A 71,907-nucleotide genomic window follows, 5' to 3' on the forward strand; every position below is an offset into this window, starting at 1 on the left:
ATTACTCTATGTTTCAAACGCGGGCAGGTGGGACTAATGTAGCTGGGACATGTTGGCTGGTGTGGGCAAGTTGGGCCGAAGGGCCTTTTTCCACACGGTATTACTCTATTTATCTCCCACTTCAACACCGGCCCCTAATCTATCCTCACCTCCCTCGTTTCCTGTGCCACAAGTGTTTGCCATTATCAGTCATAAATATTCTCTAACTCTGAGCATCAGTGATTCTCTGGGGAAAAGAATTCCAAAGATTCTTGGGAGTAAACTGGCAAAGAAGTTTGTCCTCTCCTCAGTTTTAAATGATCACTCCCTTGTCTTATAAAAACATTTTTTTGTACACTTGTTTCTATGATCAGACAAAAGTGACTTTAGACCTTAGAGATGCAGTGCAGAAACAGGCCCTTCGGTCCACCAAGTCCGCGCCGACCAGCGATCCCTGTACACTAACACAATCTGCACACTAGGTACAATTTTTACCAAAGCCAATTAAGCTGCAAAACTGCAGGCCTTTGGAGTGTGGGAGGAAACCGGAGCACCCGGAGAAAACCCACGCGGCCACAGGGAGAACGTTTAAACTCCGTACAGACAGCACCCATAATCGGGATCGAACCCGGGTCTCTGGCGCTGTGAGGCAGCAACTTTACCGCTGCTCCGTCATGCCGTCCTGTAGGTACTCCAGCACTTTGTGTTTTTTTAGCTTCAGATGCCTTCAAACTTCAATGTCTGCAGTAGGGCCCCAACCCAAAACATTGCCTATCCATGTCCTCCACAGATGCTGCCACCCCACTGAGTTACTCCAGCACTTTGTATTTTACACGATAAAGTGTTTTGCTTTAGTAATCCTCCTTCAAATATAATATATTTGCAAACTTAAATACTCCTTTAAAAGAAAGTTTCCATAGTCAATAGTCAATAGACAATAGGTGCAGGAGGAGGCCATTCGGCCCTTCGAGCCAGCACCGCCATTCAATGTGATCATGGCTGATCATCCCCAATAAGTACCCCGTTCCTGCCTTCTCCCTATATTCCCTGACTCTGCTATCTTTAGGAGCCCTATCTAGCTCTCTCTTGAGAGTCTATGAAACAGTGGACTATGCAGAATTTTAGGAAACCTACTGCTTTAGATGGAGACACAAGGAACCGCAGATGCCGAATCTTAAACAGAACACAAAGTACTGGAGGAACTCTGCAGGACAGGCAGGCTGGAGAAAGGACCAAACCTGAAACATCGACTGCCCATTCCCTTCACAGACGCTGCCCGACCCACTGAGTTCCTTCAGCACTTTGTTACTGGTTTAGATATTTAGATATTAGAGGACTAGATGAGCACTCTATAATCTACGGACCTATCCACAAAATTGTGTTATTGGTAATCCTCTTTGTGGTTTTTTTTCTCCCCCCCCCTCTTTATTAACTTATAGTTTCCTTTTTCTCTTCCCTTAATTCTTCTCTCTCTATAGCTCTATCTTTAAAAAAAATGTATAAAAAATTTAGAAGCTGTGTTTATATGTAACTGGTAAGCAAATCGTGTTTTGGTTATGATATGTATATGCTTCGAATAAAAATATTTTTAAAAAAAATGATATCCTCATAAGTGATAGGAGCAGAATTAGGCCATTCGGCCCATCAAGCCTAGTCCGCCATTCAATCATGGCCGACCTATCTCAACCTCCTAACCCCATTCTTCTGCTTTCTCTCAGTAACCCCCCGACACCATGGGACCTCAGTCTCTGAAGAAGAGTCCTGACCCAAAAGATTGTCTGTCCGTCCGCCACAGACGCTGCCTGACCCGCCAGGTACCTCCAGCACTTTGTGTGTCGTGTTACTATACGAGATGTTTGGTTGTTTACTGGGCGACAGCCGATTGTGTAATTGATGTCCATACACTGCATGTTGTTGCACAATGTGCGTGTCGCAATGTATTTCAGACAGGGCCAAGCGCTGATGTTGCTGTCCGCCCACATCTTGTGTCATCATCTGGACCCAGTGCTCAGACTAAACACTGTGCGTAACTCTGGCATCTGGTACTGACCTTTACATTAGTTTAGTTTATTGTCGTGTGTACCGAGGTACAATGAAAAGCTCTGTTGTTGCGTACTACACAGTCAGCGGGAAGACCACACGTGGTTACAATGAAACCACGCACAGTGTACAGCTACAAGATGAAGGGAGTAATGTTTGGTGCAAGTTAAAGTCCAGTCAAGTCCGATTAGAGATAGTCCGAGGGTCTCTAATGAGGTGGATGGGTGGTCAGGACCAAGATCAGACATAGAAAATAGGTGCAGGAGGAGGCCATTCGGCCCTTCGAGCCAGCACCGCCATTCAATTTGTGATCATGGCTGATCGTCCCCTATCAATAACCCATGCCTGCCTTCTCTCCATATCCCTTGACTCCACTAGCCCCTAGAGCTCTATCTAACTCTCTCGTAAATCCATCCAGTGACTTGGCCTCCACTGCCCTCTGTGGCAGGGAATTCCACAAATTCACAACTCTCTGGGTGAAACCGTTTTTTCTCACCTCAGTCTTAAATGGCCTCCCCTTTATTCTAAGACTGTGGCCCCTGTTTCTGGACTCGCCCAACATTGGGAACATTTTTCCTGCATCTAGCTTGTCCAGTCCTTTTATACGTTTCTATAAGATCCTCCCTCATCCTTCTAAACTCCAGTGAATACAAGCCACGATTGAATGGCGGAGTAGACATGATGGGCCGAGTGGCCTAATCCTTCTCCTATCACATGACCATTCTCATTGGACTGGTGGAGTCCAGGTGTAAGAATACTCAGCATATTAATGACCACAATTAATTATTTTGGTTCAGCACAAACATTGACTTTAGACGGCGACGGTTTGAACATCCTCGGCCATTGGTGCAAACCTAACGTTGAGAGAAGGTTATTGGCTGCAACCTTCCCTCCATTGATGAACTGTACACTGCAAGGGCCAGGAAGCGAGCGGGCAAGATCATCTCTGACCCCTCTCACCCTGGCCACAAACTCTTTGAATCACTTCCCTCTGGAAGGCGACTCCGGACTGTCAAAGCTGCCACAGCCAGACATAAACACAGCTTTTATCCACGCGTAGTAGCTCTACTCAACAGCCAAAAATCTGTAGCCTCCCTTTGCTTTGGTATTTTATTTAATTCACATGTTTAATCAATAATGTTTCATTATTAATGTTTAATGTTTTATGTACCATTCTTAACTGTCACTGTATGTCATGTTGTCACTTGCGGGCGGAGCACCAAGGCAAATTCCTTGTATGTGAATACTTGGCCAATAAACTCATTCGTTCATTCATCTGCAGTTCCTTCCTACGCATTTTTGACTAGGATTACTGGATAACTGAATCATAGAACAAAAATCTTTTGGCGCCTAGGTAACCTAAATAAAGGCCGTTACTAAAAAATATTTATTTTGATTCACCAAACACCAGAGTTTCACTGACACAGATGGCTTGTCGCCATCTTGAACTGGGAATGTTCCACATGTAGATAAATCAAATTGCCTCTGTGTTGCAACTGTGAAAAGTCACAACTGGAGAGCGGTCCTGACCTCCCATCTACCTCATTGGAGACCACATAACCATATAACAATTACAATACAACACAATATTTATTACATGTCATTTGAACCTCAGTGAGGCTCAAACGAAACTCCGTTTCCACAGCCATACAAACAACACAATTCCTACAAGACATAAAACAATTCAATTTACACAAACATCCATCACAGTGAATCTCCTCCTCACTGTGATGGAAGGCAAAGTCTTGTCTCTCCCCTGTGTACCATTTCTCTCCCGATGTCGAAGCCCCAGGTGGGCGATGGTAAGTCCCAACGCCATTTAAGGCCGCGCCGGGCGATGTACGGCCCACTCCAGGCCCAGAAGTCCAAAGTTGGAGCTGGAATGGGCGCTGGAATGTCCCGCGGCCATTAAAGCCGCGCCGGGCGATTAACGGCCCCGCTCCGGGTCGCAACGCGACTTCTCACAGGCGGGAGAAGTCGCGTTGCGGGAGCTCCGAAAAGCGGTCTACACCCGGACCAGCGAGCACGGAAACAGGCCATCTCGGCCCTTCTAGTCCGTGCCGAACACTTACTCTCTCCTAGTCCCATCTACCTGCACTCAGACCATAACCCTCCATTCCTTTCCCATCCATATACCTATCCCATTTATTTTTAAATGATAAAATCGAACCTGCCTCCACCACTTCCACTGGAAGCTCATTCCACACAGCTACCACTCTCTGAGTAAAGAAGTTCCCCCTCATGTTATCCCTAAACTTTTGTCCCTTAATTCTCTCCCTACTCTCAATGGAAAAAGCTTATCCACGTCAACTCTGTCTATCCCTCTCATAATATTAAAGACCTCTATCAAGTCTCCCCTTAACCTTCTGCGCTCCAAAGAATAAAGACCTATCTTGTTCAATCTTTCTCTGTAACTTAGGTGCTGAAACCCAGGCAACATTCTAGTAAATCTCCTCTGTAGTCTCTCTATTTTGTTGACATCTTTAAACTATCCTTAATCGGACTTTACCTTGCACTAAACGTTATTCCCTTTATCATGTGTCTGCACACTGTGGACGGCTCGATTGTAATCCTGTATATTCTTTCTGCTGACTGGGTAGCACGCAACAAAAGCTTTTCACTGTACCTCGGTACACGTGCCAATACTAAAAAGTAAACCCAATCAGGTAGCTGCCTTGCAAATATTCTGGCTCATTTGCTTTTTCGGAGCACCTGCCATGCACTTTATATTCTGATAAAAATTGCAGAAGTGCAGAAGACCACTCAGCCCGTCTAATTGTGCTAGCACAGGCAGTTTCCCCTTGAAGCCATTGAGGCCGAGAGAAAGGTGCCTGTATCACTGTATCAATGGACATGATTCCTGAAAGAGTCACTTCACACTCATATATCCAATTTCGCAAAGATAGTTTATTCTTTAAAATCCACTTGGTGAATGTGCCCTTTATGTCAAATTAGACCACAGCACAGCAGTCACTGATGTGTCTACTGCCACCTGTAGGAACCAGAAGATGACCCGAATACCTTCAGGGGGAATGTGGACAAGGATAAGGACAAGGATAAGTAGATTTTAGAGATACAGCATGGAAACAGGCCACCTCTGGTTCCATGTGTAGGAAGGATCTGCAGATGCTGGTTTAAACTGAAGATAGACACAGAAAGCTGGAGTAACTCAGCGGGACAGGCAGCATCTCTGGAGAGAAGGAATGGGTGACGTTTCGGATCAAGACCAGTCTTCAGACCTCATGGGTTTTATCCGAGATATTCGGTTTCCTCCCACACTCCAAAGACATACAGGTTTTTTAGGTTAATTGGCTTGGGTTTGTATACATAGTACAAGTGTAAATTGTCTCTAGTGTGTGTAGGATAGTGTTAATGCCCCTGTCCCACTTAGGAAACCTGAATGGAAACCTCTGGAGACTTTGTGCCCCACCCAAGGTTTCCGTGCGGTTCCCGGAGGTTGCAGGTGGTTGCCGGAGGTTGCAGGTAGTGGAAGCAGGTAGGGAGACTGACGAAAACCTCCGGGAACCTCACAGAAACCTTGGGTGGGGCGCAAGGTCTCCAGAGGTTTCCGTTCAGGTTTCCTAAGTGGGACATGGGGCATTAGTGTGCGGGGATCGCTGGTCGGTGCGGATTCGGTGGGCCGAAGGGTCAGTTTCCGAGCTGTGCCTCTAAACTAAACTAAATAAGCATCGGTACTTTCTCGGCCAATGGCCAAGGAACGTCTGTCTTGCTCGGAGCTGGGAAATGGAGGAAGGGACAGACCACGATGATCAGTCGAGGCCGCGGAAAGCGCCTCAGTCACAGAGGACTGGCTTCTGTTTGTGACACTTTGCAGTTCGGTGTTGAATAATGGCAGCCAGAGAATTTCAGGAATGGGAAGTATTTAAACAAAACTATTCCCTAGGAGATTAAACGGACGGCAAAGTTCACATCATAATGAGGTTTGATAACGTCTTATTTTTATAAACATTACTCATGCCACGATTTGTTGTGTTTTGTGTATAACATCATTACAATAACAATTTGCTACCTGCCAGTGGGAGAGAGTTCTTACTGTTCACACTATGGTTCAGCTACAAACTTCACAACAAAATGTCTTCAAAACACATTTCAAAGAATTTATCAATGAGTTTACTTTAGAGATACAGCGCAGAAACAGGCCCTTCGGCCCACTGAGTCAGCACCAAACCAATTAGGAGCAGACGAGGACATTCGATCCAATTTGAGATTCCAGCAACCAAGACAGATGTGTACAGCAATTCGTTCTTCCCCCGCACTATTAAAGCATGGAATAATCTCCACCCTACTATAGTTACCCAACCAGACGCAACTAAAGTTAAGGTAGCTCTTTCTTCCCAAAAACCCTTTCTGGCTTAAGTCCTCCCTCCACCACCTCCAGTTTAAATTCCATTTGGAATATTTTGGAGGACCAAGAAACCAAGACCAGCGATCCCCGCACACTAGCACTGTCCACACACTGGGGACAATTCTACATCCACAGCATATTACAGAACACAGCTAAGGGCGGCACGGTGGCACAGCGGTAGAGTTGCTGCCTCACAGCGCCAGAGGCCCAGGTTCGATCCTGGCTACGGGTGGTTTGCTGCACGTTCTCCCCGTGACCGCGTGGGTTTTCTTCGAGATCTTCGGTTTCCTCCCACACTCCAAAGATGTACAGGTTTGTAGATTAATTGGCTTGGCGTATTTGTAAAACCGTGTGAGTGAGTGAGTGTGTGTGAGTGTGTGTGAGTGTGTGTGAGAGTGTGTGAGAGTGTGTGAGTGTGTGTGAGAGTGTGTGAGTGAGTGAGTGTGTGTGAGTGAGAGTGTGTGAGTGAATGTGAGTGTGTGTGAGTGAGTGTGTGAGTGAGTGTGAGTGTGTGAGTGTGTGTGAGTGAGAGTGTGTGAGTGAGTGTGAGTGCGAGTGTGTGAGTGAATGTGAGTGTGTGTGTGAGTGAGTGAGTGTGTGTGAGTGAGTGTGAGTGTGTGTGTGAGTGTGTGAGTGAGTGTGTGAGTGTGTGAGTGAGTGTGTGAGTGTGTGAGTGTGTGTGTGAGTGAGTGTGTGTGTGAGTGTGTGTGTGAGTGTGTGTGTGTGTGTGTGTGTGAGTGTGGAGTGGTGTGAGGTGTGTGGTGGTGTGTGAAGTGTGTGTGTGAGTGGAGTGTGTGTGTGTGTTGTGAGTGGTGTGCGTGTGTGTGAGTGTGTGTGTGAGAGTGTGTGTGGGTGTGTGCGTGTGTGTGTGTGTGTGTGTGTGTGTGTGTGTGTGTGGTGCCGGGTGTGTGTGAGCGTGTGTGTGTGAGTGAGTGTGTGTGTGAGTGTGTGTGTGAGTGCGTGTGTGAGTGAGTGTGTGTGTGTGTGAGTGTGTGTGTGAGTGAGTGAGTGTGCGCGTGCGTGCGAGCGATAGTCTTAGTGTGCGGGGATCGCTGGTTGACGCGGACTCGGTGGGCCGAAGGGCCTGTTTCCACGCCGAGTCTCTAAACTAAACGAGCCACCAACTTGACCCCAAATTGTTGACCCCTTACCGTAGCTGCCATTGGCGGGTGAAGCAGTGACGTGCACAGAATCGGAGGAGCAATTCTCAGAGTACTCGATGTCCAAGTCAGCAAACATCAACATGACTGCCTTCCCCTCTGCCACACGGATCTGCCACCTGCACCAGGTGTGGTTGGGGTAGGTGCCAGGGTAGTCCATGGTCGCCAAGGTGCCACTCTCAGGGCCGGTCACCGTATGTCCACATCCATCACCTGGAACAAGATGAACAAAGGAAGATAAATCTCCAGGAAATCATGGAGGAATTTATTGAACTGCAGATACATCAGTATTTTTCCGCGATGAAAACCAATACCACGCACACGACTCCAGGTGTGGTCAAGTCAATGCTTTGTTCAACTAGATTTCTGCATTCAGTCCCTCTATCAATAGACAATAGCATTCTGCTGACTCAGCAAATTATTTGCCTGTGCCTGCACTCGGACACAAGATGCGCACACTCTGCAGCACGGAGGTGACCCAGCTGTACGGCACAGAAACCGGCCATTCGGCCCATCTTGTCCATGCTGACCGGAGCACCCGGAGAAAACCCCACACAGTCAGGGGGAGAACGTGCAAACTCCGTACAGACAGCACCTGTAGTCAGAATCGAACCGTGGTCTCTGGCGCTGTGAGGCAGCAACTCCACCGCCATGCCACCTGCTTTAAAAGGTTTAAGTGGATGTGGGCAAATTGCAGGCAGGTGGGACTAGTGTAGATGTGGAGTCTTGGAAGACATGGACAAGTTGGGCCGAAGGGCCTGTTCATAAGGTTATGCGATAGGAGTAGAATTAGGCCATTCAGCCCATCAAGTCTACTCCACCATTCAATCATGGCTGATCCATCTCTCCCTCCTAAACCCGAAACATCACCCAGATTCCTTCTCTGCCGAGATGCTGCCTGTCCCACTGAGTTGCACCATAACTGGAGCAAGTTGTTTGCAACGTACTCCAATCCTCTTGCAATCAAGAACTATGTTCCATTTTGCTGTCCTAATAGCTTGAAGATTAACTTTCCGTGATTCATGGGTCATAGGAGCAGAATTAGGCCATTCGGCCCATCGGGTCCACTCCACCATTCAATCATGGCTGATCTATCTCTCCCTCCTAACCCCCTTCTCCCCATAACCGGGAGCCCCAGTCGCCTCGACGCTGCAGTTGGACTGCTGGACCATGGGAGAAGAACAAAGGGAAGAGATAAGACTTTTGCCTTCCATCACTGTGAGGTGTTGGAGATTCACTGTGATGGATGTTTGTGTAAATTGTGTTAAGTGTGGGTCTTGTTTTTATTTTGTAATGTTAACACTGTAGAAAATGCAATTTCGTTGAAACCAAGCTGTTTGAATGACAATAAAAGGCATTCTCAAACTCAACAGCGATAAGACAGAATTCCTCCTCATAGGCTCCAAAGCCACACTCAGCAAAATCAATAACCCCACTCTCACCATCGACGGCACCACTGTCTCCCCATCTCCCCAGGCCCGCAACCTTGGCGTGATCTTTGATTCCACCCTCTCCCTTGAGCCTCACATCCGCCATGTCATTAAAACCTCCTTCTTTCATCTCCGCAACATCGCCAAACTCAGACCCCCTCTCACACCGCCTGCTGCTGAAAGACTCATCCATGCCTTCATCTCCTCCCGACTGGACTATTGCAACTCACTTCTCCTTGGCATCAGCTCCACCTACATCAACCGACTCCAACTGGTCCAGAACGCAGCCGCCCGACTCATCACCCACACCAAATCCTGGCATCACATCACTCCAGTCCTCAAAAAACTTCACTGGCTTCCCATCTCCCACCGGATCACCTACAAAATCCTGGTCCTCACCTACAAAGCCCTCCACCATCTGGCCCCCCCCATATCTCACTGACCTCCTCTCCCCCTACCAACCCTCACGGTCCCTCAGATCCACATCAGCCGGTCTCCTCTCCATCCACAAGTCCAACCTCCGCAGTTTTGGGGACAGAGACTTCTCCAGGGCAGCTCCCAGGCTCTGGAACTCCCTCCCCCAACTGATCCGCAATTCCGTGTCCCTCACCATCTTCCAGTCCCGCCTCAAGACCCATCTCTTCACCTCTGCCTATCCTTAGCCCCACGTCCCCGTCCCTTTTCATCTGTGCATTAATTGCCTCATACTGTGTTTTGTATTGAATTCTGTCTTTACTTTGTGTACTAGTCATGTCTCTACTATTTATTTCATTCCCCTTACATGTTTTTCCTCTACATGCTCAATTTTTGTAAGGTGTCCTTGAGACTCTTGAAAGGCGCCCATAAATAAAATTTATTATTATTATTATTATTATTCTATTCTAGCCTCTGACACCTGCACTAATCAAGAATCTATCTATTTCTGCCTTAAAAATATCCACTGAATTGACCTCCACGGCCTCCTATGGCAAAGAATCCCACAGGTCTGAAGAAGGGTCTCGACCCGAAACGTTGCCCATTTCCCTCGCTCCATAGATGCTGCCTGTCCCGCTGAGTTTCTCCAGCATTTTTGTCCACCACAGATTCTCCGCTGTTTCCATGAAGTATGAACACGGCTCATCCTTTGCAGACATCGGATGGCAAAGCAGGCACAGGGGTCAAGTGACCAACTTCAGCTTCCGTCTCATTAATCCATCCCGTCCCCTCCCCCCTCACCACCTCCTCACACTTGCACACTATGTCTCCATTCATAAAGCCCTCGATCTTGTACACTTTTGTGAAAGTCTTATCCTGCCGCCTTTGCAGATTTGTTGAGTGTATAATGCAGAGTTATCTGCTTGCTGATAAACTGTAAATAGCTCAGTGTTTGCATGGATTAATAATTCGGTACATTTCCCAATATAACAAGGGGCCCAGTGTTCGCTTCTGTTTAGCCAGCCAGCGTCACACCAAGCATTATTCTCCCAACAAGAGCCCACTGACTAAATGTAAATGAACGAGCTGTTTAATGCTTGGAGATCTTAACCAAATAACCTCCTCCCCTCCCTTGGCCTTTCCCCCACCCCTCTGTCTTAACAGGAATTGAAACTCCCCGCATTATTGGCTGCCAAGGGCGAACCAAATTGAATTTGAACCCATTTAATGTCATTCTGGTCAGATGTTGCTCGTGATGGTCAATGTGCCCCTTGTTTACGCGGACATCAAGGGGTAACGACAGCACGCACGCTACACGCCGTGTTCTAGCCAGTAAACCATGCAGCCATCGGAGATTCTCAGACTGAATTCTTCCCCCTCTATAGTCAGGTCGTAGAGTGATACAGTGTGGAAACCGGCCCTTCGGCCCAACTTGCCCACACATGCAAAACATCTCCCAGCTACACTACTCCCACCTGCCTGCATTTGGTACACATCCCTCCAAACCTGTCTTGTCCATTTACCTATCTAACTGCTTCTTAAACATTGCGATGGTCAGTTGGCTTGGGATATGTGACTTTTATCCTGTTTTCCGGAGTTTCTGGATGGGGTCAATGGTAGGGAGTGTCTGGTCTGTGCGATGGACTGGGCCACATCCACGACTCTGCACAGAGACCCTTCTTGATCGGACTTTGCTGGCTTTACCTTGCACTAAACATTATTCCCTTATGCATCTGTACACTGTGGACGGCTCGATTGTAATCATGTATTGTTTTTCCGCTGACTGGTTAGCGCGCAACAAAAGCTTTTCACTGTACCTCGGTACACGTGACAATAAACTAAACTGGAGTCAATCCTTCAGCACTTTGTGTCCTTTTGTGTAAACCACCAGTTTTCATGTCTACAACCAAAAGTACTTGATTGTGCAGCACGGTGGCGCAGCAGTAGAGTTGCTGCCTCACAGCGCCAGAGACCCCGGTTCGATCCCGACTACAGGTGCTGTCTGTATGGAGTTTGTACGTTCTCCCCGTGACCGCGTGGGTTTCCTCCCCCACTCCAGAAGACGTACAGCTTTGTAGGTTGATTGGCTTGGTTAAAGTATAAATTGTCCCTTGTGTGTGTAGGATAGTGTTAATGTGCGGGGATCGCTGGTCGGCGTGGACTCGGTGGGCCGAAGGGCCTGTTTCCACACTGTATCTAAACTTAATTGACTGTAACACACTTTGAGGTTGCGAGAGGCACCGATCAATTCACTTCTATCCCTTGACATCTTCATTGCAGTGAATGAAATAATTCATGTTGACAATTGAAAATCTCAATGGCACTAAGCAACCTCGAAGTTGCCCAGACAATATTCAAGTGAATGCTGTAAACAATAACTGAGGATAATCTTGCCAAAGTGCTGATTTACAACACAATAAACGTAATTAACAGATTTTCTGCTTACATTCTCATAGCAATTACATTGGTGTTGCTAAGCAAATCTAAAACATAGGTTTAAGGTGAAGGGGAAAAGATTAAATAGGAATCTGAGGGGTAACTTTTTCACACAAAGTGTGGTGGGTGTACGGAACGAGCTGCCGGAGGAGGTAGTTGAGGCTGGGACTACCCCAACGTTTAAGAAACAGTTGGACGGGTACATGGATAGGACAGGTTTGGAGGGATATGGGCCAAACTCAGACAGGTGGGACCAGTTTAGCTGGGACATGTTGGCCGGTGGGCAAGTTGGGCTGAAGTGCCCCTTTTCCATGCTCCATCACTCTTTATCCCAAAACAAATATCGGGGTTACAAGCATTCTTTCAAATGCCTTTTATTTTGCAGTGCCTTAGAGGTAATCGGATCTCTGACATAATAATTATACACAGGGGCAGATCAACCTCACAGCAGCAGAGACCAGGGTTCGATCCCGACTACAGGTGCTGTCTGTACAGAGTTTGTTTATTCTCCCTCTGACCCCATGGGTTTTCTCCGGCTGCTCCGGTTTCCTCCCACAATCAAAAGAACGTGTGTGTTTGTAGGTTGATTGGTTTGCAGGTTGCCACAGAGGCCAAGTCAATGGACATATTTACGGCAGAGACTCTTGATAATAGTAATAATATATTTTATTGTCATTGCACAGAGGTGCAACGAGATTTGGTATGCAGCTTCCATCCGATGTAATAACTTAATCAGCTAAATGTTTAGATACCCAGAGAAACACGATTTATAAAACAGTATAAAGTGCAATTAGGTCTGTGCCGGGTCGATGTGCGACGTGACCATCTGAGGGAGATTAGTAAGTGTGTCAGAGGTTACGGGGAGAAGGCAGGAGAGAGAAAGACAGATCAGCCATGATTGAATGGCAGAGTGAACTTGATGGGCTGAATGGCCTCATTCTGCACCTAGAACGTATTAACCTAATCGGCCCTCTGTCGATTGCCCCTCGTGTGTAGGGAGCGGATGAGGAAGTAGGATAACGTAGAACTCGTGTGAACGGGTGATCAATGGTCAGCGTGGACTCGAGGGGCCGAGTGGCCCATTTCCATGCTGGATCTCTGAACTTATCTAACAAACTCTCACAAATCGCCGCTCGTTGATGACCAGATGATCGATTTGAGAAATCTAGTTTGAGGTATAAATACTGGTCAAAAAAAAGTGGCAACCTCATCCATCCAAGATAATGGCCGTGGGGAAAATAGACACAATGTGCCCGAGAAATCAGCGGGTCAGGCAGCATCTCTGGAGAAAAAGGATGGGTGAAGTTTTGGATCGGAACCCTTCCTCAGACCAACACCCCACCCGACCAAAAATGTCACCGATTCATTCTCTCCAGAAATGCTGTCCGACCCGTGGAGTTACTCTGGCATTTTGTCCATCTTCGGTATAGATCAGCATCTGCTGTTTCTCCCGGCACACTAATTGCCATGGGATCCTTGCATCAGACAGGGGCACAGTTTAACTTGAGGATATTTGGATCTCGCTGACAGAGGAGGTATTGGAATGAATACATTTCGAAAATAGAACAGACGGCAGTACACAGAGTGCTGGAGTAACTCAGCGGGTCAGGCAGCATCTGTGGAGAACATGGATAGGTGACGTTTCACAGAGTGCTGGAGTAACTCAGCGGGTCAGGCAGCATCTGTGGAGAACATGGATAGGTGACGTTTCACAGAGTGCTGGAGTAACTCAGCGGGTCAGGCAGCATCTGTGGAGAACATGGATAGGTGACGTTTCACAGAGTGCTGGAGTAACTCAGCGGGTCAGGCAGCATCTGTGGAGAACATGGATAGGTGACGTTTCACAGAGTGCTGGAGTAACTCAGCGGGTCAGGCAGCATCTGTGGAGAACATGGATAGGTGATGTTTCGGGTTGGGTCGGGACCCTTCTTCAGAGCCTTTGTCCCGACCCCCAATCATCGCCTATCCATGCTCTCCGGAGATGCTGCCTGACCTGCTGAGTTACTCCAGCACTCTGTGAAACGTCACCTATCCATGCTCTCCGGAGATGCTGCCTGACCTGCTGAGTTACTCCAGCACTCTGTGGCCTTCTGAGTAAAGCAGAATCTGCAGGTCCTTGCTTCGACGGAAACAGGCCCCTCAGTGCTGACCATGAGGCCAACTTAAACTAATCTCCTCTGCCTACACCTGGGTCCATATCCGTCCACTCCCTGCATATCCACGTACCTCTTAATGTCCACTATCGTATCTCCTTTCACCAACACCCCTGTGCTAAGTACTTATGATACAGAGTCATTACATATCATCACAAGTACTTTAATTTGTATACATACAGAGACCATCGAGATAGAGGAGAAAAATAATGGTCTCAAGGCGGATCCTTCGAAGACTGAGGCTGTGAGTGAAATGTTCACGCTCACACTGATGTTGCAAACGCCTGCAGAGATTTCTGGGCATGGTTAATTACTTCGGAAAATGTGTTCCCAACTTCGCTGAGATCTCGGCTCCCCTTGAGGCAACTTACTCACAAGGAAGGTAGACAAAAGTGCTGGAGAAACTCAGCGGGTGCAGCAGCATCTATGGAGCGAAGGAAATAGGCAACGTTTCGGGACGAACCCCGTAAGGGTTTCGGCCCGAAACGTTGCCTATTTCCTTAAGGGTTTCGGCCCGAAACGTTGCCTATTTCCTTAAGGGTTTCTGCCCGAAACGTTGCCCATTTCCTTAAGGGTTTCGGCCCGAAACGTTGCCTATTTCCTTTGCTCCATAGATGCTGCTGCACCCGCTGAGTTTCTCCAACATTTTTGTCTACCTTCGATTTTCCAGCATCTGCAGTTCCTTCTTAAACAGTTAAGCTTGGAGGACTGGTCTTTTATTTTTTTTTGTGGGTTTCTTGGCTATCAATTTAATTTTAAATAACTGAACGAGCATCTTGCCACCTTTTTGGGCAGCGATGGAAATACCCAGGGTTTTGTCGAGTAGAATCTTCAGACAAGCTCCCGTAGTCAGGATCGAACCTGGGTCTCTGATGCTATCGGGACGAAGCATCTGCAGTTCCTTCTTAATTCCTCACAAGGACACTGCCTGGACATGGCACGAACAGCAGCAAAACCAGGCACGGATCAAATCAGCAATACTGTTTGATCTACAACCCCTGCCAGCGAGTTCCAGGCATCCACCCCTCTCGGAGTAATACAACTGCCCCCATACGTCTCCATTAAACTTTGCTCCTTTCACCCAAAAGCTACGCCCTTTAGTTTAGTTTAGAGATATAGTGTGGAAACTGGCCCTTCGACCCACCGAGTCCACGCCGACCACCGATCCCCGCACACTAACACTATCCTACACACACTACGGATTATTTACAATTTTACCGAAGCCAATTAACCTACAAACCTGTATGTCTTTGGAGTGTGGGAGGAAACCGGAGCACCCGGAGAAAACCCAGGCGGTCACGGGGTGAACGAACAAACTCCGTACAGGCAGCGCCCGTAGCCGGGATCGAACCCTGGTCACTGGCGCTGTGAGGCAGCAACTCTACCGCTGCGCCACCGTGCCGCCCTGTATTTGACATTTCCAACCTGAAGACAAAAAGTTCTGACTATTCTCTATCTGTGCCTCTCATAGTTTTATACAATTCTATCAGATTTCCCATCAAAGTATCACATCCAGATCTATATATTTAACTCTGCCGTGGAAGGAACTGCAGATGCCGGTTTACAGACACAAAATGCTGGAGTAACTCAGCGGGACAGGCAGCATCTCTGGAGAGAAGGAATGGGTGACGTTTCGGGTCGAGACCCTTCTTCAGACTGAATCAGGGGAGAGGGAAACGAGAGGCTTGAAAAGGTATGGAACTGTAACGAGAAGGAGTATTGGAGAATCCCAGAGAGTGGAGGAGAACTTCACAGGTGATCAGAGTAGAATTAGGCCATTCGGCCCATCAAGTCTACTCTGTCATTCAATCATGGCTGATCTATCTTTCCCTACCAACCTCATTCTCCTGCCTTCTCCCCGTAATCCCCCGACACCCGTACTGATCCTTACTAAAGCAAACTTCTTGTGGGTAGGCAAACATTGAGGCGATTTCGCAGTGGAGCAGCCAAAATGTGTAGGAAGGAACTGCAGGTCCCTACTAATAATAACTAATTTCTGTTCCTCTCCAATATAGAAACAAAGTCACCTCTTTCAATTGAAGATAGACACAAAATGCTGGTGCAACTCAGCGGGACAGGCAGCATCTCTGGAGAGAAGGAATGGGTGGCGTTTCGAGTCGAGACCCTCCTTCTTCAGACTGAGTGGGAGACACAGAGATTTGAAAGGGTAAGGTGTGAAAATGAGACATCAAAGAGGATGACGCTCAAGAAAATGTAGAATAGATCATGGATAGACGCAAAATGCTGGAGTAACACAGCGGGACAGGCAGCATCTCTGGAGAGAAGGAATGGGTGGCGTTTCGGGTCGAGACCCTTCTTCAGAATAGATAATTGTTTGCTAGGGGGAAAATACAAAGATAACAATTTAATCAGTGGGTAGACAAAAATGCTGGAGAAACTCAGCATGGATCCATGGATGCTGCCTCACCCGCTGAGTTTCTCCAGCATTTTTGTCCACCTTTGATTTTCCAGCATCTGCAGTTCCTTCTTAAACATTTAATCAGTAGGACAGTCAAACTGGTCGTAGAACTCGGATGGGGGAAGGGATGGAGAGAGAGAGAGGGAAAGCAAGGGTGACTTTACTCCAGCATTCTGTGTCTTTCTTCGGTGTAAACCAGCACCTGCAGTTCCTTCCTGCACATGTCAGCCTTCAAGTGCAGAATACCTTCAGCTACAGACGTTTGTAATGGGAGCGCTCGGTAATTATCCCCCATGAAAGAGTTGGATTATTAAAGCAGAACGATCTGACGGAGGAACATAGAAACATAGAAAATAGGTGCAGTAGGAGGCCATTCGGCCCTTCGAGCCAGCACCGCCATTCATTGTGATCATGGCTGATCGTCCCCTATCAATAACCCGTGCCTGCCTTCTCCCCATATCCCTTGACTCCACTAGCCCCTATCTAACTCTCTCTTAAATCCATCCAGTGACTTGGCCTTCACTGCCCTCTGTGGCAGGGAATTCCATAAATTCACATCAGTCTGAAGAAGGGTTTCGGCCCGAAACGTTGCCTATTTCCTTCGCTCCATAGATGCTGCTGCACCCGCTGAGTTTCTCCAGCATTTTTGTCTACCTCCATAAATTCACAACTCTCTGGGTGAAAAGGGTTTTTTTCTCACCTCAGTCTTAAATGACCTCCCCTTTATTCTAAGACTGTGCGGCCCCTGGTTCTGGACTCGCACCAACATTGGGAATTTTTTTTTCCTGCATCTGGAGGAGGGAGAGGGGAAGCGAGCACACATCAAGCTTTACTCCCAAGCATACATACATACACACACACGCACGCATGCCAGATTACACGAACGTTTCCAAAGTCTAAAGGAATTTGCAAACTTGTGGCACCCTATTTAACACTGTGTGCAATCTATCCCAGTCTGACAGGACTAAACCTCCTTTCAGTCGCTGCCTGTCCCCCCGGTTTGTAGCTGGGAAACTAACCAGTACTCTATTTATTTTTTTTGCAACACCTTTACTAGTAAATTATTAATCGGCTTAAAGTTGCTTGCATGTTCTTTGAAAAGCACCAATGACAATTTTTTTGTTTTGCCCATTGCCCAAACAAAACCCCTCTTAAGGTGCAAGAAAATGCTGTAAGATTATTTATCTTGGAAATTGTTCTATCTGAGTGCGTGCACTGTATGCATGGGAAAAATCAATGCAATCCTCCACGATTCCTCTTCTCCCTCACACACATAAACACTGACCCAGTGCATCTACTCACCGAGCTGTCCTCGCACAAGATCTGGGAGACTGAGCGCAGTGGAGAGGGCGAGCAAGCGGCGCAAGTTCAACGCCACCGACATGTCTCGCCGGAGTCACAGAGACTGAGGGATCGCCTGAAATTCGTCTGCCGGGCGCTCCCTCCTCCCTCCGCCCCGCCGAGCGCCGGCGCTCCCTCCCCTCCCCTCCCCTCCCCGCCCCCTTCCAGCGGGTTGGTCACTAGAAGTCCCAGCGCCCTGTAAATGGCCTCTCGCCACATCAATCAATTGTTTTTGTTTAAACTCGATCCAGGACTGAATTGGGACACTATCAGGATTCAATTAGGACTCTAACCAGCCATGATCACATTGAATGGCGGTGCTGGCTCGAAGGGCCGAATGGCCTACTCCTGCATCTATGTATCCATGTATCTAACTTCCCAAAATGCAACACCTCACACTTATCCCAACCTTGCACCTTGATAGGGTTTTTTTTTGGTCAATGGGCAAAACTGCATTTGCCATTGCTTGGCCAATTTACCCAGTTGACCAAGATTCTGCTGGAATTCTTGATAACCTTCTACACTGACAATTTTACCAATTATTTCAGATTCCACTTCCCTGCAAACTCACTCACCATGTAGGGGCGTTAAGCACGCTTGGACTCTATTCCTTGGAGCGCATGTGATTGAGGGGTGATCTTATAGAGGTTTACAACATCATGAGAGGACTAGATCGAGCAGATGCACAGAATCTCTTGCCCAGGGTAGGGAATCGAGGACCAGAGGACGTAGGTTTAACATTTGGCCCTTCGAGCCAGCACGGCCATTCAATGGCTGATCATCCACAATCAGTACCCCATTCCTGCCTTTACCCCATATCCCTTGACTCTGTTATCTTTAAAAGCTCTATCGGGACGACAGATGGCACAATGGGCTAAGTGTTCGGCTGGCGATCGGAAGGTAGCCGGTTCGAATCCCGCTTGGAGTGCATACTGTCGTTGTGTCCTTGGGCAAGACACTTCACCCACCTTTGCCTGTGTGTGAATGTGTATGAATGTGTGTGAGTGATTGGTGGTGGTCGGAGGGGCCGTAGGCGCAGATTGGCAGCCACGCTTCCGTCAGTCTGCCCCAGGGCAGCTGTGGCTACAGAAGTAGCTTACCACCACCGAGTGTGACTGAGGAGTGAATGAATAATGCGATGTAAAGTGCCTTGAGTATTAGAAAGGCGCTATATAAATCCCATCCATTATTATTATTATTATCTAAATCTAGTAGGAACCTGAGGGGTAACTTTTTCACACAAAGGGTGATGGGTGTATGGAATGAGCTGCCGGAGGAGGTGGTTGAGGCAGGGACTATAGCAACGTTTAAGAAATATGTATTGGACAGGTACATGGATTGGACAGGTTTCGAGAGATATGCACCAAATGCAGGCAGGTGGGACTAGTGTAGATGAGGCATGTTGGCCGGTGTGGGCAAGTTGGGCCGAAGGGTCTGTTTCCATGCTGCGTGACTGTCTATGACTATTATCCAGGAGGTGAAGTATCTCATGGGTCAAGAGTGTTTTATTGGCATCTATCAATCTATCTATCTATCTTCTATATATTACTAAAACTCTGTTCTTGACCGGTTTTGGCTTTCTGTGCTGCGGTTTCCGAGAGTACGCCGCCACCTACGGCCGTCATTTTTGGCCACCTCACTCAGAGCCCCCCTCCGCCGCATGTGTGCCGAGGATTTTTCCTGTCGATGAAAATTGACAGAGATATTAATGTTTTTACAACATTCCCCATTCTCTCTGCTGCCCCCGCTGAAGGGAGAGGGAGGGAATATAAAGTGGTGTGCCTCAATCAGTCTCTGCAAGTGGTGTGCCTCAATCAGAGCTTTGAATGACACTGACAAATGTCTACAGCACTGTGAGTACCCTTAATTTGGTTTGAAAATGAAAATATGGTTAGAGGTAAAAAAGCACTGCCTGCAAATAGTTGTTTGGGTTGAAGTAAAAAGGCACTCCCTCTCCCCCCCCACCACCCCCCCCTCCTCCCTCTCCACTCCCCCCCCCCCCCCCTCCCTCTCCTCCCTCTCCTCTCCCCCCTCCCTCTCCTCCCTCCCCCCCCTCCTCCATCTCCTCTCCTCCCCCCCCCCCTCTCATCTCCCCCCTCCCTCTCCTCTCCCCCCCTCCCTCTCCTCTCCCCCTCTCCTCCTCTTCCCCCCTCCCTCTCCTCTCCTCTCCTCTCCCCCCTCTCCTCTCCCCCCTCTCCTCTCCCCCCCCTCTCCTCCCCCCCTCTCCTTTCCCCCCCTCTCCTTTCCCCCCTCTCCTTTCCCCCCCTCTCCTCTCCCCCCCTCCTCCATCTCCTCTCCCTCTCCCTCCCCCCTCCCTCTCCTCTCCCCCCTCTCCCCCTCTCCTCTGCCCCCACTCTCCTCTACTCCCCCTCTCCTCTGCCCCCCTCTCCTCTCCCCCCCTCTCCTCTTCCCTCCCTCTCCCCCTCCCTCCCTCTCCTCTCCCCCCCTCCCTCTCCTCCACCCCCCTCTCCCCCCCTCCCTCTCCTCTCCCCCTCTCCTTCCCCCCCTCTCCTTCCCCCCCTCTCCTCTCCCCCCTCTCCTCTCTCCCCCCTCTCCTCTCCCCCTCTCCTCTCCCCCCTCTCCTCTCCCCCCCTCTCCTCTCCCCCCCCTCTCCTCCCCCCCCCCCTCTCCTCCCCCCCTCTCCCCCCCTCTCCTCCCCCCCCCCCTCCTCCCCCCTCTCCTCCCCCCCTCTCCTCCCCCTTCCATCCCCTCCCCCACCGTTCCTCCCCTAAACCCCCCTCCTCTCCACACACCCCTACCCCCTCCCTGCTACCCACCTCTTCCCCGCCCCTCATCTCACCCCCCTCTCAGCACTCCCCTCTCTCCCCCCCCTCTCTCTTCCCCCTCTCTCCTCCCCCCCCTCTCTCCTCCCCCTCCCTCTCTCTCTCTCTCTCTCTCCCCCCTCTAGCGTGAGTGCGGGAGGGGGGGGGGGTAGTTAGTGTGTGATGCTGCATGCCGCCTCCCCCCCCACAACCGCACGTTGGGGGAACAGACCCAACGGGTCTGCACTTGGTCTAGTATGTCCTAAAAAGAACAATGACATTCTTACTTGCTCCCGCACAGAATATGTAAATGTAGTATTCTGTAAACAATATAATAAAATATATTATATATAAAATATATCAAAATCAATATATATATCTATATTTCTAAAAGTCTGATCTTGACCACTTCCTGTTCTTCTGTATATTAGAAAAAATGCTGCCACTTACGGCTGTGATTTTTGGCCATCTTACTCAGTCCTCCTCCGCTGTGCAGGACAAGAGGATTTTTCCCATCGATTAAGAATAAAAGAGTTATTAGTGTTTAAAAAAAGTTGAGATTCTCTCTCCTGAAGGCCACGCCCCTTCCAGAGGAAATATAAAACCCGGAAGTCTTGAGTGCCTCAGTCAGTCACTGCAAGATGGGGGTGCGAGAGGGTCATGTCTCTCAGTCTGAGCTGTGAATAACACTGAACATATGTCTACTAAACTGTGAGTGGTTTTACTGACCTGTCAGTGCCCTTAATGTGGTTTGAAAATATAGTTTGGAAATGCTAAAGCTGTGTTGCCTCTGGTTTGGAAATGCTAAAGCTGTGTTGCCAAATTAAAGTTGCCTTGCCTAATTAGAGTTGTATTGCCTAATTAAAGTTGCCTTGCCTAATTAAAGTTGCTTGCCTTCTATATAATTAAAAGTCTAATCTTGACCACTTCCTGTTTGCGCTTTATATTGATTTTAGAAAAAACGCTACCACATACGGCTGTGATTTTTGGCCATCTTACTCAGTCCCCCTCCGCTCTTCAGGTGCTGAGGATTTTTCCCATTGATGAAAAGTAAAAGAGTTATTAGTGTTTAAAAAATGGTGAGATTCTCTCTCCTGTCAATCATGCCATGAAGGCCATGCCCCTTCTGGAGGGAGGGACTATAAATCCGAGAAGTGTGGGTGTGGCTCAGTCTCTGCAAGATGGTGGAGGGAGAGGTAATGACTTGCTGTCTTTAGTATGGCCTTGCACCCTGCTTGAAATGGTATGAAACTGCACTTGAATTTGGTGGCCTTGCACCCTGCTTGAAATGGAATTTCAAGGAAAAGCCGTGAGCCAACTGCCAGCCCACCAGCCGTGAGTGAGGGAGCTGCCAGCACAACAGGCTTGAGTGACTGAGCTGCCATCCCAAGAATCCATTTGGCCCACAATGTCCATACTAGACCTCTGGAAACCAGTCCCTTCGGTCCGCAACACTCATACTAGCGCTCCAGAACCCCCCATCCCCCCCCCCCACCGGCCACCAATATTGGAATTGGTGGAGAGGTGGAATATTGCGTTGGGGGACCAGCCCTCCCGTGTGATGCTGGATCCCAATGGGTCCCACTTAGTCTAGTACAGTATATATATGTGAGTGTGTGTATAGTGTGTATATTTTATACACACACACACACATAAAACAAACAGACAAACAATAATAGTGCAAAAAGACAAAACCAATGTCCCCAAATTAAGTCTTAAGAAGGGTCTCGACCCGAAACATCACCCATTCCTTCTCTCCAGAGATGTTGCCTGTCCCACTGAGTTACTCCAGCATTTTGTGTCTACCTTCGATTTAAACCAGCATCTGCAGTTCTTTCCTGAACATTTTGTCTGCCCCCAAGTCTATGTAGTTCAGAACGTATTTGGAGGTTGTCGTGTTTAATAGCCTGATGGCTGTGGGGAAGTAGCTATTCCTGAACCTGGACTTTCTCACCGATGGCAGTGGTGAAATGAGAGCATGGCCAGGGTTGGTTAAATCAAAAATCCAGAAGAAAAGAACATTATGCACCAAAAGTTAGAATCTTTTCTTGCTGTGAATTCTTGCGTTGGCCGATAAACCTAAAACATGATTTTAATGTGGAAAGGATTAGACGAACGGCAGAAGGACACCATCTGTTGGTGGCAAATAGAATTACGCCTTGATTTCAGTTTTCTTTAGAGTTGTCCCCCTGTCCCACTTAGGAAACCTGAACGGAAAGCTCTGGAGACTTTGCGCCCCACCCAAGGTTTTCGTGCGGTTCCCGGAGGTTTATGTCAGTCTCCCTACCTGCTTCCACCACCTGTAACCTCCGGCAACCTCCGGGAAACGCACGGAAACCTTGGGTGGGGCGCAAAGTCTCCAGAGGTTTCCGTTCAGGTTTCCTAAGTGGGACAGGGGCAATACAGCATGGAAACGGACCCACCGAGTCCGCGCCGACCAGCGATCACCCCCCGTCCACGAACACTATCCTACACGTTAGGGACAATTTACAATTCTTTTTAACGAAGCCAGTTAACCTACCAAGCCGTACGTCTTTGGAGTGTGGGAGGAAACTGGAGCTTTTGGTAAACATCTTCTGCCGTTTACCTGGGAGTGTGCGTGGGAATACGGATGTGGTGGAGGCAGGTATTATTACAACGTTTACAAGACATTTAGACAGGTACATGGATAGGGAAGGTTTAGGGGGATGTCGGCCAAATGCGGGCAGGTGGGACCAGCGTAACTTGGTCAGCATGGACAAGTCGGGCCGAAGGGCCTTTCTCTGCACTGTACCACTCTATGACTATGTTTGAATGATATTGATATAGCTACGTACACATGGAAGGGATTACGGGACAAATGGTTATGTGCGGCGCGGTGGCGCGGTGGGTAGAGTTGCTGCCTCACAGCGCCAGAGGCCCAGGTTCGATCCTGACCTCGGGTGCTGACTGAGTGGAGTTTGCACGTTCTCCCCGTGACCACGTGGGTCTCCTCCGGGTGCTCCGGTTTCCTCCCAAGTCCCAAAGACGTGCGGGGTTTTAGATGAATTGGCCTCTGTAAATCACCCCTGGTGTGTCGGGAGTGGAGACAGTTTCCACACCATAGTATCTCTTCTTCTTCTTTCCGTGTCCATCCTGTTACATATGTTGTCATCGTCCGCCCTGAAAAGGACGCAAGCTTCCGGCGACAATCAGTGGGAGCCATCACTTGTCGCAGTAGATGATGGTGGAGGCAGAATTAGCTCAGGATACGTCCAGTTCCCAGCCCCGCCACGTGGATGCCTCTGCTATGGGGCCAACAGTATCTCTAAAACTAAACTAAACTCACCCAAATAATTAGGCATTTTTGAACGTTAACATTCAATTTTACTGAGGATTTCTTTGAGACTCTAACACAAAATACTGTAACAATATATTCTGTTCCCTCAAATGTTTCTCTTTGCACTCAAAACATTGTAATTGTGTATGTCCGGTTACACTCATGGCCGGATAGCTTGCAAGCAAAAGCCTTTTGATAGACACAAAGTTCTGGAGTAACTCAGGAGGTCAGGTAGCATCTCTGGAGAAAAAGGACAGGTGATGTTTTGGGTCAGTATAAACTGGTATCTGCCGTTATTTGTTCCTACTAATGCTTTTTGATGGTTGTCAATGCGTTGGTGGGCTGAAGGGCCTGTTTCCATGCTGTATATCTAGAAACATAGAAAATAGGTGCAGGAGTAGGCCATTTGGCCCTTCGAGCCTGCACCGTCATTCAATATGATCATGGCTGATCATCCAACTCAGTATCCTGTACCTGCCTTCTCTCCATACCCCCTGATCCCTTTAGCCACAAGGGCCACATCTAACTCTCTCTTAAATATAGCCAATGAACTGGCAGAGAATTCCAGAGATTCACCACTCTCTGTGTGAAAAATGTTTTTCTCATCTCAGTCCTAAAGGATTTCCCCTTTATCCTTAAACTGTGTCCCCTTGTCCTGGACTTCCCCAACATCGGGAACAATCTTCCTGCATCTAATCTAATCTAAATCTCTTGCTCACCTATTCACCCATCCCTTCTCTCCAGAGATGCTGCCTGTCCCGCTGAGTTACTCCAGCGTTTTGTGTCTATCTTCAATATGAACCAGCATCTGCGGTTCCTCCTGACACTGAATCTCTTGCTTGCTACGGATGTGACAGCCACATTGGCAGGGAATGAACAGCAGAGGTCCCCGCTTCCCAACACATAGCGTGCAAGGATAAATGTTCACAAGTTCACTGGTTATAGGAGTAGGATTAGGCCATTCGGCCCATCGAATCTACTCCACCATTCATTCATGGCTGATCTCTGCCTCCTAACCCCATTTTCCTGCCTTCTCCCCAAAACCTCTGACACCCGTACTGATCAAGAATCTGTCTATCTCTCTGCCATAAAAATATTCACTGACTTGGCCTCCACAGCCCTCTGTGGCAATGAGTTCCACAGATTCACCACCCTCTGACTAAAGAAGTTCTTCCTCATCTCCTTTCTAAAAGAGCGCCCTTTAATTCTGAGGCTGTGACCTCTGGTCCTAGACTCTTCCACCAGTGGAAACATCCTCTCCACATCCACTCTATCCAGGCCTTTCATTATTCTGTAAGTTTCAATGAGGTCCCCCCTCAACCTTCCAAACTCCAGCGAGTACAGGACCAGTACTGCCAAACGCTCATCATATGCTAACCCACTCATTCCTGGGATCATTCTTGTAAGGTGTTGCGGGGGTTCCCCTAACCAGCAGGGCTGCAGCATTCGGAGAAGGGTCGCTACATGCTAGAGGCAGTAAACATGTTCCCGATGTTGGGGGAGTCCAGAATCAGGGGCCACAGTTTAAGAATAAGGGGTAAGGCATTTAGAACGGAGATGAGGAAACACCTTTTCACCCAGAGCGTTGTGAGCCTGTGGAATTCTCTGCCTCAGACGTGGAGGACGGTTTTCTGGATACTTTCAAGAGAGAGCTAGATAGGGCTCTTAAAGATAGCGTAGTCAGGGGACATGGGGAGAAGGCAGGAACGGGGTACTGATTGGGGATGATCAGCCATGATCACATTGAATGGCGGTGCTGGCTCGAAGGGCCAAATGGCCTACTCCTGCACCTATTTTTCTATGTTTTTATGTTTCTAAGCCGGAGTACCCCGGAGGGAACCCATGCAGACCACGGGGCGAACGTACAGACAGCACCCGTAGTCAGGATTGAACCCAGGTCTCTGGAGCTGTAAGGCAGCAACTCTACCGCTGCGCCACCGTGCCACACCACCATCTTATATCGGGGAAATGTGATATTAAGTTAGTACAAATGTTTGGAATGAAAAACATTGAAGAAACTTTATAATGAGAGCATGTGGTGCGATGGGAAGGTAGTTACAACCTATCACCACAAACGGTTGCCAGATGTAACTAATAAATGACACAGCATATGGTCGCCACCGTGAGTCAGCGCCTTTATTGTCTTTTAAACAGAGTTGCCCTTGCCCTACTTGCTGCTGTAGAATGTGTGTGTTTGCAGACTTTTATGGACCATCCTGTCTGTGAACATTGCGGCTATTTAAGAGAGTAGACTGTGCTTCATTAACATTCATGGCCACGCGATGAATTAGTTTAACCAGTTTAATGCCTTGTGCAGAGAGTCGGAGATGGACTTTGCTCGTGTGTCGCTTGGGCAGCTTACAGCCCAGTGAGTGTACCTCAGCACACGTGACAATAAACTCAAAGGAATTTATTTATTTGCGTCGGGGAAATTTGATCTGCAGCTGCAGCTCGTGCGTGCATGCATGAAGCTGACGTGAACAGTGATGAAACCCCACAGGGTTACGAGCCCCCTGTTAACCTGCAGCTGTGCATCAGGTGGCCGTGTCTTTATGGGTCACGATGACTAACGGCAGTAAATAACGCACATGCCTCGGGTCACAGGGGGTTTAAAGGAGGCTGACGGAGGTGGATCACAGACTAGAATGTTCTTGTAAAGTTTCTAGCACCAGAGAAGTCATGTTGAAGCAGTAACATACATGTTGAAGCAGTAACATACATGTCGAAGCAGTAACATACATGTCGAAGCAGTAACATACATGTCAAAGCAGTAACATACATGTCGAAGCAGTAACATACATGTCGAAGCAGTAGCATACATGTCGAAGCAGTAGCATACATGTCGAAGCAGTAACATACATGTCGAAGCAGTAACATACATGTCGAAGCAGTAACATACGTGTCGAAGCAGTAACATACGTGTTGAAGCAGTAACATGCGTGTTGAAGCAGTAACATACATGTTTAAGCAGTAACATGTTAGAAACATAGAAACACAGAAATTAGGTGCAGGAGTAGGCCATTCGGCCCTTCGAGCCTGCACCGCCATTCAATATGATCATGGCTGATCATCCAACTCAGTATCCCGTACCTGCCTTCTCTCCATACCCTCTGATCCCCTTAGCCACAAGGGCCACATCTAACTTCCTCTTAAATATAGCCAATGAACTGGCCTCAACTACCCTCTGTGGCAGAGAGTTCCAGAGATTCACCACTCTCTGTATGAAAAAAGTTCTTCTCATCTCGGTTTTAAAGGATTTCCCCCTTATCCTTAAGCTGTGGATAAGGGGGAAATCCTTTAAAACCGAGATGAGAAGAACTTTTTTGAAGCAGTAACATGCCGGTTGAAGCAGTAACATGCAGGTTGAAGCAGTAACATATGTGTTGAAGCAGTAACATACGTGTTGAAGCAGTAACACACATGTTGAAGCAGTAACAAACATGTTGAAGCAGTAACACACATGTTGAAGCAGTAACATACATGTTGAAGCAGTAACATACATGTTGAAGCAGTAACATATGTGTTGAAGCAGTAACATACGTGTTGAAGCAATAACATACATCGATGATCATGCCGGTGTTTACGGGCTTCCAGACCCGACGTGATGTGACTAGTTTCTCATTTTAAGATATTAGTGCTGGGGTAACTCAGTGGGTCAGGCAGCACCCCTGGAGAGAACGGACAGGAGATGTTTTGGGTTAGTTCACTGGAATTTAGAAGGATGAGAGGAGATCTTATAGAAACATATACATTTCTTAAGGGATTGGACAGGCTAGATGCAGGAAAAATGTTCCCGATGTTGGGGGAGTCCTGAACCAGGGGTCACAGTTTAAGAATAAGGGGCATTTAGGACTGAGATGAGGACAAACTTTTTCACCCAGAGAGATGTGAATCTGTGGAAATAGGCCCTTCGTCCCATCGAGTCTGCGCCGACCAGCGATCACCCCGACTCTAACACTATCCTACACACACTAGGGATAATGTACAGTTTTACCAAGTCAATTAACCTACAAACCTGTACGTCTTTAGAGTGTGGGAGGAAACCGGAGCACCAGGAGAAAACCCACGCGGTCACGGGGAGAACGTACAAACTCCGTACAGACAGCACCCGTAGTCAGGATCGAACCCGGGTCTCTGGTGCTGTGAGGCAGCAGCTCTACCCGCTGCACCACCGTGCTGCCCTGTTCTTAAGCTTTAGGTAAAACATGGCACACATTCTCTGAATTCGTGCAGGGATGTCGTGAAATGGGAATAACGGTGTCAGAACATGAAAATTGGTGAAAATAAGCTTATTTCAATTTTGAACCTAATTTTATGTTATTTTCATGAAAAAATTGGTTTGAGTGCGATCCAGTTATATCATACGATTGATGCAGTGTGTAGAATATTGGCGCAACGTTTAAGAAACAATTAGACAGGTACGTAGATAGGACAACATCAGTCTGAAGAAGGGTTTCAGCCCGAAACGTTGCCTATTTCCTTCGCACCATAGATGCTGCTGCACCCGTGGAGTTTCTCCAGCATTTTTGTGTACCTTCGAGCAAAGGAAATAGGCACCGTTTCGGGCCGAAGCCTTTAAGGAAATAGGCAACGTTTCGGGCCGAAACCCGGAAGGGTTTCGGCCCGAAACGTTGCCTATTTCCTTCGCACCATAGATGCTGCTGCACCCGTGGAGTTTCTCCAGCATTTTTGTGTACCGTGGATAGGACAGGTTTGGAGGGATATGGGCCAAATGCAGGCAGGTGGGACTAGATTAGATGGCACATGTTGGCCAGCATGGGCAAGTTGGGCAGAAGGGCCTGTTTCCACGCTGCATGACTCTAATATCGCTCTCAGCATTGTAGCGCATCAATTCTTTAGACAAAGTCCAATGTCCACAATGGGGTGGAGGTGAATCGGACGGTACCCTATCTTATGGAAGGACCTGAAGAAGGGTCTCGACCCGAAATGTCACCTATTCCTTCGCATCCTATTCCATAGATGCTGCCTCACCTGCTGAGTTTCTCCAGCATTTTTGTCCACCTTATGGAAGGACCGTTCAGAAGCCTGATAACAGAGGGGAAGCAGCTGTTCCTGAGTCTGGTGGAGCGCGCTTTCAAACTTCTGTACCTCCAGATGGCCATGGGCAGTCTTTATGGTCCATCCTACTAATGGTATTAGTTTGTTATGGATATGTTACTGTATCCAGGCAGCTTTGATTGCATGCTATCTGGTCAAATCATATCTTACACGTGTAAAATCTAGATTTTGGGAGAACATGTATTGGAGTTGCCAGCATTACCTGAATATGTCTTTCATGCTGAAAAACACTTGTTCTAAAAATGTTGGGATCCTATTTACAAACCATTGGGTGATAATAGCTCTTGCAGTGTTTATTTAATTCTTTTTTTCTTCTTCTTAGGCCCCCTTCGGTCATGGCTGACCATGGGTTTGGAGGATGCCTGTGCGTGACTTTGTTTAACGTAGGGAGACTGGTGCACAGACAGCCACCCCACGGTCCTTGACAGATCTGGGTCAGGATCCAGTGGCATGGAGTCCAAGACGACCGGAGACCCTTTTCTGCCGCAGCCTTCATCCGCCTTCCCAGCCGTTGTGACACTCCACTAAGGTCAGCCATCGTCCTCCGCCTGTTCCACCGTTGAGGTCTTGGTTGGATTGGCTCTTTGTCAGAGACCTCCCCCCTCGACCTTACCGCCATGGGTGGCCCTACCAGGAGCATAGCTCCAGACGGCATCGCTCTCAGGATCTCAGGTCCACACAAGCTTCTCCACCACGACAAGGTGACAATCCACGGAGAAGTTATTTAATTAGTGATAAAGGAATGCAAGCGTCATAGAAAAAAGATGCAAAGTGCTGGAGTAACTCAGTGGGTCAAGACAACATGGACAGGTGACGTTTTGTGCCGGGACCCTTCTTCACATTCCATTAATGTCCTATCCATGTTGTGTAGGAAGGAACTGCAGATGCAGCTTTACACTGAAGGTAGACACAATATGCTGGAGTAACTCAGCAGGCCAGGCAGCATCTCTGGAAGAAAAGGAATAGGTGACGTTTCAGGTCAAGACCCTTCTTCAGAGTGAAAGTAGAAAGGGGGAGAACAGGAGGTAGGAAAAGGGCCAACACAGATCAGGGCTGGCTAAAGGTGACCAAGGAAGGGTGGAGCCCACAATGGTCCATTGTTGGCTGGGGAAGAGGTGATAATGAAAGGATACAGAGTGCTGGTGAACAGCATCTCATATTTTGCTTGGGCAGCTTACCCCCCCAGCGGTGACCCTTGTATTCCCCCTCTCCCCCACCCTAGTCGTTCCACTGTTTGCATCCCGCAACATCACCCACCCTTTTTCTCCAGAGACGTTGTCTGACTCGTCGAGTTACTCCAGCATTCTGAGTCTGCCATTGATAAGAAAGATGTGCCGGAAGGAACTGCAGATGCTGGTTTAAACCACTTCATTGATAAGAAAGATCTTGATCAGTGCAACAAGAAGGGACATGGCCAGCAAATTCCTAAGAAAAGCACAAAATTAATGTGAGCACAGAGGGGTGACGCTTGAGGAAGGGTCTCGACCCGAAACGTCACCTATTCCTTCTCTCCAGAAATGCTGCCTGACCCGCTGAGTTTCTCCAGCATTTTGTGTCTATCTTCAAGGTAAAGTTTGCATGAATTAGTAAAATGTCTAAGAAAGGCGGTTGAGTTGCTGCTTCACAGTGCCATTGTGTGCAGTTTTGGTCTCCTAATTTGAGGAAGGACATTCTTGCAGCGTAGGTTTACAAGGTTAATTCCCGGGATGGCGGGACTGTCATATGCTGAGAGAATGGAGCAGCTGGGCTTGTACACTCTGGAGTTTAGAAGGATGAGAGGGGAGAAGACAGGAACGGGGTACTGATTGGGGATGATCAGCCATGATCACATTGAATGGCGGTGCTGGCTCGAAGGACCGAATGGCCTACTCCTGCACCTACTGTCTATTGTCTATTGACCCAGGTTCGATCCTGACTACGGGTGCTGTCTTTGCAGAGTTTCTACCTTCTCCCCGTGACCTGCGTGGGTTTCCTCTAGGTGCTCCCGTTTCCTCCCACACTCCAAACACGTACAGGTTTGTAGGTTAATTGGCTTCGGTAAAATTATAAATTGGCCCTGGTACACAAAAATGCTGGAGAAACTCAGCGGGTGCAGCAGCATTGATGGAGCGAAGGAAATGGGCAACGTTTCGGGATGAAACCCTTAAGGAAATAGGCAACGTTTCGGGCCGAAACCCTTAAGGAAATAGGCAACGTTTCGGGCCGAAACCCTTAAGGAAATAGACAACGTTTCGGGCCGAAACCCTTACGGGTTTCGGCCCGAAACGTTACCTATTTCCTTCGCTCCATAGATGCTGCTGCACCCGCTGAGTTTCTCCAGCATTTTTGTGTACCTTCCATTTTCCAGCATCTGCAGTTCCTTCTTAAACATATAAATTGTCCCTAGTGTGTGTAGGAGAGTGCTAGTGTGGTCGCTGGTCTGCGCGGATGGCCTGTTTCTGCGCAGTATCTAAACTAAACTAAACTAAACTAAAGGCATGCTTCCATTAGCAAACAAGAATACGGTTTCAAACCAGAGATCAAAGCGCCCTGCGCTGCACTCTAGGCTGGCCCAGATAAGAATTGTTTGAAGTTTTACAGTAAATCCTCTATATCGTGTGCATCCACATCAGTACGAGCTCTCTTATCTGCTGGAGGTTAGACATTCATAAACATAGATAATAAGCTGCAGGTAATCAGTGCGAAGCTATCGGCCGACAGAGTCGCATGCAATGCTCTGCTGACAGATGTTGTATTTCTGCCTTCGAAATTCCCTTCTGTGTTTGAGATACATTCTGGATCCGCTTCCTCACAGCGCCGGAAGGGGTCAAGGAAAGAGAGTTCGCGTCGCGGCGCCTGTTTCCACCGATCTATCCACCACCACGCACAAGAAGCAACAAGACACGCACCATCGTACGCAGATGCCGAGAAGTGCGGCCAGCTCTGGCTGAACAACTTCCAATCTTGTGTGTGTGTGGGCCCGACAAGAAGAAGCCAGCACCGGGAATCCCGGTTCGATCCTGCCCTCGGGTGCTGTCTGTGCGGGGTTTGCACGTTCTCCCAGCGACCGAGCGGGTTTCCTCCAGTTTTCTCCCAAAATCCCAAAGACGGGCGGGTTTGTGGGTTAATTGACTTCTGTAAACTGCCCCTCGTCATTGAGTCGACCCGACCTGCCCACGCCGACCAACATGCCCCATCTACACTAGGCCCACCCACCAGCTGTTAACCCATTTCCCTCTAACCCTATCCTATCCTTGTACCTGTCTAAATGTTTGATATACGTTGTGATAGTTCCTGCCTCAACTACCTCTTGTTGAGCTTGTTCCATACACCCATCACCATCTGGGTAAAATAGGTACCTCTCCCTCTCCAACCTCACATTAAACCTACCTATGTCCATCCTCTGGTTCTCGATTCCCCTACTCTGGGTAAAAGACTCTGTGCATTTACCTGATCTCGTCCCCTCATTATTTTGTTCACACTCCCTAGTGTGTGGGGATAGGTGAGAAAGTGGGAGAACAGAGATCTCGTGTGAACAGGGGTAAAAGCTACAGCATGGAAACAGGCCCTTCAGCCCACCAAGTCCACACCGACCTACGATCTCTCGCACACCAGTTCTATCCAACACACACAATAGGGGAAATTTACAGAAGCCAATTAACCCACAAACCCGTACGACTTTGGAGCATGGGAGGAAGCCGGAGCACCTGGAGGAAACCCACGCAGGTCACGGGGAGAACGTACAAACTCCGTACAGACAGCACCCGTAGTCAGGATTGAACCCGGGTCTCTGGCGCTGTGAGGCAGCGACTCTACCCGCTAGGCCACCATCCTGCCCAGCTATTATGCTTTATAGAGTTAATTGTGAATTAAATTTAGTTCCACTCAAATTAACCCCGTGGTAAATCATTTATACATTTTATTTTTCATTTACTGGTCCAAGAAGCCCATTAATTAAATTTTCACATCACATACAGCCCCAGACTTTCTTTTAACTTATTTAATTGTTGTTAAGAAGTGGTGATGGAGCTAAAAGTGCTTTGTCAGTTTGGAATAGGACATTTTTTATCCCCTGTGGCCTGATAGCTTTGTTCAGGATAAATAGCAAATCGCGACTTCAGTTCTTTATCAATCAGTATTGGCTTAGCTTTAGCACTCAACTAATGTAATTGAAGGAAGGGTTATCTAGTAATGGCCATTATGGTTCTGCCGAGCTGCTTAAAGCTCATTATCCATCAGCTTCTTTAATCACACTATGCTGTGGTAAAATTGAAACTTCATTCAAGCGATCTGTGAAAGCAAAGGATTTGCTTTAGTGTTGATTGAACCATGACGTACGTGATTGTTGTACTACTTTTTTTGTTAACTTTAAATAGTTGGCTGTCCCACTTACATGATTTTTTCAGCAATTTGCCGGCACTCGTCATAGTCGCAGCGGGTGGTCGAAAAATTTCAACGTGTTGAAAATCCAGCCACGACCAGAAAAAGGTACGACTCTTTGGGCGACTGCTCACCACCAAACAGGCGTCACCCCGCGACATGTCTTCTGTATATTGCCCGTGGAGTGTAGAATGGGATGGCATAGGACTAGTGAACGGGGTGTTCGATGGTCACCTTAGACTCGATAGGACAAGGGCCTGTTTCCACGCTGTCGTTCGAAGCTCTAAACTCTAAACCATTAATCAGTACTTCAATGGCAACCTTAGAGGAATGAAATTAAATTGTTCCTGTGCAGTTTTGTACACCGCGAGGGTCGTGGTTTAACGTTCTGCTTGAAAGATGAGCATAGTTGGTTGTGATAAAAAGTTGTGTCTACTCACAACACCCTGCCTACCAAATTCGTTCAATTGAATTTGAGACGCAAAGAACACAACACCATCTCGACTATATAGAACACTAGACCAAGTGGGACCAGTTGGGCCCCGTTCCCCCAACGCAAGAATCCACCACTCACCCATAGCCCCGACGGGAGGCCTGGTCTCCCAACGTAAGATTCCACCACTCACCTGCCTCCCCCAGCACTGGACTTTAAAAAAATTCCAATTGCACATCCCCTGGTCCCTCCCATTCCAGTTTAATCACCTGCTGCCAGGACCACGACTAAGTGTTCTTATGATGTCAACATTGTTGCAAATGTCGGGTGGAGGACTGTGAGATCCCATTGTGACGTCATAGCCTTCAACTGCCAGCACTGAAGTGTTGAAGCGATTATCAAAGTTGATTTAGTAAACTTAAAAATGTGGTGACTTGTGAAATATAACATCAATCTGAACAAAACTTGATACAAACAACCACAGGTCAATGGTGAGTCAGGTGGTGCAAATATATGTGCGTTGTTGTGTACTGTTTTGGCATAGTTCCTTGAGATCGCACGCACGCAGACAGACAGACAGACAGACGTCCAAACACGATGAGAGTTTTAGTAATCTATAGATAGAACAGCACAGCACAGGAACAGGCCCATTCAGCCAACAATGTCCGTGCTGAATATAACACTAAATTAACCCAATCTCACAAGAACACAAATTGCTGGGGGAATTCAGCAGGCCAGGCAGCATCTGTGGAACAAATGCCGGACTTCCAATAGTTGCCGGCATGAAATTGATGAGAGAAACTTCAAAGAATAAAACCTTATAAAAGATCCAGTGTAAGTTTCTTTAATCACTGCGCGATCCTTCACCACGAAAACAAATAGCGAGATAAAAACAAAGGACCAAACCAAAGGTGAATTGAATTAAGTAGGAAGGAAACGCAGTCGCTGGTTTACACCAAAGATAGACACAAGATGCTGGAGTGACTCAGCGGGAACACGCAGCATCACTGGAGAGAAGGAATGGGTGGCGTTTCGGTTCTGAGGAAGGGTCTCGACCCGAAACGTCACCCATTCCTTCCGTCTGCTGAGTTGCTCCAGTCTCTCTTCTGAATTGAATTAAGATTAAAAATTGCAAACTTGTAATGTCGGAGTCTTTATTCTTGGTATGAGGAGTCTGTGGGAGAGGGAGAATAAATGGGTGTCCGTACATTGATCAAGTCTTCTCGCCGGAGAGTCCCAACGATCGATCTTCGTTGCAGCTGCACCTTCTGACAGCCCCTCGCTCAGATCTTGAACTAAAATCAGCCCATGCCCGTATGTACACGACCACTTCTCCCCAGCTTCTCCCCCTCTCAGCTGAAGAACGATCCTCTGGGTATGCAGTAGTGTCGAGCTGTAATCGAGATCACAGGACATTGTTACAGCCACAACACCTGGCGATATTTTTTCGGCGACTGCCGGCGTCATATCAGTGTCGCCAAAAGATTTTGAATGTTTCAAAAATCCAGCGGGGACAAAAAAAATGTCGCGACACTTGAAAAATCACCAATACCATATAACCATATAACAATTACAGCACGGAAACAGGCCAACTCGGCCCTTCTAGTCTGTGCCGAACACTTATTCTCCCCTAGTCCCATCTACCTGCACTCAGACCATAACCCTCCACTCCTTTCCCATCCATATACCTATCCAATTTATTTTTAAATGATAAAATGATAAAATCGAACCTGCCTCCACCACTTCCACTGGAAGCTCATTCCACACAGCTACCACTCTCTGAGTAAAGAAGTTCCCCCTCATGTTACCCCTAAACTTCTGTCCCTTAATTCTCAGGTCATGTCCTCTTGTTTGAATCTTCCCTACTCTCAATGGGAAAAGCTTATCCACGTCAACTCTGTCTATCCCTCTCATCATTTTAAAGACCTCTATCAAGTCCCCCCTTAACCTTCTGCGCTCCAAAGAATAAAGACCTAACTTATTCAACCTTTCTCTGTAACTTAGTTGCTGAAACCCAGGCAACATTCTAGTAAATCTCCTCTGTACTCTCTCTATTTTGTTGACATCCTTCCTATAATTAGGCGACCAAAATTGTACACCATACTCCAGAATTGGCCTCACTAATGCCTTGTACAATTTTAACATTACATCCCAACTTCTATACTCAATGCTCTGATTTATAAAGGCCAGCACACCAAAAGCTTTCTTTACCACCCTATCTACATGAGATTCCACCTTCAGGGAACGCCGTTACGCCGCGAATTTCTCGGTGACCTGATACGTCAGTCAATGATGCCAGCAGTCGCCGAAAAAAATCGCCAAGTGGGACAGGCCCTTTAAACCACACGTGTCAAAAAACCAGAACGCATTCTTGTGTGTTGGCTGAAGACTCGATGAGCGCGAAGGGGAGAGTGTGTGTGTGTGTGTGTGTGTGTGGGTGGAGGGGAATTTATATGAACCAGAGAAACAGGAATAGAGAATACAACTAGCTGACAGAATTAAAAAAAAAACAGCAAGGTACAAAGGAATGAAAATTACATCTGCCACACAATCCAGTAGCCACATTATGAGGTGATAATTGTAGCAATCAAATTTGTCCACCTAAATCAAAATGAGTGATGAGTGTTTGATGGCACTGGGCTTGTACTCACTAGAGTTTAGAAGGATGAGTGGGCCCCTAGTGTGGATGTCGAATTCACAAGCTCATAGGTTCTGAAGGTATAGGAGCAGAATTAGGCCATTCAGCCCATCAAGTCTACTCCGCAATTCCATTGTGGCTGATCTATCTCTCCCACATTCTCCTGCCTTCTCCCCATAACCCCTAAGAGGATGTTTCCACTAATGGGAGAGTCTAGGATCAGAGGGCACGGCCTCAGAATAAAAGGATGTACCTTTAGGAAGGTGATGAGGAGGAATTTCTTTCACCAGAGGGTGGTGAATCTGTGGTTTTCTTTGCCGCAGACGACTGTGCCATTGGGCATTTTTAAAGCAGAGATTGACAGATTGTTGATTAGTGCGGGTATCAGAGGTTATGGGGAGAAGGCAGGAGAATGGGGGTGAGAGGGAGAGATAGATCAGCCATGATTGAATGGCAGAGTAGACTCCCTTCTCTGCTAACAGCGCTTAAAGCCAGGAAAATAAACACAAGGTACAGGAGTAACTCAGACAGCATCTATGGAGAGCATGGATAAGTGACATTTCAGGACGCCACTCTTCCTGAAACGTTACCCATCAATACACCCCGTGGAAGCCACCTGACCTGTTGAGTTACTCCAGCACTTTGTCTTTTTTTAATATATAGACCAGGTGAAGTTGAGGACAGGATGGATGTTGGGGGAGTCCAGAACCAGGGGCCACGGTTTAAGAATAAGGAGTAAGCCATTTAGAACGGAGACGAGGAAACACTTTTTTCTCACAGAGAGTGGTGAGTCTCTGGAATTCTCTGCCTCAGAGGGCGGTGGAGGCCGGTTCTCTGGATACTTTCAAGAGAGAGCTAGATAGGGCTCTTAAAGATAGCGGAGTCAGGGAATATGGGGAGAAGGCAGATTGGGGATGATCAGCCATGATCCCATTGAATGGTGGTGCTGGCTCGAAGGGCTGAATGGCCTACTCCTGCACCTATTGTCTATTGTCTATTGTCTTAGTTAGGGAAGTTAATGAAGTCCATGGGTCCTGCATGGGTGCAGGAGGTAGCCCTGATGCAGTCGTCGATGTGGTGGAGATAGTGTTGGGGGATAGGACCAATGTACTCCTGGAACATGGACCATTCTTTTGTGTCTATTTATCGTTTTGTGTCTATCTTTGGTATAAACCAGCATCTTTTTTATTATATTATAGCGATTAAGCTTTACTAATGGTGGACAAAAATGCTGGAGAAACTCAGCGGGTGAGGCAGCATCTATGGAGTCTGAAGAAGGGTCTCGACCCGAAACATCACCTATTCCTTCGCTCCATAGACGCTGCCTCACCCGCTGAGTTTCTCCAGCATATTTGTCTACCATCGATTTTTCCAGCATCTGCAGTTCTTTCTTACGCCTTACTAATGGGTCCGTTACATGAAGTACTAATTGTTTTGTTTGCCAAAGGTTCTCTCTGACTTGTTGAGTATCCAGAGGTCTTTGAAGTGCAGCAGATAAAGGCGAGCTGGTGGGCTTATCATCGTTAGATTTCCAAAAGGCAATTGATCAAAGCTCATTTTTGGGTGGCAGGGTGGCGCAGTGGTAGAGTTGCTGCCTTACACCCTTAACGGGTGGCGCCAGAGACACGGGTTCAATCCCAACTACTCTCCCCGTGACCCGCGTGGGTTTTCTCGGAGATCTTTGGTTTCTTCCCGCACTCCAAAGACGTGCAGGTTTGTAGGTTAATCTTGGTATAATCTTGGTGGCTTGGTGTAAATATATATTGTCCTCAGTGTGTGTGTAGGATGGCGTTAGTGTGCGGGGATCGCTGTTTGGCGCGGACTTGGTGGGCCGAAGGGAAACTGTTTCCACACTACATCTCTATACTAAACTAAACTAAATTAAAGCCCTGTCCCACTGTGCGAGTTCATTCCAAGAGTTCTCCCGAGTTTGCCCTGATTCGAACTCTGAGATTTACGGTAATGGCCGCTCGTCGGTACTCGGGGCTCTCGTGGACATTTTTCAGCATGTTGAAAAAACTTCACGAGTCTTCCCGTGCTTTCTTGCCGTTAGCGAGTCTTCCCGAGTACCTGCCGTTAGCGTTACGAGCCGCTAAGAGACGTCCCCGAGCTCCGACGTACCCGCTACGTTCATTCTCTGTGCTTCCCACAAGTTTGATTTTTTTTAAACTCGGGAGAGCTCTTGGGATGAACTCGTACCGTGGGACAGTGGCTGTTAATTTAATTTAAGTAAGTCGCGTAACGAGTCTCACCTGCGTCAACGTTTAAGTTTAAAGTCTGCGTGACTTCAGCGGTGGGGAAGACCCCAGACCATGGCGAGCTGGGCTCCTGGGCGCTGAGGGTGGGCTGCAGTCTGTTGGCACGTAGCGCGGGCACGAGTAGAGAGCTGTAGCGAGGGTCCAGGTTGGGTCCGACGGGGTAGAGTTCGTGTATAGTCCTGGCCTGGTGGTACGCTGGGCTCTGCGGGCTGAGGTGCCCAGCCAGCGGGAAGTGCCAGTGGTCTGGAGGCTGTGCCAGGTGAGGGTGCAGGGCGGCTGGGTAGGGGTCTGTCGGGGTGAGCTGTAGCTCGGTGTGCGGGCTCCCGATACAGCTGCCGCTGGCTGTACACGTGGTGGTGGGCGCCTGGTAATCACTGTCCCAGAAAGATGCAGGGAAACTCCGATCATTCAGAGAACCTTCTGAGGGGGAAAGAAAAACAGTTTAGACAATAAACAATAGACAATAGGTGCAGGAGTAGGCCATTTGGCCCTTCGAGCCAGCACCGCCATTCAATGTGTTTAAGAACGAACTGCAGATGCTGGAAAATGGAAGGTACACAAAAATGCTGGAGAAACTCAGCGGGTGCAGCAGCATCTATGGAGCAAAGGAAATAGGCAACGTTTTGGGACCAAACCCGTAAGGGTTTCGGCCCGAAACGTTGTCTATTTCCTTAAGGGTTTCGGCCCGAAACGTTGTCTATTTCCTTAAGGGTTTCGGCCCGAAACGTTGTCTATTTCCTTAAGGGTTTCGGCCCGAAACGTTGCCTATTTCCTTAAGGGTTTCGGCCCGAAACGTTGCCTATTTCCTTAAAGGTTTCGGCCCGAAACGTTGCCTATTTCCTTAAAGGTTTCGGCCCGAAACGTTGCCTATTTCCTTAAAGGTTTCGGCCCGAAACGTTGCCTATTCGGCCCGAAACGCAGTGCCAGGCCCACCATAAAGCCTGTTACAACCTGGCTTGAAAATGCACTCTCCAAATCTACAGGACTGCTTTACACAGACAAACTGGGACATATTCGAACACCAGGATCTGGAAACTCTCACAGAAACGGTGCTGGACTATATCAAGTTCTGCATCGGAAACGTGACTGTGGGCAAAAACATTCGGGTTTTTCCCAAACCAGAAACCCTGGATGTCCAGCCAGGTCCGCCCACTCCTCAGAGCCTTCAGGTCAGGTGACAGAGCTCTGTACAGGGCTGCTCGAGCCGATCTGAAAAGTGGAATAAAAAAAGCCAAGGCGGACCATAAGAGGAGCATAGAGTCCCACTTGTCCAGCAATAATACATGGGAGGTATGGCGGGGCATACATAGAAACATAGAAACATAGAAATTAGGTGCAGGAGTAGGCCATTCGGCCCTTCGAGCCTGCACCGCCATTCAATATGATCATGGCTGATCATCCAACTCAGTATCCCGTACCTGCCTTCTCTCCATACCCTCTGATCCCCTTAGCCACAAGGGCCACATCTAACTCCCTCTTAAATATAGCCAATGAACTGGCCTCGACTACCCTCTGTGGCAGGGAGTTCCAGAGATTCACCACTCTCTGTGTGAAAAAAGTTCTTCTCATCTCGGTTTTAAAGGATTTCCCCCTTATCCTTAAGCTGTGACCCCTTGTCCTGGACTTCCCCAACATCGGGAGCAATCTTCCTGCATCTAGCCTGTCCAACCCCTTAAGAATTTTGTAAGTTTCTATAAGATCCCCTCTCAATCTCCTAAATTCTAGAGAATATAAACCAAGTCTATCCAGTCTTTCTTCATAAGACAGTCCTGACATCCCAGGAATCAGTCTGGTACTGATACAAGACATCACAAACTACAGAGACTGTGCCACAAAGTCAGAAGACCTGAGTTCGCCGCTGGCAGAGAAGCTAAATTGCTTCTTCTCCCGCTTTGAAACATCACAACAGCAGCACTCACCTGCTACAGCCCTGCTCCCACCCTCACCTGGCTCCTGTACTACTCCACTCACTGTCAGGGAGCACGATGTCAGACGTTGGCAGTGAACCCCAAGAAGGCTGCCGGCCCAGATGGAGTACCTGGTAAGGTGCTCAAAGCGTGTGCCCACCAGCTCACTGTCATCTTCACCAGAATCTTCAACCTCTCCCTGGACCAGGCAGTTATTCCGTCCTGCCTAAAATCAGCCACAATCGTCCCAGTGCCGAAGAAGTCTCCCATCACTAGCCTAAATGATTACCGTCCCGTGGCCCTCACTCCGGTAATCACGAAGTGCTTCGGGAGATTGGTCCTCCAGCACATCAAGGACTATCTCCCTCCAGACTTCGACCCCCACCAATTCGCCTATCGCCGAAACAGATCCACGGAAGACGCCATCACCGTAGCTCTCCACTCTGTGCTGAGCCACCTGGAGCAGGGGCAGAGCTACGTCCGGATGCTCTTTGTGGATTACAGCCCAGCTTTCAACACAATCATTCCGGACATTCTCATCGACAGACTGGTCACTCTCGGCCTCCCCACTCTCACATGTGCCTGGATAAAGGACTTCCTCACCAACCGGCCCCAGACTGTGAGACTCGGCCCCCACCTCTCCTCCACTCGCAGGTTGAGTACCGGCTCCCCACAGGGCTGTGTGCTAAGCCCCCTCCTATACTGTCTCTACACCCACGACTGTGGTCCGGCCCACAACAACAACCGCATCGTCTAGTTTGCTGACGACACTACTGTAGTCGGACTTATTTCAAAGGGAGACGAGGCAGCCTACAGAGAGGAAGTCCTGAAGTTGACAACCTGGTGCTCAGAAAACAATCTGGCTCTGAACACCAGGAAAACAAAAGAGCTCATTGTCGACTTCAGGAGGCACAGCACCGACTTAGTCCCCCTACATATCAACGGCGAGTGTGTGGGGAGGGTCTACACCTTCCGGTTTCTCGGCGTCCTTATCTCTGCTGACATCTCCTGGACAGACAACACGACAGCGGTCATCAAGAAGGCTCAGCAGCGGCTGCACTTCCTGAGGGTTCTCAGGAAGCACAACCTGGACTCTTACCTGCTGCTGACCTTCTACCGCTCGTCCATCGAGAGCCTGCTGACATACTGCATTACAGCATGGTACGGCAGCTGCACCATGGCAGACAGGGAGAGGCTTCAGAGGGTAACTAGGACAGCACAGAAGATCATTGGCTGCCCTCTCCCCTCCCTGATGGATATTTACACCTCCCGCTGCCTTAGCAGGGCAAAGAATATCATCAAGGACAGCTCCCATCCTGCGTTTGGACTGTTCGACCTGCTGCCCTCTGGAAGGCGCTATAGGTGCATCAAAACTAGGACAAATAGACTCAGGGCAGTTGTTTACCTGAAAGTCATAACTACTCTTAACTCACACATGCACTGACTTCACAGCCCAACACCCGGACTTCCATCTATTCTATCCACGTACTGAAATTTGGAATTGTAATGTGTATTGTAACTGTAATTTTAAATATTTTTAAAATAATTTTTAATATTTTAATATAACTTTTAAACATCTGCCTAAGAATACTACCTATTCACCCTTCACCATTTTGCCTTTATAGATATGTATATAGCGCCGCAGAATTGTGCACCTATCCCCCCCCCCCTGTTTTGTTTTCTGTTTCTTGTTTTTTGTACTAAATTATATGTAGGCACTGAGTACGAGCTGCTTTTAATCTCATTGTACATGTATAGTGACAATAAATGGCATATCTATCTATCTATTTCCTTAAGGGTTTCGGCCCGAAACGTTGCCTATTTCCTCAAGGGTTTCGGCCCGAAACGTTGCCTATTTCCTCAAGGGTTTCGGCCCGAAACGTTGCCTATTTCCTTCGCTCCATAGATGCTGCTGCACCCGCTGAGTTTCTCCAGCATTTTTGTGCACCGCCATTCAATGTGATCATGGCTGATCATCCCCAATCAGTACCCCGTTCCTGCCTTCTCCCCATATCCCCTGACTCCGCTATTTTTAAGAGCCCTATCTAGCTCTCTCTTGAAAGCATCCAGAGAACCTGCCTCCACCGCCCTCTGAGGCAGAGAATTCCACAGACCCACCACTCTCTGTGAGACCAGCATCTGCAGACCCTGTCCCTGGATCTGGAGGCAGACACAAAATGCTGGAGTAACTCAGCGGGTGAGGCAGCATCTATGGAGAGAGGAATTGGTGACGTTTCGGGTCAAGACCTTGCTTCTGTACCTCTTGCCTGATGGGAGAGGGGAGAAGAGGGAGTGACCGGGGTGAGAGGTCTTTGATGATGCTGCTGGCCTTGCCGAGGCAGCGTGAGGTGTAGATGGAGTCAATGGAAGGGAGGTTGGTTTGCGTGGAGCGGTAGAGCTGCTGCCTCACAGCGCCAGAGACCCTGATTCGATCCTGACTACGAGTGCTGACTGTACGGAGTTCGTACGTTCTCCCTGTGACCTGCGTACGTTTTCTACGGGTGCTCCGGTTTCCTCCCACACTCCAAAGACGTGCAGGTTTGTAGGTTAATTGGCTTTGGTATAAATGTAAATTGTCCTCAGTCTGTGTAGGATAATGTTAATGTGTGGGGATCGCTGGTCGGCAGGGCTGTGAAACGTCACCTATCCATGTTCTCCGCAGATGCTGCCTGACCCGCTGAGTTACTCCAGCACTCTGTGAAACGTCACCTATCCATGTTCTCCACAGATGCTGCCTGACCCACTGAGTAACTCCAGCACTCTGTGAAACGTCACCTATCCATGTTCTCCGCAGATGCTGCCTGACCCGCTGAGTTACTCCAGCACTCTGTGAAACGTCACCTATCCATGTTCTCCGCAGATGCTGCCTGACCCGCTGAGTTACTCCAGCACTCTGTGCCTTTCCTCCTGCTGTATTAGTCGGACGTGGACCCTTTGGAATGTAACGCACTAAATGTGTTAACCGGTTTAAGACCAAAATAGACCTAGTGACCAAGGATTCTATTATTAGTTAGAATTCACCAGCCACTGCAAGGTCAACCATGTTTCAAGATACAATCATTTCTGGAAACACATGTTATATTTAGTGGTGTATATTATTGGATCTAACTACCTCATTAGGGTTGTTAATAGATCAAATCTGATGACTAAATATTTCTCGACATTAACTAACACGTGGTAGAGTTGCAGCCTCACCGCGCCAGAGACCCGGGTTCGATCCTGACTACGGGTGCTGTCTGTACGGATTTTGTACGTTCTCCCCGTGACCAGCGTGGGTTTTCACCGTCTCCGAAGACGTGCAGGTTTGTTGGTCAAATGGACAGGAGGGAACTGCAGATGCTGGTTTACACCGAAGATAAACACAAGATGCTGGAGTAACTCAGCGGGACAGGCGGCATCTCTGGAGCGAGGGAATGGGTGATGTTTCGGGTCGAGGCCCTTCTTCAGACTGTGAGTCAGAGGAGAGGGAAACATAGAATCACAGGCCCTGACTCTCAGTCTGAAGAAGGGTCTCAACCCAAAACGTCACCCATTCCTTCTCTCCAGAGATGCTGCCTGTCCCGCTGAGTTACTCCAGTATTTTGTGTCTACCTTTGATTTGTTGGTTAATTGGCTTTGGTAAAAATGGTAAGACTTGCCCCGGCAAGTTCATGATTGATAGGAGCAGAATTATGCCATTCGGCCCATCAAGTCTACTCCTCAATCATGGCCTATCTATCTCTCCCTCCTAAGCCCATTCTCCAGCCATCTCTCCATAACCCCTGACACCCGTACCAATCAACTAATGAGCTAACTTCGAATAGAAACACAAAATGCTGGAGTAACTCAGCGGGACAGGTAGCATCTCAGGAGAGAAGGAATTGGTGTTTAAGAAGGAACTGCAGACGCTGGAAAATTGAAGGTAGACATAAGTGCTGGAGAAACTCAGCGGGTATCTATGGAGCGAAGGAAATAGGCAACGTTTCGGGCCGAAACCCTTCTTCAGACTGGGAGGGTCTCAATCAACTAACTCTGCCCCTGCGCCACTGTGCCGCCCCTATATATCTAATCTGAAGGGCTGTACTGGACACTGAGGCAGGCATTTCAGAATGTAAGGAGGCCGTGACATCCACGTTACTCTGCTGAAATAACCGCTCCCATACAGTGAGTGTGGCCGCTTCTAGTATTAAAATAGTGTGTCTCAATAAAATCAGCCCTGCTCCATTATTGCCTTCAGATGAATCGGCCCCCAGACAACAGGTTGCTGTTACCGGGGCCCAGACTGAAGGCTGGTGTTCCTACACTTCACACAGAAAACCACAATGTCGACTTTAAGAATGCTTTTTTTCCTGGAAACATTAATCCAGGATTAGTTTAGTTTAAGATGAAGCAGACGGATTCTTCCCAGCTGTTATCAGGCAACTGAACCATCCTACCATAACCAGAGAGCAGTGCAGAACTACTATCTACCTCATTGGTGATCCTCGGACTATCTTTGATCGGACTTTGCTGGTCACAGTTTAAGGATAAATGGGAAATCTTTTAGGACTGAGATGAGAAAAACATTTTTTACACAGAGAGTGGTGAATCTCTGGAATTCTCTGCCACAGAATGTAGTTGAGGCCAGTTCATTGGCTATATTTAAGAGGGAGTTAGATGTGGCCCTTGTGGCTAAAGGGATCAGGGGGTATGGAGAGAAGGCAGGTACAGGATACTCAGCCATGATCATATTGAATGGAGGCGCGAAGGGCCGAATGGCCTACTCATGCACCTATCTTCTATGTTTCTATGTTTACCTTGCACTAAACGTTATTCTATTATTGTATCTGTACACTGTAAATGGATCGATTGTAATCGTGTGTTGTCTTTCCGCTGACTGGTTAGCACGCAACAAAAAGTTTTTCACTGTACCTCGGTACACGTGACAATCAACTAAATGAAAGATGCTGGTCTAAACCAAAGATAGACACAAAGTGCTGGAGTAACTCAGCAGGACAGGCAGCATCTCTGGAGAGAAGGAATGGGTGACTTTTTGGGTCGAGACCCTTCTTTTTAGTTTAGTTTAGTTTAGAGATACAGGGCAGAAACAGGCCCTTTGGCCCACCGAGACTGCACCGTCCAGCAATCCCTGTACATTAACACTATCCCACATACACTAGGGACAATTTTTTTTGCATTTACACCAAGCCAATTAACCTCCAAACCTGCACGTCTTTGGAGTGTGGGAGGAAGCCGAGGAACTCGGAGAAAACCCTCGCAGGTCACGGGGGGAAGGTACAAACTCTGTACAGACAGCACACGTAGTCAAGATCGAACCTGCGTCTCTGGTGCGGTAAGTTTTGTAAGGCAGCAACTCTACCGCTGCGGTATGGAACAAAACTTGCATTGTATTGTGAATCTATGGAATTCTCTGCCTCAGAGGGCAGTGGAGGCCAATTCTCTGGATGCTTTCAAGAGAGAGCTAGATAGGGCTCTTAAATATAGTGGTCAGGGGATATGGGGAGAAGGCAGGAACGGGGTACTGATTGGGGATGATCAGCCATGATCATATTGAATGGCGGTGCTGGCACGAAGGGCCGAATGGCCTACTCCTGCACCTATTGTCTATTGTCTATTGTCTATAAACCAGCATCTGTAGTTGCTTCCTACACAGTGTAGATGGGCATATTGGTCAGTTTGGGCAAGTTGGGTCGAAGGGCCTGTGTTTCCACGCTGTATCACTCTATCACGCTCTGGCTCTGTGACTCGACAATCTAGGCTTCTGTTTACAATTGAAGTTGAAGGATTTCAGATTGATTTGTCTCTTCCCATTATCTCTCACCTGCTCTATCTTTTGGAGCTCGACTTTGTAGCTATCTGGTTTTAACCTGCTGTTTAGTGAAACTATAACCCTGGACTACACCTGTTCTCTGTTCTCCACTTGCCTGTCTATATATTTAATGGTTTAATTTGTTTGCTGTGAGGAGGTCTAGTTCACTGCAGATGCTGCTTTAAACCCAAGATAGACATAAAAAGCTGGAGTAACGCAGCGGGACAGGCAGCATCTCTTGGTTAGGGATAAGGGAAATGTGAGATATAGTCAAGTCAAGTCAAGTTAAGTCACATTTATTTATATAGCACATTTAAAAACCAACTCTTGTTGGCCAAAGTGCTTTACATTTGTATAAGAATAGTATAAACAAACAAACTACATACATATATACATATAGCCCTCACTCAGTGGACATCAGGAAAGGTTTGGGAGCGTCCATAAATAAAATGTATTATTATTATTATTATTATTATTATTATTATAGATAAGTTTTTAGTCTTGACTTAAAGGAGTCGATGGAGGGGGATGCTGTTCCACAGTCTAGGCGATGATGTAGAGAGATAAAGAACAACGAACGAAAGATATGCGAAAAAGTCATGATGATAAAAGAAACAGGCCATTGTTAGCTACTCGTTGGGTGAAACCAAGAAGCTGGTGAACTTGGGTGGGGGAGGAATAGAGAGAGAGGGAATCTCGGGGGTTTCTGTTCCGCTGAGTTACTCCAGCGTTTTGTGTCTCTTAGCTTCAACCCTTCAAGTGTTCAAAATGGACTGGCTATTGATTCCAACCTTGGAAAGTAAATAAAGGTACAGGAGCCTGAGATCTGTTCCATCCAGGTTCAGGAACAGCTACTTCCCCACAGCCATCAGGCTATTAAACTCACCAACAAACAGACTCTGAACTGTAACAGCCCATTGCACTTTAACTGCTTATTTACGTGTATATTAAACTGAACTGTTCTGTATTTATGTTTACAATATCCTGTTGTGCTGCAGCAAGCAAGAATTTCATTGTACTATCTGGGACACATGACAATAAACGCTCTTGACTTGACTTGACTTGACTTGACTTGACAGTGGTGAAGAAGGGTCTCGACCCGAAACGTCACCTATTTCCTTCGCTCCATAGATGCTGCCTCACCCGCTGAGTTTCTCCAGCAATTTTGTCAACCTTCGATTTTTTTCCAGCATCTGCAGTTCCTTCTTAAACAGTGGTCAGGATTAGTTTGTTTAGTAATGAACAAACACCCAGGCCAAGTCTTACTATATTTTATGGATGTAACATGGCGTGGCAATAATTTTCTTGCAGCCACTTGCAAACAAACACAACATTTATATTGCACGTACACCGTGTAAATGCACGAGGAAATGGTCATGAATTCTGCAGTGAAATGGCTGGAGCACTGTTGGTGACTTATCTCGTTTAATTTAGTTTACTTTAGAGATACAGCACAGAAACAGGCCCTTCGGCCCACCGAGTCCGCGCCGACCAGCGATCCCCGCACACTGACACCACCCTATACACACTATGAACAATTAACGTTGGCACCAAGGCAATTAACTAACCCACAGACCTGTCTGCAGTCTGAAGAAGGGTCTCTACCCGAAAGCGCCACCCATTCCTTCTCTCCAGAGAAGATGCCTGACCCGCTGAGTTACTCCAGTATTTTGTGTCAACCTACAAAAACCTGCACCTGTGGGAGGAAACCGGAGCACCCGGTGAAAACCCACACGGGTCGCGGGGAGAACGTACGAACTCTGTAAATACAGGATCGAACCCCTAGTTATAGAAACATAGAAAATAGGTGCAGGAGGAGGCCATTCGGCCCTTCAAGACAGCACCGCCATTCATTGTGATCATGGCTGATCATCCCCTATCAATAACCCGTGCCTGCCTTCTCCCCATATCCCTTGACTCCACTAGCCCCTAGAGCTCTATCTAATTGTCTCTTAAATCCATCCAGTGACTTGGCCTCCGCTGTGGCAGGGAATTCCACAAATTCACAACTCTCTGGGTGAACATTTCTTTTCTCACCTCAGTCTTAAATGACTCTAATAGGCGATGTTTTGCTTTGGGAGCCTTCTTAAGACATCGGGCATTGAGTTCAGAACGTACCTGAAGATGCAGTGCTCCCTTTACGGCCTCTGGTGCTCCTGGCGTCGGGGTTGTAGTTGCTCAGAGCGCGGCTGAAATGCTGGTCCACCAGCGCGTTGATGTCCCCGTTGAGGTAGGTGAACAGGACACACTTGGAGTTGATGTACTCCGCCTCGGGTCGCTCCTGCTCCCGCAGCGCCTCCTCTTTGCTGGTGGCCGGGCTGGAAGACGTTGAGGCTTCCATCGACAAACCCCCTGCACTCGCGAACACACACACACTAACAATCTGCAGGAGGGAGACGCAAAAAAAGCTGGAGTAACTCAGCGGGTCAGGCAGCATCTCTGGAGAGAAGGAATGGGTGGCGTCTCAATAGGCAATAGACAATAGGTGCAGGAGTAGGCCATTTGGCCCTTCGAGCCAGCACCGCCATTCAATGTGATCATGGCTGATCATCCATAATCAGTACCACGTTCCTGCCTGCTCCCCATATCCCCTGACTCCGCTATTTTTAAGAGCCCTATCTAGCTCTGTCTTGAAAGCATCCAGAGAACCGGCCTCCATCGCCCTCCGAGGCAGAGAATTCCACAGACTCACAACTCTCTCTGAGAAAAAGTGTTTCCGCGTCTCCGTTCTAAATGCCTTACTCCTTATTCTTAAACTGTGGCCCCTGGTTCTGGACTCCCCCAACATCGGGAACATGTTTACTGCCTCTGGCGTGTCCAAGCCCGTAACAATCTTTTTCAGACTGTGAGAGTCAGGGGAAAAGGGAAACGAGAGATATAGACGGTGATGTAGAGAGATAGGAAACAAATAAATGAAAGATATGCAAAAAAGTAACGATGATAGAGACAGGCCATTGCAAGCTGTGGGAGGGTAAGGTGTGAAAACGAGAGATCAAAGGGGAGTAAGGAAATGAAGACATTGTTGGCCGAGGGGACAATCAGTAACATTCTATCAGGGAGACAGTGAAACTATCGGGGGAACTAGGATGGGGGAGGGATGGAGAGAGAGGGAAAGCAAGGGTTACTTGAAGTTAGAGAAGTCAATATCCCCGAAATGGAATAATGAAATTCTTACTCGCAGCGGCACAACTAAAATGTAAACATCGACACAAAGTACAGGAGAAACTCAGCGGGTGAGGCGACATCTATGGAGCGAATGAATAGGCGACGTTTCGACCCGTAACGTCACCTTTTCCTCCGCTCCATAGATGCTGCCTCACCCGCTGAGTTTCTCCAGCATTTTTGTCTACCTTCGATTTTTCCAGCATCTGCAGTTCTTTCTTAAACACAAAGTACAGGAGGTGGGGCAGCGTCTCTGAAGAAGGGTCTCAACCCGAAACGTCACCTATTCATGTTCTCCAGAGATGCTGCCTGACCCGCTGAGTTACTCCACCACTTTGTGCCTGCCCTTTAAAAGGGAACTCCAGATTTGGGCCAATTTGAGATGAGGTTTAATTTCACAAGGAACTGCAGATGCTGAGAATTTCGAGGCAGCGCTGATTTCTTCCTCCGGCATTTTGTGCTTCACTTAGGAAACGTTACCCGCGGTAAATTCAGTTCCACACCGGTGGCAGATTGGGGTGGGACAGCTGTCCACCGAACAGTCCCGGCCAAACACACAGTGCTGGAGGAACTCAGCGGGTCAGGCAGCATCTGTGGAGGGAATGGACAGGCGACTTTACGGATCTGGAGCTTTCTTTGAACCGGGAACCACACTAGAAGCGTGGAAGCGTCTGAAGAAGGGGTTTCGGCCCGAAACGTTGCCTATTTCCTTCGCTCCATAGATGCTGCTGCACCCGCTGAGTTTCTCCAGCATTTTTGTCTACCTTCGATTTTCCAGCGCCTGCAGTTCCTTCTTAAACGCCACACTAGACCGTCTGTTCAACGTTGCGAATGGAGTCTAACGAAGGGTCTCGACCCGAAAATCCACCCGAAATTCCTTCTCTCCAGAGATGCTGCCTGTCCCGCTGAGTTACTCCAACATTTTGTATACATCTTCAGTTTAAACCAGCATCTGTAGTTCCTTCCTGAACATAAACTTTTTAAGGGTCTCGACCCGAAACGGTATCGACTACAAAATGCTGGTGTAACTCAGCGGGACAGGCAGCATCTCTGGAGAGAAGGAATGGGTGACGTTTTGGGTCGAGACCCTTTTTCAGACTGAGAGTTTCTCCCTCTCCCCTGACTCTCAGTCTGAAGAAGGGGTTTCGGCCCGAAACGTTGCCTATTTCCTTCGCTCCATAGATGCTGCTGCACCCGCTGAGTTTCTCCAGCATTTTTGTCTACCTTCGATTTTCCAGCGCCTGCAGTTCCTCTCTACACATCAGATAGAACAATATAAGTAAGAATTTCCGGGCAAATCACAATAAAACACTCTTAAAGGCGACGTTGCGGGTCGGGACCCTTAAAAAGTTTGTTTAGGAAGGAACTACAGATGCTGGTTTACACTGAAGATAGACACAACATGCTGAAGTAACTCAGCGGGACAGGCAGCGTCTCTGGAGAGAAGGAATGGGTGACGTTTTGGGTCGAGACCCTTCTTCAGGCTGAGTCAGGGGAGAGGGGTCTGAAGAAGGGTCTCGACCCGAAACGTCACCCATTCCTTCTCTCCAGAGACGCTGCCCGTCCCGCTGAGTTACTCCAGCATGTTTGTGTCTAGCTTCGGGGGGAATGGAGGGATGTCGGCGGCGATTGACAGAGAGATAGACAGAGTACATGAATGAAAAAAAACAGCTAACATTCCAAGCTTACCTAACAAGAGTCGAGCATAGTCCAGAGTCCCACCGAGGAATGTAATGCTCTTGGCAAGCGGAGGCTCGCAGGGTGAGTTAGCAGTCTGTAAAGGAAGTCCCTCCAGTGTGTAAGGTGCAGCCAGCGCCGGGCAGTTGTTGGAGTGATTGGGGTATTCCACACGCGTTGTACATGACTTTGCCGGGGACACGGGCGTTGGAAGAACTCCACGTTCACTGGGGAGGGGGTGGGTGGGTGGACGAGAGATGATAGATGATATCCTCGCCTGTCACCAATCGCTGCCGGGTCCTGGGCCCGGCCTCCAGCGGGAGAAGGAGAGGGGAACAGACTGAGTGACAACTGTCGGCCGGGAGAAGCGACCCTCGACACAAGGACCCAGATCCAACCAGCGCCCCCGCCAATCGCGTCCCCACAGCGGCGCCGCGTCCTTAATAAAAGCGCCTCGTAAAAGTGAGACACAGAGCGCTGGAGTAACTCAGCAGCTCAGGCGGCATCTCTGGAGGACATGGATAGGTGATGTTTCGGGTCGGGACACCTTCCTTCAGACTGGGTACAAGTCAGGAGCAGTCTCAACTAAGTTGAACTGAAGAGGTAGTGTGCAGGAAGGAACTGCAGATGCTGGTTTAAAATCGAAGATAGACGCAAAAATGCCGGAGTAACTCAGCGGGACAGGCAGCATCTGTGGAGAGAAGGAATAGGTGGCGTTTCGGGTCGAGCCACAGCCTCAGGAATTAAAGGACGTTCCTTTAGGAAGGAGATGAGGAGGAATTTCTTTAGTCAGAGGGTGGTGAATCTGTGACATTCATTGCCACAGACGTCTGTAGAGGCCATGTCAATGGATAGATAGATTCTTGATTACTACATGTGTCAGGGGTTACGGGGAGAAGGCAGGAGAATGGGGTTAGGAGGGAGAGATAGATCAGCCATGATGGAATTGCGGAGTAGACGTGATGGGCCGAATGGCCTAATTCTACTCCTATTCCGTATGATTTGTGCAGGTCCCAGCATTAAGGGCGTCTGTTTTAGTTGTAGATTTGGTTACAACCACACCATGGAAATGGGTTCTTCAGCCCGCTGAGCCCACGCCGACCATCGATCACCCGTTCACACTACTTCCATGTTATCTCACCTTAATAATAATAATAATAATGTCTTTATTTATATAGCACATTTTTAGTCAACTTGCATTGACCCCAAAGTGCTTCACACAATTACTTCCATACAGACAGGCAAAGGTGGGTGAAGTGTCTTGCCCAAGGACACACACAGGCAAAGGTGGGTGAAGTGTCTTGCCCAAGGACACAACGACAGTATGCACTCCAAGCGGGATTCGAACCAGCTACCTTCCGGTTGCCAGCCGAACACTTAGCCCATTGTGCCATCTGTCGTCCTTAGTATTCACCCCCTACATACTAGGGGCAACTTACAGAAGCCAATTAACCTACAAACCTGCACTTCTTCGGGATGTGGGAGGAAACCGGAGCACCCGGAGAAAACCTTTACAAGATCACTCCTCAGCTTCTTACACTCCAAGGAACATAGTCCTAGCCTGTCCAACCCTGTTATTCTAGACAATAGACAATAGACAATAGGTGCAGGAGCCAGCACCGCCACCCATTCAATGTGATCGTGGCTGATCATCCCCAATCAGTACCCCGTTCCTGCCTTCTCCCCATATCCCCGGACTCCGCTATTTTTAAGAGTCCTATCTAGCTCTCTCTTGAAAGCATCCAGAGAACCTGCCTCCACCGCCCTCTGAGGCAGAGACTTCCACAGACTCACCACTCTCTGTGAGAAAAAGTGTTTCCTCGTCTCCGTTCTAAATGGCTTACTCCTTATTCTTAAACTGTGGCCCCTGGTTCTGGACTCCCCCAACATCTGTTGGCTGGTTAGGATGCAGCACATGCTTCTCACTGTACCTCGGTACACCTGACAATAAACTAAACTGAGCTGAACTATTTTTGAACAGTATGGATGGAGGCTTTCGGAGCAGCACGGTGGCGCAGCGGTAGAATTGCTGCCTCGCAGCGCCAGAGACCCCGGTTCGATCCTGACTACGGGTGCTGTCTGTACGGAGTTTGTACGTTCTCCCCGTGACCTGCGTGTGTTTTCTTCGAGATCTTCAGTTTCCTCTCACACTCCAAAGACGTGTAGGTTAATTGGTTTGGTGTAAATGTAAATTGTCCATAGTGTGTGTAGGATAGTGTTAGTGCGCGGGGATCGCTGGTCGGCGCGGACTCGGTGGGCCGAAGGGCCTGTTTCCGCGCTGTATCTCTAAAACGAAACTAAAATAAAGCTTAAAAGATCACACTTCGGGCACTTCATTAACACATGCCATGCAATTACACGAACTTCTGTATTTTATTTGAAACGCTTATTCATTGAAATACTCAACCATTAAAACACTTAATCACTGGCTAACATTACTTCCAGGCACCACCGACATAGTTTAAACTATTTCTCAGCAGGAAAGCAACTTTGAAAATGCTTTGGTAGACAAAAGTGCTGGAGAGACTCAGCGGGTGCAGCAGCATCTATAGAGCGAAGGAAATAGGTAACGTTTCGGGCCGAAACCCTTAAGGGTTTCGGCCCGAAACGTTGTCTATTTCCTTAAGGATTTCAGCCCAAAACATTGCCTATTTCCTTCAGGGTTTCAGCCCGAAATGTTGCTTATTTCCTTAAGGGTTTCGGCTTGAAATGTTGCCCATTTCCTTCAGGGTTTCGGCCCGAAACGTTGCCTATATCCTTAAGGGTTTTGGCCCGAAACGTTGCCTATTTCCTTTAGGGTTTCGGCCCGAAACGTTGCCTATTTCCTTTAGGGTTTCGGCCCGAAACGTTGTCTATTTCCTTAAGGGTTTCGGCCCGAAATGTTGCCTATTTCCTTAAGGGTTTCGGCCCGAAACGTCGCCTATTTCCTTCGCTCCATAGATGCTGCTGCACCCACAGAGTTTCTCCAGCACTTTTGTCGACCTTCGATTTTCCAGCATCTGCAGTTCCTTCTTAAACACTTTGAAAATGCTTTCACTGTTAACCCATCAATAACAAGTAAATGTTAAAGTAATGACACTTATTTCACGACTTGCCTCTTCAGCAGTTTATTGTTTTTATAGCAAGCTTTGGGAAATGGGATGCACACACAACTAATGTATCAGTCCCTCCACCCAGCACAAGGTTTGCATATCTGCAGTCCTGTAAATTTTTCTCTCGACTCCCGACAGCAAAGATCTTCCCCATTCCAGATGAACTGTATTAAGTTACTACCAAATGTGTTTGTCTTTTAGTCTCATGTTGTGGTTCTTTATTTTAAAAGACAGCGTGATTCAATGGAAGGCAGATGAAGGCGACAAAGGAGAATGACTTGTTTGAAGATAGACACTCGGAAAGCTGGAGTGACTCAGCGGGTCAGGCGGCATCCCTGAAGATGGGAGGGCTAGAATTTAAAAGATTGAGGGGGGATCTTATAGAAACTTACAAAATTCCTAAGGGGTTGGACAGGCTAGATGCAGGAAGATTGTTCCCGATGTTGGGGAAGTCCAGAACAAGGGGCCACAGTTTAAGGATAAGGGGGAAGTCTTTTAGGACTGAGATGATAAAAAAAAAATTCACACAGAGAGTGGTGAATCTGTGGAATTATCTGCCACAGAAAGTAGTTGAGGCCACAGTTCATTGGCTATATTTAAGAGGGAGTTAGATGTGGCCCTTGTGGCTAAAGGGATCAGGGGCTATGGAGAGAAGGCAGGTACAGGATACTGAGTTGGATGATCAGCCATGATCATATTGAATGGCGGTGCAGGCTCGAAGGGCCGAATGGCCTACTCGTGCACCTATTTTCTATGTTTCTATGTGAGAGATAATGGGCGCCGTTTCGGGCCGTGACCCTTCTGCAGACTGAAAGTCGGGGGAGAGTCACGAGTGAGATTCTCTGCCTCGGAGGGCGGTGGAGGCTGGTTCTCTGGATACTTTCAAGAGAGAGCTAGATTGGGCTCTTAAAGATAGCGGAGTCAGGGGATATGGGGAGAAGGCAGGAACGGGGTACTGATTGGGGACGATCAGCCATGATCACATTGAATGGCGGTGCTGGCTCGATGGGCCGAATGGCCTACTCCTGCACCTATTGTCTATTGAAAGGGAAACAAGAGATATAGACGGTGATCATAAGATCATGTGATAGGAGCAGAGTTGGGCCATGGTGCCTCTCAAGTCTACTCCGCCATTCAATCGTGGCTGATCCATCTCTCCCTCCTGACTCCGTACTCCTGCCGTCTCCACATAACCTCTGTGTGCTGTACAACTCAGTGACATGGGGACTCAGCACAGAGTGGTGGAGCTTGGTAGAGTTGCTGCCTCACAGCACCAGAGACCTGGGTTCGATCCTGACCCCGGGCGCTGTCTATGTGGAGTTTGCACGTTCTCCCCATTCGGTTCCCTCCGGGTGGCTCCGGTTTCCTCCCACATCCCAAAGACATTAGGGGTTTGTCGGTTAATTGGCCCTCTGTGAGTCCAGAACAAGGGGTCACAGTTTAAGGATAAGGGGGAAATCCTTTAGGACCGAGATGAGAAAAACATTTTTCACACAGAGAGTGGTGAATCTCTGGAATTCTCTGCCACAGAAGGTAGTTGAGGCCAGTTCATTGGCTATATTTAAGAGGGAGTTAGATGTGGCCCTTGTGGCTAAAGGGATCAGGGGGTATGGAGAGAAGGCAGGTACAGGATACTGAGTTGGATGATCAGCCATGATCATATTGAATGGCGGTGCAGGCTCGAAGGGCCGAATGGCCTACTCCTGCACCTATTTTCTATGATTCTATGTTTCTATGCCCAGGTCTGCAGGGAGTGGATATGAAAGTGGGATTACATAGAACAGGTGATCGATGGTTGGTGCGAACTCGGTGGGCTGAAGTTTTAGTGTTAGAGATACAACAGACCCTTCGTCCCACTGAGCCCAGACCGACCAGCGATCCCCGTACATCAATCAATCAATCAATCAATCAATTAATCAATCAATCAATCAATCAACCTTTATTGTCATCTTGCAAGCAACAGTTGTACAGTGCAAAATGAAAAGACGTTTCCCAGGGAATAGCGGAGCATCGCACATGAAATTTAAAACATTTCACACATAATACTAAAAACAATCCAGTCCCTGATGGAACAGTATAAATAGTTAAAAGCAGGTAAAACACAACGTTAAAATACAATAAACCAATCATAAAAATGTCCGGGGCAGCTGATTTGAGTGGCCAGTGCCAGTTATTAAAGTATTGGTGCGAACCGCAGAATCAGGTGACTGTGAGTACAGAGTGACTGTTTAGCAGCCTCACAGCCTGTGGTAGGAAGCTCTTTAGCAGTCTTGTAGTCCGGGCTTTGATGCTTCGATATCTCTTGCCTGATGGCAGGAGATCCAGGTGTATGTGGAGGGGGTGCAGTTTGTCCTTAGTAATTCTCTGAGCTTTTTTCAGACAGCGGCTCTGGAACAGTTCTTGTACCGAGGGTAGGGAGACGCCAATGATCCTCTCTGCTCCCCTCACTACCCTCTGCAGAGCCTTCCTGTCCGAGCAGTTGCAGGTGGAGTACCATGTATTTATGCAGTACGTGAGTACAGACTCCACCGTACCCCTGTAGAAAGCCCTGAGGATGTTGGTGGGGAGTGAGGCCTGTTTTAGTTTCCTCAGGAAGTGCAGTCGCTGATGGACCCGTTTGTCGGTCCCAGTGGTGTTCCTGGACCAGGTGAGGCCGTCTGTAATTTGCACACCGAGGAACTTTATGCTCTCCACTCTCTCCACTGCAGTGCCACTGATGTTGAGGGGTGTATGCTTTGGCTGCGCCCTCCTGAAGTCGACAACCATCTCCTTCGTTTTGTCGACATTTAATTCTAGATTATTTTTGCCGCACCAGTCCACTAGTTGTTTTACTTCCTCCCTGTACATTGATTCGTCATCTCCGCTGATGAGTCCCACCACTGTTGTGTCATCCGCGAATTTTATGATCTTTTTGTCCCTGAATCTGGCAGCACAGTCATGTGTGAGCAGTGTGAACAACAGCGGGCTGAGCACACAGCCTTGAGGGGAGCCGGTGCTCTGCGTGATCGAGCCTGAAGTGTTCTTGCCAACACGGACTGACTGCGGTCTCTCTGTCAGAAAGTCCAAGATCCAGTGACACAGGGTGGTGTTGAGGCCCAGCAGGGTTAGTTTCTCCACAAGTCTCTGTGGGATGATGGTGTTAAACGCTGAGCTGAAGTCAATGTACAGGATTCTGGCGTAAAACCATCTTACACACACGAGGGACAATTTACACCTATACCAAGCCAATTAACCTGACAACCTTACTAATCGGGAATCTGTCAATCTTCACTTTAAAAATACTTAAACACTTAACTCCCAAAGACTTAGCCTCCGCAGCTGTCTGTGGCAATGAATTCCACAGATTCACCAATAAATTCCACAGGTTCACCATCCTCTGGCTAAATAAATTCCTCCTCATCTCCTTCCTAAAGGAACGTCCTTTAATTCTGAGGCTGTGACCTCTAGTCCTAGACTCTCCCACTAGTGGAAACATCCTCTCCACATCCATCATCTGTCCAGGTCTTTCACTATTCGGTAAGTTTCAATGAGGAACCCCCTCATCCTTCTAAACTCCACGAGTACAGGCCCAGTGCCGTCAAACGCTCCTCAATGATTCAATGATATTTTATTGTCCCATGTACCTAAGTACAGTGAAATGCTGTGTTTAGCTCAGCCATGACCACAGTGAATGGCGGTGCTGGCTCGAAGGGCCAAATGGCCTGCTCCTGCACCTATTGTCTATTGTCTACATTGTCTAGCATGCAGCACACATCACCTAGGCAGTACACAAGAGTCGCCCCTTTTCTGATGCCGAAAAGGCTGAAACAAGTTCATCGAACTGTTTTAACTTCTGTTCACAGTGGTGAACCAGGTCTGCCCCTCCCCCCCCCCCCCCTCCCGCCCCCTCCAATCACCCCCCGACTCGGGTCTCTGGCGCGGTGAGGCAGCAACTCTATCGCTGTGCCAGCGTGCTGCCTCAGCGATCTAGAGAATATTGCGATGCCACCACACTTGTCCAGGGCGCAGCGGTAGAGTTGCTGCCTCACAGCGCCGGAGACACGGGTTCGATCCTGACTACAGGCGCTGTCTGTACGAAGTTTGTACCTTCTCCCCGTGACCTGCGTGGGTTTTCTCCGGGTGCTCCGGTTTCCTCCCACACTCCAGGTTTGTAGGTTAGTTGGCTACAACCTCTAGCAGTGTACCTCGGTGCACGTGACATTAAACTAAGCTGAACTAACTCTACCATGCTGTTCCCTAGAGCCGAGGGACTCAGTCGATGAGTACAATGGCTTCTTTGAGACAGGCAATGATAATTTTATAGATGAGTGTGGTGGGGAGGTGAAGTACAGCTGCCAGCAATCAGTCAGACCTGCAGAATCTTTCCAGGATTGCGGGAGCATTTGCAATGACAGTAAATATATTAATTGCTTCAACTTCCAACCAGTAGCTCCAACAGCTGCCTCTGACCGTTTGTCTGCACTGCCAGCACCCATTTTTCAGAAGGGCTGTTTACCCGCAAGGTGACCAAACTAGGACACGAGTTAAGGTGCTGACAGACTTTTGTGAAGTGCTAATCCAGCCTAAAACAGATCACAACACGCCCCGCTCAAAAATAATCCAATACATTCAATCAATGGTTAGCAGTATGAGAGTTTCATCACATTGTGGGATCTAAGGCAAGTTGACACGTATTAACTGCTCTAATTTACTTTGTACCAACTACAGTAAACTTAATGGAGTCAAAGGCAGATACAGCAATGTAGACAGGCACTTCAGCCCTGTGTACATGTGTGTGTGTGTACACGTGTATATGTGTGTGTATGTGTGTGCGTGTGTGTATTATGTGTACATGCGTGCATGTGTGTGTATGTGTTTGCATGGGTGTGTATGTGTGTGCGTGCGTATGTGTGTGTGTGCGTGCGTGCGTATGTGTGTGTGTATGTGTGCATGTGTGTATTTGTGTGTACAAGCGTTTAAGTGAGTGTGTGTGTGTGTATGTGTGTGCCTGTGTGTATGTGCGTGTGTGTGTGTGTATGTGCGTGTGCGTGTGTGTGTGTGTGTGTGTGTGTGTGTGTGTGTGTGTCTAAGTGTGTGTGCGTGTGTGCGTGCATATATGTGCAAACATGTGTTTGTTTCTGTGTGTGCGTGCGTATACGTGTACATGTATTTAGTTAAGATTAGCTTAGTGATACTAGGGACAACTTTACAATTATATCGGCCAACCAAGTCCACTCCGACCAGCGATCCTCGCACATCAACACTATCCTATGCACACTAGGAATAATTTTACAATTTTACAAAAACCAATTAACCTCCAAACCTGTGCGTCTTTGGAGTGTGGGAGGAAACCGGAGCACCCGGAGAAAACCCACGTGGTCACGGGGAGAACGTACAAACTCTGTACAGACAGCACCCGTAGAAACAGGTGACGTTTTGGGTCAGGACCCTTCCTCAGACTGAAGATGTGTTTCTAATCCTGCTCTTAGCTTGATACAAAAGGTCCCAGCACTCTGTCTCATATCCTCGTGCTGTAGTCAGTTTCTCAGTCAGTTTCTTTAGCCAGAGGGTGGTGAATCTGTGGGATTTGTTGCCGCAGACAGCTGTGGAGGCCAAGTCCATGGATATTTTAAGGCGGAGATTGACAGATTCTTGATTAGTACGGGTGTCGGGTTACGGGGAGAAGGCAGGAGAATGAGGTTGAGAGGGAAAGATAGATCAGCCAGGATTGAATGGCAGAGGAGACTTGATGGGACGAGTGACCTAATTCTGCTCCTATCACTTATGAATTTATGATCTTCTCCGAGCAATGAAGTTGGAGGAGACGAGTTTTGCTGATCTTGTTATTACTTCAAAATCTAAACCAGCAAATGTCCAGACTTACAGGTGATAATTAGTTTCTGTTGGGGCCCATCCAGGAACAGTCGGTCCTTATAGGAGATGAGACATGAACATTGACAGGGAATGCAGGGCTGTGGTTACAGACCGTGATTTATAGATTTGCAACAACTTCATAGAGAGTAAGAGAGCAATAAACACTGAATAACTGGACGTTGTTCAAACATTTGTGAGTAATATTTAGGGTGAGTTAATTATGGACACTTCATGCACATGCCATGTAGGAAAATGGTGAATATCATCAATTAAATGTTCTAGAAGTTCAGAAACTTTAGATGAATGAGTGAATAACTTTATTGGCCAAGTATTCACATACAAGGAATTTGCCTTGGTGCTCCGCCCACAAGTGACAACGACATACAGTGACAGTTAAGAACGACACATAAAACACTAAACATTATAAGATAAAGTTGAAAAGTACATTTTTCCTGTCAGGTCCATTTTAATGAGATGAATATTGCATGTTCATTAGGGCCAAGTACAGAGAGGTGCCAAGTTTAATTTGGTTTAGTTCATAGTTCAGTTTAGAGATAGAGCGTGGAAACAGGCCCTTCGGCCCACTCATTCCATGCTAACCAGAGATCCCTGTATGCTAATGCCCCTGTCCTACTTAGGAAACCTGCACGGAAACCTCTCGAGACTTTGCGCCCCACCCAAGGTTTCCGTGTGGTTCCCGGAGGTTGCAGGTGGTTGCCGGAGGTTGCAGGTAGTGGAAGCAGGTAGGGAGACTGCCAAAAACCTCCGGGAACCGCACGGAAATCTTGGGTGGTGCGCAAAGTCTCCAGAGGTTTCCGTTCAGGTTTCCTAAGTGGGACAGGGGGCATTACACTATCCGAGGCGATCGGGACAATTTGCAATTTACGGAAGCCAAATGAACCTGTACGGCTTTGGAATGTGGGAGGAAACCGGAGCTCCCGGAGAAAACCCACGAGGTCTCAGGGAGAACGTGCAAGCTCTGTACAGACAGCACCCGTAGTCAGGACCGATCCCGGGTCTCTGGCGCTGTGAGGTGGCAACCCTATCGCTGCGCCACCGGGCTGCCCACAAGATGGTGGTAAGAATTAATGTTGCAAATATTGAGCGGGTAGGTGATCCATCTGAACCACTGACTCTGTTTCTCGCTCCACAGATGCTGCCTGTTCTGCTGAATATATCCAGCACTCTCTGTGTTTTCATAACTGATGACAGGACCATGTTCAAGTTAAGCCATGTGAGTCGATACAGCTTAGGGCTCCTTACTTGACATCTTGTCCAGCATTCCATTCCGGGACATGTCTCGATGCTGGACCAGGAGGATAATTTAAATTGCAGCTGGCAGACAAGAAGCAATTTATTTGAAGCCTTGCCCAATTTCCATTGACAATCCGACTCCAGATTTTGGTGATGGATTTTGAACGTAGACAAAAGTGCTGGAGAAACTCAGCGGGTGCAGCAGCATCTATGGAGCGAAGGAAATAGGCAACGTTTCGGGCCGAAACCCGTAAGGGTTTCGGCCCGAAACGTTGTCTATTTCCTTAAGGGTTTCGGCCCGAAACGTTGCCTATTTCCTTAAGGGTTTCGGCCCGAAACGTTGCCTATTTCCTTAAGGGTTTCGGGTAGACAAATAGGCAACGTTTCGGGCCGAAAACGTTAAGGAAATAGGCAACGTTTAAGGGTTTCGACCCGAAACGTTGCCTATTTCCTTCGCTCCATAGACGCTGCTGCACCCGCTGAGTTTCTCCAGCATTTTTGTCCACCTTCGATTTTCCAGCATCTGCAGTTCCTTCTTAAACAAAGCATTTATTTAAACATTTATGCTAGCATTTATTTCAAGAGGGCTTGTATACAAAACCAGGGATGTAATGTTGAGGCTCTATAAGTCACTGGTAAGGTCTCATTTGGAATGCCTTGAGCAATTTTGGGCACCATATCTGAGGAAGGATGTGCTGGCTCTCATACAACTGCGACATGACCTCCCAACTTCTATACTCAATACTATGACTGATGAAGGCCAAAGTGCCAAAAGCCTTTTTGACCACCTTATCTACCTGCGACTCGCCCTTCAAGGAACCATGCACCTGTATTCCTAGATCCCTCTGCTCTACAACACTACCCAGAGGCCTAGCATCTACTGTGTAGGTCCTGCCCTTGTTCGACGTCCCAAAATGCAACACCTCACACTTCTCTGTATTAAATTCCATCACCCATTGTCAAGTGAAACTTGGGTCAGATACAGATTATGTTCAGTTTAGTGTAGATATACATTGCGGAAACAGGCCCTCCGGACCACTGAGTCCGCTCCAACCAGCCTGCACATTTACACTGTCCTACACTCTTGGGACAATTTATATAATTTTACCACAGCCAATTAACCCACAAAACCCGTATGCCTTTGGGGTGTGGGAGGAAACTGGAGCACCCGGAGAAAACCCACGCAGGTCACAGGGAGAACGTACAAAGTCTGTACAGACAGCACCCGTAGTCAGGATCGAACCTGGGACTCTTGCAAGGTTCTTCTTCGGGTCAGGACCCTTCTTCAGTCAGGGTTCCGACCCGAAACGTCACCTATCCAAGTTCCCCACAGATGCTGCCTGACCCGCTGAGTTACTCCAGCACCTCTGTGAAACGTCACCTATCCAAGTTCCCCACAGATGCTGCCTGACCTGCTGAGTTACTCCAGCACTCTGTGTCAATCTTCGGAAGTGGGACAAAGCCTAGCAAGTGATAGGTTTACAAGGTTAATTCCCGGGATGGCGGGACTGTCATATGCTGAGAGAATGGAGCAGCTGGGCTTGTACACTCTGGAGTTTAGAAGGATGATAGGTTATCTCATTGAAACATATAAGATTATTAAGGGCTTGGACACGCTAGAGGCAGGAAACATGTTCCCGATGTTGGGGGAGTCCAGAACCAGGGGCCACAGTTTAAGAATAATGAGTAAGCCATTTAGAACAGAGACGAGGAAACACTTTTTTTCACAGAGAGTTGTGATTCTGCCTCAGAATGGAGGCAGGATCTCTGGATGGTTTCAAGAGAGAGATAGATAGGGCTCTTAAAAATAGCGGAGTCAGGGGATATGGGGAGAAGGCAGGAACGGGGTACTGATTGGGGATGATCAGCCATGATCACATTGAATGGCGGTGCTGGCTCGAAGGGCCGAATGGCCTACTCCTGCACCTATTGTTTATTGTCTATTGACACACAGTCGAGACCCTTCCTTCCTTCTTGTAAAGCAGCAACTCTAGCGCTGCCCCACTGTGCCGGCCCGGTTGTCACTGTGGGCTGTCATTGGTGAGGCAGCCCCGTGATTCACGAGGGTGGCGTTGGCTCCATAGATGGTGTCACCGCATGACAGAGCCTGTCTGGGTGAAGTCACTCGCCTCTTATAGCCGAGTCTCATTGGCCGTCCTTTGGCTGCGACTGTGATATGACAGCGCTGTTGGTGTGTGTTAAATCACCCAGCCATGTGCTTGCAGCCCCAGCCACCCCTCAACTTAGAAACTTGCCCTGTAACACTAGCCGACTGACACTGCTGGGGACAGCTGGAGAGAAATCACAAGGCCATGATGTAAGACAGTGCAGTGAATGTGTGTTGGGCGGCATTTAGACAGTTTGGCAGTCCTGGTTACCTCCGTCTGATTTATGGCAGGAATCTCATCGCAGTGTAAGACTACCTGCTTTTATGTACTGCGGGTTGAAGTTCCACAACTTGGAGTTATGTGGAAACTATGCAAAGGGCAAATCAGCGTGTGAAACGGGGTAATGCCTCCAGCACCTTCACGGTCGGCTGCAGGAGACACCCCCGGGACACAAACGGCGGCACGGTGGCGCAGCGGTAGAGTTGCCGCCTTGCAGCCTCACAGCGCCAGCGACAGAAACATAGAAACATAGAAAATAGGTGCAGGAGGAGGCCATTCGGCCCTTCGAGCCAGCACCGCCATTCATTGTGATCATGGCTGATCGTCACCTATCAATAACCTGTGCCTGCCTTCTCCCCATATCCCTTGACTCCACTAGCCCCTAGAGCTCTATCTAACTCTCTCTTAAATCCATCCAGTGACTTGGCCTCCACTGGCCTCTGTGGCAGGGAATTCCATAAATTCACAACTCTCTGGGTGAAAAAGTTTTTTCTCACCTCAGTCTTAAATTACCTCCTCTTTATTCTAAAGCTGTGGCCCCTGGTTCTGGACTCGCCCAACATTGGGAACATTTTTCCTGCATCTACCTTGTCCAGCCCTTTTATTATTTTATATGTTTCTATAAGATGCCCCCTCATCCTTCTAAACCCCAGCGAATACAAGCCCAGTCTTTCCTCATGTGACAGTCCCGCCAACCCAGGGATCAATCTCGTGAACCTACGCGGGTTCGATCCCGACCACGAGTGCTGTCTGTACGGAGTTTGCACGTTCTCCCTGTGACCCGCGTGGGTTTTCTCTGAGATCTTCGGTTTCCTCCCACGCTCCAAAGACGTACAGGTTTATAGGTTGATTGGATTGGTTTTGAATGTAAATTGCCCCTGGAGTGTGTAGGGTAGTGTTAGTATGCGGGGATCGCTGGGCGGCGCGGACTCGGTGGGCCGAAGGGCCTGTTTCCGCGCTGTATCTCTAAAACTGAAAAAGCTAAAATTAAAACTAAAACACAGATGGCCACGAGAGGAGAGGAGAGGAGAGGAGAGGAGACGAGACGAGACGAGAGGAGAGGAGAGGAGAGGAGAGGAGAGGAGAGGAGAGGGGGAGGGGAGGGGATGGGAGGGGAGGGAGGGGAGAGGAGAGGGAGAGGAGAGAAGAGGAGAGGAGAGAGAGTTGTTCTTGGGTCTGCTCCAGTACATTGAGCGGACCGGACTTGAATAAACGTTGGTGCCCGCATAGTGTAATATTTGCAAATATTTATGTCCACTTGCACGACTTCTTCGGATGACTGCCGGCACCCGTTCATAGGTCGTTGCTAGGTCGCCAAAAATGTTCAACCATGTTGAAATTCAGCGGGCGACCAGAAGACGCTTAAACCTCTTTGGGACGATCTGAGGAGACGGACTCACGACCGTACAGGCGACATGTCGTGGGGTGAAGCCTGTATGGTGGTGAGTAGTCGCCCAAAGAGGCGTACCTTGTTCTGGTAGCCGCTGGATTCTTGCAACGACCTATGACGGGTGCCGGCAGTTGCCGAAAAAGTCGCGTAAGCGGGACAGGCCTATTTGGTTTACACTGGTGTGTAAACCAAATCCTACCTCCAGGGAGATAATGCTAGGTTGCATGTTCAGACTTGTCACATTTATTATTGTCACGTGTACCGAGGTACAGTGAAAAGCTTTTGTTTGTGGCTAACCAGTCAAAGAACAGACTTTACATGTATACAATCGAGCCGCCCAGATAAAGGAGAATGGCTATAACATTTAGTGCAAGATAAAGTGTGATTAGACATTAAATGTAATATAAAGAAACTGCAGATGCTGGTTCATATCGAAGATGGACACAAAATGCTGGAGTAACTGAGCAGGTCATGCAGCATCTCTGGAGAACATGGATAGGTGGTTTCGGATCGGGACCCTTCTTCAGTCTGGGTTGCGACCCAAAACGTCACCTATCCATGTTCTCCACAGATGCTGCCTGACCCGCTGAGTTACTCCAGCACTCTGTGAAACGTCACCTATCCATGTTCTCCACAGATGCTGCCTGACCCGCTGAGTTACTCCAGCACTCTGTGAAACGTCACCTATCCATGTTCTCCACAGATGCTGCCTGACGTGCTGAGTTACTCCAGCATTCTGTGTCTATCCACGTATCACTTTGCCAGGCTTACGAAGATAGACACAAAATGCTGGTGTAACTCGGCGGGTCAGGCAGCATCTCTGGAGAAGGAATTGGGTGGCGTTTCATGTCAAGACCCTTCCTCCACCTAGCACAAAGATCTCCAACGAGGTAGATGGGAGTTTAGGAATGCACTCTAGCTGGTGAGTGGGGGGTTCAGTTACCTGACTGTCATTAATTCTTCCAAAGTGCATCGGGTATATGTTCACCGGCATGAATTCTCCAAAGTCTTGAGATCTGAAGGTTTGCAGTCCTTTCGAATATTTGACGGAGTTCCAGCTCGTCAAGAGGGATTCTCCGCTGATGATATGGCCCTTCAGCGGACTCTGCCTCAAAATAGCAACATGACAGATGGAACTCCGAGCTGGAGATGTGCGTAGGAAGGAACTGCAGATGCTGGCTTCAACTGAAGATAGACACAAAATGCTGGAGTAACTCAGCGGGACAGGCAGCATTTCTGGAGCGAAGGAATGGGTGACGTTTCCGGTCGAGACCCTTCTTCAGACTGAGAGTCAGGGGAGAGGGAAACGAAAGATATGGACGGTACAAATGAACCCTACATGGACCATTGTGGGCTCCACCATGTCTTGATCATCGTTGCATTTTGCAAAACTTTCATTAATTTGTCAGCAAAATTAGTATCCAGTATTCATCATATATATGTGGTATAGATATATAGATCCTGACTCTCAGTCTGAAGAAAGGTCTTGACCCAAAACGTCACCCATTCCTTCTCTCCAGAGATGCTGCCTGTGAGTTACTCCAGCATTTTAGTGCCTAACTTCAGTACAAACCAGCATCTGCAGTTCCTTCCTACACATTTTGAACACATTTTCCTTGGTCTCCATCCCCTTGTTCCTTTCACACCTTACACTCCCTTATCTATGTATCTCCCTCTTCCCTGACTCTCAGCCTGAAGAAGGGTCTCGACCCAAAACGTCACCCATTCATTCTCTCCAGAGATGCTGCCTGTCCCGCTGAGTTACAATAGACAATAGACAATAGGTGCAGGAGTAGGCCATACGGCCCTACAAGCCAGCCATTCAGTGTGATCATGGCTGATCATCCCCAATCAGTACCCCGTTCCTGCCTTCTCCCCATATCCCCTGACTCCGCTATCATCAAGAGGCCTATTTAGCTCTCTCTTGAATGTATCCAGAGAACCTGCCTCCACCGCCCTCTGAGACAGAGAATTCCACAGACTCACAACTCTCTGGGTGAAAAAGTGTTTCCTCATCTCCGTTCTAAATGATTCACCCCTTATTCTTGAACTGTTACCCCAGCTATTTGTGTCTAACTTCAGTTTAAACCAGCACGCTGCAGTTCCGTCTTACACAGTTAAATAGAGGGTCTGTTGATATCTACTAGAGCTCTGTCCTTCTGTCGTCTAAAAGTGTTTAGTTTAGTTTAGAGATACAGAACAGAAACAGGCCCTTCGGCCCACCGAGTCCGCACCGACCAGTGATCCCTGCACACTTACACTATCCTACACACAATTGTACCAAACACATTCACCTACAAACCTGTACGTTTTATGGAGTCTTGTCCGAAATCAGAGTCTGATGAGCGATACCATCTGTCCATCATATACGTGTGTCTTCATATATTTCTGAATTTCGTCGCAAAACCAACATTTTGTTCCAGAGTGAAATGTACTTGTTTGAAAGAAACAGCATGGAAACAGGCCCTTCAGAGGAAGGGTCTCGACCCGAAACATGCTGCCTGACCCGCTGAGTTACTCCAGCATTTTGTGTCTATCTTACATAGAAACATAGAAAATAGGTGCAGGAGTAGGCCATTCGGCCCTTCGAGCCTACACCGCCATTCAATATGATCATGGCTGATCATCCAACTCAGTATCCTGTACCTGCCTTCTCTCCATACCCCCTGATCCCTTTAGCCACAAGGGCCACATCTAACTCCCTCTTAAGTCTTGTAATGCTATTAGTTACACTCCAGTCAAGATATGTTAGAATTTAAATGTCTCTTCATCCAGACGGCACGGTGGCGCAGCGGTAGAGTAGCTGCCTCACAGCGCCAGGGACCCCGGTTCGATCCTAGAGAGGAAGGATATTGCGTTGAAGGATCAGGATAGTGAAACAGCTTGGGTACAGATAGAGAATAACAAGGGAAAAAAAACACTAGTGGGTGTAATTTATAGACCTCCAAATAGCTGTGACGCTGTTAGTCAGAACATAAATCTGCAAATAGTTGACGCATGTAAAAAGGGAACTGCTGTAATCATGGGGGACTTCAATTTTCATATTAATTGGGCAAACCAAACTGGGCAGGGTAGACTAGAGGAAGAGTTTATAGAATGTATTAGAGACGGGTTCCTAGAACAGTATGTCACAGAACCGACAAGGGGGGAGGCAATCTTGGATCTGGTCCTGTGTAATGAAGCAGGATTGATTAAAAATGTCATAGTTAGGGACTCGTTGGGAACAAGTGACCACAATATGGTCGAATTCCATATTCAAATAGAAGGGGAGCAGGTTGAAACTCAGGCTAGGGTGCTTAGTCTAAATAAGGGGGATTATGAAGGTATGAGGAATGAGCTGATCAAAGTTGACTGGGATAGCAGACTCAAGAATAAGACGGTACATGAGCAGTGGTGTACGTTTAAGGGTCTACTGTATAACCTTCAAGAAAAATTTATTCCTATGAAGAAAAAAAGGGGTAAGGGTAAGAACAGTCAGCCATGGCTCAGTAAAACTATAAAGGATAGTATTCGGCTGAAGGCAAGGGCATATAAGGTAGCCAGAGATAGTGGGAGGGTAGAGGATTGGGAAGCATTTAAAGGTCAGCAAAAAATAACTAAGAGATTAATTAAGACGGGGAAAATAGACTATGAAAGGAAATTAGCAAACAACATAAAAACTAATAGTAAGAGTTTTTATAGCTATATAAAAAGAAAAAGGGTGGCTAAGGTGAACGTTGGTCCATTGGAGGGTGAGACTGGAGAGTTGTTGGTGGGGAACATGGAAATGGCAAAGGCATTAAACGAGTATTTTGTATCAGTCTTCACCATAGAAGACACAAAAAATATTCCAACGCTGGATAAACAGGGGGCGGTAGGAATGGAGGAGCTAAATACTATTAAGATCACCAAGGAGGTGGTATTAGGGAAATTAATGAGACTGAAGGAGGATAAATCCCCTGGGCCTGATGGATTACATCCAAGGGTCTTGAGGGAGATAGCGGTGGGGATTGTGGATGCATTGGTGATAATTTTCCAAAACTCCCTGGAGGCAGGAACGGTCCCAGTGGATTGGAAAATGGCCAATGTAACACCTATATTTAAAAAAGGAAGTAAACAGAAGGCGGGTAACTATAGACCGGTTAGTCTAACATCGGTGGTGGGTAAAATGTTAGAGACAATTATTAAAGAAACACTAACGGGGCACTTGGATAAACATGACTTCATCGGACAGAACCAGCATGGTTTTGTGAAGGGGAAGTCCTGTTTAACGAATCTGCTCGAATTCTTTGAGGAAGTAACAACCCGGGTGGATAAAGGGGAACCGGTGGATGTGGTATACTTGGACTTCCAAAAGGCTTTTGACAAGGTGCCACATAAGAGACTATTGCTAAAAATAAAAAATTATGGGATTGGGGGTAATATATTAGCATGGGTAGAGGATTGGCTAACAAATAGGAAGCAGAGAGTGGGGATAAATGGTTCATACTCGGGATGGCAACCGGTAACTAGCGGGGTTCCGCAAGGGTCGGTGCTGGGACCCCAGTTGTTCACAATTTATATAAATGATTTGGAGGAGGGAACCAAGTGTAATATATCAAAATTTGCGGACGATACAAAAATGGGAGGAAAAGTAGGGGATGAGGAGGATAGGAAGAGTCTGCAAAAGGATATAGATAAGCTAGGTGAGTGGGCAACAACTTGGCAGATGAAGTTTAATACTAATAAATGTGAAGTCATTCACTTTGGGAAAAAAAATGATAGGGCAAGTTATTTTCTAAATGAGGAGGAGCTGCGTTGTAATGCAACGCAAAGGGATCTAGGGGTATTAGTACATGAATCACTAAAAGTTAGTATGCAGGTGCAGCAAGCAATCAGGAAGGCCAATGGAGTTTTGGCCTTTATTGCTAGGGGGATTGAGTATAAAACACGGAGGTCTTGCTGCAGCTGTACACAGTATTAGTGAGACCACATTTGGAATACTGTGTACAGTTCTGGGGTCCATACTTAAGAAAGGATGTACTAGCCCTGGAGGCAGTGCAGCGAAGGTTTACAAGATTAATTCCTGCAATGAGGGGATTGACATATGAGGAAAGGTTAAGTAGGCTGGAACTCTACTCTTTGGAGTTTAGAAGAATGAGAGGCGATCTCATTGAAACATATAAGATCGTGAGGGGCCTTGATCGGGTGGATGCACCGAGGATGTTCCCAATGATCGGGGAAACTAGAACTAGGGGACATAGTTGCAGAATAAGGGGGGGCTCTTTTAAAACGGAGATGAGGAAGAACTTCTTCACCCAGAGGGTGGTTAATTTATGGAATTCACTGCCCCAGGGAGCAGTGGAAGCAGAAACTTTAAATATATTAAGACTAAAATAGATGGTTTTTTAGCTGCCAAGGGGATAAGGGGCTACGGGGAGAGGGCAGGGATATGGACCTAGGTATGGTTAGTATAGTAAGACCTGAGTGATCTCCTGGACAAGTGTCGATCGCCTGGATTGGGGGTCGGAGAGGAATTTCCCGGATTTTTTTCCCGAATTGGACCTGGGTTTTTATCCGGTTTTTTGCCTCTCCCAGGAGATCACGAGGTTTTTGGGGTGGAGAGGGGTGATAGCGGTATAAAGGGGAGGGTAGTGTCTTGTGTTCTGTGTCTTGTGTCTACTGTTTGTGGGTAAGTGTGTCTGTTTAGTGTTCAGCCATGAGCGAGTGGCGGTGCGGGCTCGACGGACCTGGTGGTCTACTCTCGCACCTACTTTCTATGTTTCTATGTTTCTATGATCCTGACTACGGGTGCTGTCTGTACGAAGTTTGCACGTTCTCCCCGTGACCGGCGTGGGTTTTCTCCGAGATCTTCGGTTTCCTCCCACACTCCAGAGACATGCTGGTCTGCAGGTCAATTGGCTTGGTGTAAGTGTGAAACTGCCCCTAGTTTGTGTAGGATAGTGTTAATGTGCGGGGATCGCTGGCCGGCGTGGACTCGGTGGGCCGAGCGGCCTGTTTCTACGCAGTATCTCTGAACTAAACTGAAAACAGAAACGTTGAAGATCACTTTTAACCCCATTAACATCAGATTTTCCTTCTTGACCTGATCCTTACAACACCCGTGTTTTTTCAGATGCTCCCGTTTATTTTAAGGTATGGGTTTCATTCTGCACAGGATCATTTTACTTCACATGGACATTTGTTTTTGTGGCAGGGTCGGCTTGATGTTGACAGGCTTCCAACGTCGTTAAGACTCGAAAACATTTGTCTGGAGTTCGAGACAAATCCTCATGTGACGGACAAGAGGGTTTGACATGGACCTCCTCTTCGTTTAGTTTAGAGATACAGCGCGGAAACAGGCCCACCGAGTCCGCGCCGACCAGCGATCCCCACACTAACATTATCCTACACTCGCTAAGGACAATTTACACATTTACACCAAGCCAATTTACCTACAAACCTGTGCGTCTTTGGAGTGTGGGAGGAAACCGAAGATCTTGGAGAAAACCCACGCGGGTCACGGCGAGAACGTACAAACTCTGTACAGACGGCACCAATAGTGGGGATCGAACCCGGGTCTCCGGCATTGCAAGCGCTGTAAGGCAATAACTCTACCTCAGCGCCACCGTGCCGCCTTGTTGAGTTACTCCGTGGTAGTACAGAGATAAGTCTTCACCATCACTAGGCTTCCGTCTGCCAAAGAGTTCATGTATCATCACACCCTACTTACATCACACCAATATACACTGAAAAATAATCTTACTTTGATAGCCCAGACCATCACACAAACCAAACTGGACACAAATTGCTGGAGTAACTCAGCGGCGACCCACTGTTACTCCAGCATTTCGTGTCTATCTTTGGTGTAAAC

The 71,907-nt window shown here is 47.9% G+C and overlaps 2 protein-coding genes across 3 annotated transcripts in view; both read right to left on the reverse strand.

Annotated features, from left to right (window-relative positions):
- The window catches only part of LOC116988208 (discoidin, CUB and LCCL domain-containing protein 1-like), a 57,107-nt gene extending 39,234 nt beyond the window's left edge, over positions 1–17,873 (reverse strand). The window contains exons 1-2 of the mRNA XM_033044761.1: positions 17,700–17,873; positions 7,430–7,758 (exon numbers count right to left, since the gene is read on the reverse strand). Coding sequence (XP_032900652.1) covers positions 7,430–7,758; positions 17,700–17,781 — 411 coding nt within the window. The 5' untranslated portion in view covers positions 17,782–17,873. The remainder of the gene's footprint in view (positions 1–7,429; positions 7,759–17,699) is intronic.
- A 16,624-nt stretch (positions 17,874–34,497) lies between these two features.
- LOC116988303 (transcription cofactor vestigial-like protein 2) lies at positions 34,498–51,430 on the reverse strand. Of its 2 annotated transcripts, none has more exons than XM_033044885.1 (4): positions 51,112–51,430; positions 48,379–48,643; positions 38,560–38,982; positions 34,498–35,062 (listed from the first exon to the last, which is right to left on the reverse strand). In XM_033044885.1, the coding sequence occupies exons 2-4, from the start codon at positions 48,599–48,601 to the stop codon at positions 35,022–35,024; spliced, it is 687 nt and encodes a 228-aa protein (XP_032900776.1). In that variant the 5' UTR covers positions 48,602–48,643; positions 51,112–51,430; the 3' UTR covers positions 34,498–35,021. The 2 variants fall into 2 exon arrangements, with proteins under 2 accessions (XP_032900776.1, XP_032900775.1); XM_033044884.1 differs by having other exon boundaries at positions 38,560–38,985; positions 51,112–51,424.
- Positions 51,431–71,907: the final 20,477 nt, after the last annotated feature.

Source organism: Amblyraja radiata, chromosome 27 (genome assembly GCF_010909765.2).
Source record: "Amblyraja radiata isolate CabotCenter1 chromosome 27, sAmbRad1.1.pri, whole genome shotgun sequence".
Lineage (NCBI taxonomy): Eukaryota > Metazoa > Chordata > Chondrichthyes > Rajiformes > Rajidae > Amblyraja > Amblyraja radiata.

What these genes read in the sequence shown, in the direction of transcription:
- LOC116988303 (XM_033044884.1), bottom strand. Translation starts at nt 48,601, where the DNA reads ATGGAAGCCTCAACGTCTTCCAGCCCGGCCACCAGCAAAGAGGAGGCG. An exon ending in AGGGAGCACTGCATCTTCAG is followed by an intron (nt 38,986 to 48,378) that starts GTACGTTCTGAA and finishes TTTCCCCCTCAG; the next exon opens with AAGGTTCTCTGAATGATCGG. An exon ending in AAACTTAAACGTTGACGCAG is followed by an intron (nt 35,063 to 38,559) that starts GTGAGACTCGTT and finishes TCTCGATTACAG; the next exon opens with CTCGACACTACTGCATACCC.